This window comes from Atractosteus spatula (genome assembly GCF_055471065.1).
Source record: "Atractosteus spatula isolate fAtrSpa1 chromosome 10 unlocalized genomic scaffold, fAtrSpa1.hap1 SUPER_10_unloc_5, whole genome shotgun sequence".
Taxonomy (NCBI): Eukaryota; Metazoa; Chordata; class Actinopteri; order Semionotiformes; family Lepisosteidae; genus Atractosteus; species Atractosteus spatula.
In genome coordinates, this window is record NW_028296625.1 from 1,066,113 (window position 1) to 1,138,201 (window position 72,089).

The window sequence follows — 72,089 nt, forward strand, 5'->3', positions numbered from 1 at the left end:
AAACTGCAAAAAAAAAAAACAACAACCCATAATGTACTTCTTTGCGGCTCTGTTTGCCCAAATCATATATTCTCATCGTGAAATTTAGAAAATAATATTATGTAACCAAAATCCGCAATATGGAAACAGAACCTGTGTAATTGTTGATAGATGATGTACTCGTAACATTTTTACAAGACGAACTACAACATTTAAAAAATGACTTGTATGTACTTGATATCTCTAATCAATCCACGGCGACATTGTTAAAGCAGAGTCCCAGCACAAAACGAAACTAAAACGCCCTGGGCATATCGTTTCGCACTTCTTATTAGTTTCTCAAAAGTAATTTGACCGTATGAAATGCATAATATAAACCTAGAGACATATACGTGAGCAGTATTTACGTACTGTAGTATCGGTGTTAAGACAAACCTCTCAAATACTGTAAATCAAGTTAAAAATATCTCAAGACCGATTCTGGTCATAATGAAACCATGTTTCGTGTATGTTTTCTTTAAAGTACCGAGACCAGCCATATACTGTATGTTTATGTTCCAAAATTAATATCGTTTATGGCCTTCACACGCGTTGCAGTATGCTCCTATTCTTTTTATGCTCAGCTACTAAGATTTCCCTTCAGTGGTAAAATTAGATATGAATATTCAATACTTAAACGGGCACAGTTAAGACATTAAATATACATATACATACTGTACAGTATACAGTACAGTTTTTATACGGTAATATGTTAATGTTCCTAAATCAATCTCTTTTATGAGCATGTGAAAGGCATGGTGAATCGATTCTCAAAAATTACTGTACTTTGCATGATTGGAAACAAATGCGTGATTGTGAAATGCTGTGGTGTTATTTTTACAAAGACGGTCAATGAAAGAAAGAATGTTGACCAGGGCAATACTTTGAGTTTACACTTACAGCTTGTCCAAGGTCATTCATTATTAATACTATTAGTAATATCTCTCGTTGTTTTCAAAATGACCTCTGTTGTCGGGCGCAGTTGAAGTGGAATTGGCCTGACTGCACAGGAAAGTACAGAATGATAAAATGTTTCTACGGCTCAAAATGTCCCTTTAGACCCTCGTCACGTCTCTGTTAAGAGCGGGTAGGTAGAGAGCTTTTACAGATGCTCTGTTGTAGTGTCTCCCCAGTGGGCAAAAGATGTACTGTAGAATATACGTTGATTAAACACATACCTTAGACATATAAATGTGGTCCGTAATGGGTCTAGAATGAAATTCTAATATACGTATATCATTATACTTCAATTAGACATCTCTGATTATACAGTATGTCCATTATACATAAATGGTTGGAGTTCTATTATACGGATACATTTAGAGGACTGTTATACCTATGTAGTTAAAGGTCTATTATACATCAAAGATAGGTCTTATAGGTGTAGAAACTAGTAAATCAAGCAAATGATTTGGTTTAGAAATTTATTCTGAAAATATACAATTATTCACACCTGAAAAATATGTAGTTCAAATTATGCATTTTATACAATATTGTAATAAACATGATAATCATCATAAAAACACAACTAGTAAACTTCAGCTACAAATTATAGTAACATGGGAATATATATAGTAATGACAAACACAAACTAATTACATTAACATGCTAATATTTAACTTAAAACCACATTTCGATTCAAATATAAGTTTTAAAAATTACAACTTCTATATTTCCACTAAAATATTATTAATGTAGCACAAACACTACTTTCTAATAAAGACAGAATGAAACTGTTCTGTGTCTCATGGTGATCCTCCTCTCGATACGAATGAAATGTTTAATATGATCCCTCGAGAAAAAAAGGTGTCAATATCCGCCTGGAACGATTGATGCCCCATCAAACATTTTGTAATATCCCCGGAAGTTCATACTTTAGAAACCTGATTCGTGGCTTAAATTCAAGGTAAACAGTATTCCCCACTTCCCTTCGATAGCTCAGTTGGTAGAGCGGAGGACTGTAGTGGAAATGGTGAGGCATCCTTAGGTTGCTGGTTTGACTCCAGCTCGAAGAAAGGTGCTTCTTGTGAACTTTAATCAAACAGTTAAAATAGCAAATCTTTTTCACTCAGACGTTGATCAAAAGGTCAATAAACCACGAAGCAGAGGCTCTTGTTCCGAATTAAACTCCCGTCTGAATGTCTTGTTTTGGCCAAAATCTGATCTTTGAATTAAGGGACTACTCTGTCTGCTTTGTAATTCAAAAGTATATACAAATGTCACGTTTTTTTTTTTGTAGATATAAAGGTGTTCTCTGTTTTCAAAGGAAAGGATATGTACTTAATTGGCTTTATGATTTGGTATTGATTTTGTATCGTTATATTATTAAGTTTGTGTTTTTTGTGTTTTTAACGTACAAAGGCAAACAAGGCACACATCTGTTTATACCAGCGGTGAATTGTACGTTTTTATTTACAAGCTACTGTGCACTTTTGGGAGTATAACAGGTTCGATATAAAGTGGCAAAAATATAAAAAGGGAAAATACCCCAGTCTGCGTGTAAAGCCCTCACTGTGACTGTTGTTTTATTGTTAAATTCGGCGTACTGTGCACGAAATGTTGCAGAAACACAATCTGATATTTTAATAATCATTATTTTAATAATTTGATAAGTATGAGGCCCCGGATCCAAATATTCAGTTCTGTTTTTTTTAAGTGATATCTTCCCTTCCTCTCGTGGAAATCACACGATGTGAGCAATTGTTTTTTGTTCTTTTTTTTTTTCACGTTGTGATCCAAAGAGCCTCAAACGCCCAGTCTGACAGTAACCAAACCAGAATGGATTCTGCTGGGAGCCGGACTGAGAGTACCATCTACAGCTGCTGGATGGTCCTCTGCGTCCTGCTGCTCCAGCAATTATTTTGACGAAAGACAGATTACTTGTGCGCTTTTAACCTTCTCGCAGCTACAGGCTAGACTGAAGCTGGCGATATGAAGGCACGCGCTGGTACACCTTCTCTAACTTTCACAATCGCGATAAACTTTTTTTTTAAAAGAACTTTGAAAAACTAGATATAGATATAGATATAGATAAAACTAGATAAAAAACATGAGCTTTATTGGTTTTTACATTAATCGATTTTGAATCAAATTTGATCTTTTTACATTGTATTTTACATTGAAAAAAGCGTGCATACCTAATCCACCAACAGACAGAGCAACATTTTATGTTGCCTTCCGGAGCTTTCAGCGTGTGATGGATTTGTATGGGCGTCTGTATGATACCACTACAGCATTGGCGCAGGTGCAAAATCCACTTTCACACGACTTTTTCAGTGTCTTCTCTCTCAAATGGACCGAAGCACAGAAGCCAATATAAGAGAAAACGACAGGTGTTTAAACAGAGTATGTCCCAATGTCTGCGACAACGCATTGTGATTTTGTATAAACGCAAATGGTTTATCATTTAAAAGCCAACATCATTCTTTTTATCCCTGGCGCTAATACCCTACCACACATGCGAGCTGTTGTGTGAAAGAAAATTCATATGTGCGTAGGAAGGCAGAATAAAATCCAGAACTGTATTGGTGATATCGATAAACAGGGCGCATGTTCACAATAAAACTTTATTGTATAAAACGTTAAAATTCGTAAATATTTGTTTTAATCATGCAAAGTTTCTGTTAAACCATTCATGAAGGATTCTTAGACAGAAAAACACACCATTATATGAGAAAATATATTTACTATATGTGCATTTAACTTACTTTTTAACAATTTTAGTTTCAAGGTCAATGAAAATTGTTGCCCTGCTTTTTTGTCATAAATACACAAGCTTGTTATGTCTTGTGTCAGAAATAAACTGCATGAAATTTGCTAAAGCAACAAAACGTAAGTGCGACAAAGAAGACAAACATTTGCGTTCATAGTGCAATGTTTTCTCGAGCCTTTAAAATTACTTTAAACGCAATTTGTAATTTTTTTTAATAGATAAATCATATTCAAATGTTAAACAACTGAGCAGCATATTGCTGTAGACCAGGATGGCCGAGTGGTTGAGGCGTTGGACTTAAGATCCAATGGACGAAAGTCCACGTGGGTTCGATCCCCACTCCTGGTAGTGTTGTAATAAGTTTGAAGTGACAGAACACTTTGATGATTTACACTCTATTTAAATATGAATTTACTAAATTTCAGTTCAGTTCTCTTCACTCCCACTCCCTGGCATAACTGAACTCTCACTATCGCATATTGAAGGCTTTACATCCATTAGCTGTGATGCAGCTCCCAATAAAGATGGAATCAAACAGTTTGTTCTGTCTCTCATGGTGATCCTCTTCTCGATCCAAATGAAATGTTTAATATGATGCCTCGAGAAAAAAAAGGAGTGAATTTCCGCCTGTAATGATTGATGCCCCCTCAAACATTTTGTAACATCCCCGGAAGTTTATACAGTAGAATCCTGGTTTGTGGCTTAAATTCAAGGTAAACAAGACTAAGGAAACGAGTTGGAAACTTGATGTCGAACTGGAATTTAATCACCCGGAATATTTCACTACATTGGGCAATATGTGCCAGAGAGCAACGCTTTAGATCCCTTCGATAGCTCAGTTGGTAGCGTGGCGGACTGTATTAAAAACAGTTAGGAATTCTTAAGTCGCTGTTTTCACTCCAGCTCGAAGGAAGGTGCTTTTGTGAACTTTAATAAAAGAGTTAAAATAGCGAATCTTTTTCGCTCAGACGTTGATCAAAAGCTCAATAAACGATGAAGCAGAGGCTCTTGTTCCGAATTCAGCTAACATCTAATTGTCTTGTTTTGGCCAAGATCTGATCTTTGAATTAAGGGACTACTCTGTCTGATTTGTAATTCAAAAGTATATACAAATGTCACTGTTTTCAAAGGATAGGTACTTAATTGGCTTTATGATTTGGTATTGATTTTGTATCGTTATATTATTAGGTTTGTGCTTTCTGTGTTTTTATCATATTGTGAACTTCTTTTTTAAACAAATGCTTACAAAGGCAAACACAGCACACATCTGTTTATACCAGCGATGAATTGTACATTTTTATTAAGTACAATCTACTGTATTTTTAGAAAAAAATGGCGTACTGTGCACGATATGTTGCAGAAACACAACCTGATATTTTCATAATTATTATTTTAATCATTTGACAAGTATGAGGTCCCGGATCCAAATCTTCAGTTCTGATTTTTTTTTGTGATATCTTCTCTTCCTCTCGTGGAAATCACAAGATGTGAGCAAATGTTTTTTGTTCTTTTTTTTTCACGTTGCGATCCAAAGACCCTCAGACGCACAGTCTGACAGTAACCAAACCAGAATGGATTCTGCTGGGAGCCGGACTGATCTCATTCTCACTCCCTGTGCTGAAAACAGAATTATCTCTTCCCCGAACATCATCTACAGCTGCTAGATATTGCTCTGCGTCCTACTGCTCCAGCAATTCCTTTGACCAAAGACAGATCACTTGTGCGCTTTTAACCTTCTTGCAGCTACAGGCTCTTTGATGGTTCATGCTGATCATCCTGTGGATCCAAAAGAAAATTTTAAAGCTGATACATTTTCGATTGTAATTTGCATCTAGCTACAACGTCCCTGGAAAAGAGATTGTATTAGTTGCGTGCAATCGGTATCTTTTACTTGATGTATGGTAGTAGAAATAGTTTGAATAATGTTTTCTAAAGAAGATTGTATTGCCAGGACTTGCCTTTAGCGCTCAGTAGCGATTTCGCTGTTGATATAGATGGAGAAGAAATGTCAGATGAATTGATGATCTAAGCTAAAATAGCCCTAACACGCCTCCTGTAACAGTGTTTGTATTCATAGCAAGTAATATTAGTTTTCAAACCCGAACGTTGCTTTTGCTTAAGTGTTATGTAACCATTAGCGGTTTCGGTAGCTTCTGAAGAGCGCACTTTTCCAAACTGAAGCCTATAAGAACATTATTCAAGATGCACCATGGCCCAGAATCGTGCATCGGGACAAGGATTAACATCAACTGAAAGTACTCCCAGATAAAAGATTTGACCGAAAAAATTGAAAGAGTAGGCAAGTTTTAAAACAACGCCATGACATCTCGATTTCCAATCTTTTTCCTGGTTCAGGCCATGTCCAATGACATGAGCAGTGGAGTCATACCGAGGTTGTGAGTTCAAGCCTCACCTGGAGCAGCCTGGTTTTCTGTCTTGACAGGTAAACAGTGTTTTGTGTTATTTGCTAAATGGAGAGAGGATTCTGTGTTAATGGTGCTCCTCCTGGGAGAGGTCAAGATGAGAAGTTCACGAGGCTGGTGGTAAATATCCTGTCCAGGAATATCGTGGCTGTAGGGGGTCAGATCTATAGATGTAGTAAACACATCAGTGGAGACGGTGTGTCTGCTCTCTGTGAGAGAGCCGGGCGGAAAGAATAATCTGTGGTCTGGGAAGAAGAGACCCTCGTTGGAAGAGCGGCGCTCCTCACAGGAGAGAATCAAAAAAAACTTTTCCAGGGACGCTGATTGTTCTCTTTGGGGGAATTAAAAGCACTGGAGGCGCGTGACCTCGTGGCGCAACGGTAGCGCGTCTGACTCAAGGGCAGACGGTTGTGTGTTCAAATCACGTCGAGGTCAGCTGATGAGTTTGCAGGTGCTGCTGGTGCCGAACCCGGAACTTACACCACGCAGTCGGGTTTTATCTGTACACCGCATGGGTAATCTGAACGAAGTAACAGCGCAGTACGGAACACCCAGTCAGGAGCTTATGCAGCGAAGCATCTTGAACACGGCAAGAGAAAAGGCACACTGCACATCCGCGAAACATCACGTCCGGCTTTAGAGACAGTAACATCAGAGAATGGAAGTTTCAGACCTCCTTTCTGTTACAGGTTCATTTACATTACGGACATCTATTTCTGAGGAGCCTGATTTAAATCACACAACCCCGGTAGAAGTCGAATCGACAATCTAATAAACCGAAATCAGACGCCTTATCCATTAAACCACTAGCCCGTCACGTAAATGAATTGCACCATGGTGAGTTCAGCGCCTCTACTAGTAATACCCCACCCCCATCTTAAATTTCTACGTGAGAAATGTGTTTTCTACATTTTTATCAGTTTTTAAAAATCATCACTTTAAGCAGACAAAGCCTTTATGTGTCGCTCTGAATTTCTAATTGATTTAGAATTCCAAGAAAAAAGCGTTTTGTTCCACAACGGCGTGAAATGCTCACGTCTTTCACTCTACTTCTCTCTTGTAGTAAAGCAGATCTTGCTAGGCGAGCATTTGCTCCAGTAAATTAGGTCACTTTTCATGTTAACTCACGTCTTCTAAACACAACATTTCCTGGTGCATGTTTTCTCCATGAAAAAAAGTCATTTTCCCTTACATGATTTCTCGCTTTGTTTCATCAAAGAGTGCAGAAAGAAGAAAGAAAGGAAAAGTGTCGTAAATGAACTCTGCAGCCCTTGGGAGATGTCAAGCGCATTGGACATGAAAAGTGCCCAATAAAAGCCATTTCTCTTCGTTTCTCTTACAGTCGGGGCTCCTGTTGCGTGTAAAGGAGGCAGCTTGCTCAGCCAGCAGACTCAGTGCTTACTGAACGCAGATGGCTCAGAGCGGTGTGTCCAAGCGGCTGTAAAAGAGGAGAATTCTGCTGGCGCCGTAGCTCAGTTGCTTAAGTTCCTGTCTCTTTAACTGGAGATCCTGGCTCCACATCCCAGCTGTGCCTTTCTTCCTGTCTTTTCGTGCAGAAAGTACCATTTTGGAAAACCGCATAGGGCTTGATTTAGTTTAATGCATGAATGCATTTCCTTTCTGCAACAACTTGTTTTTCAAGAAATTCATACAGCTTGTGAAAAATGAAATTTAATTCTTGGCTATCAGAGCAGAAGGAATATTGCCGACTGGCAAGAAAATGCAAGCAATGTTTATTTTTTGACCGGAAAGGTGCGAATGGAGAGAAGCCTCTCACGTCAGTCTCTGTGGCGCAATCGGCGAGCGCGTTCGGCTGTTAACTGAAAGGTTGGTGGTTCGAGCCCACCCAGGGACGGTCTTCTTATTATTGTCAATGTGAACACTGGCTCCGCTAAAGCCGAAACCTTAACCCTCTTTATATTTGCCGAAAATGCGAGTCTTTTGCCCGTGTCCAACAACAACACTTGAGACCGGGGAAGTCCAATAGTGACCAACACCGCAACTCCCCAGACAACCATATTCACCCATGGAAAAGTATCTTTGAAGGGCTGGCGGGAGATATCATTTATACTCCTGTTGCGTCCTCTGCTAAAATAGTTTAGAAATACAACGCGGATTTGTTTGAGAATTTGACAAGCATTGTTACGTTAGCACTGTGAAGTTGGATGTTGATATTTTGATATATTTACCTTCATTTTAACATAAATGCTGTACAATCTATGCTGTACAATCAAACACAGGCATATTTTGAGTCTCGTGCTGATCGTCCTGTGGATCCAAAAGAAAATTTTAAAGCTGATACATTTTCGATTGTAATTTGCATCTAGCTACAACGTCCCTGGAAAAGAGATTTTATTAGTTGCGTGCAATCGGTATCTTTTACTTTACGTATGGTCGTGGAAATAGTTTTAAAAATGTTTTCTAAAGAAGATTGTATTGCCAGGACCTGCCTTTAGCGCTCAGTAGCGATTACGCTGTTGATATAGATGGAGAAGAAATGTCAGATGAATTGATGATCTAAGCTAAAATAGCCCTAACACGCCTCCTGTAACAGTGTTTGTATTCATAGCAAGTAATATTAGTTTTCAAACCCGAACGTTGCTTTTGCTTAAGTGTTATGTAACCATTAGCGGTTTCGGTAGCTTCTGAAGAGCGCACTTTTCCAAACTGAAGCCTATAAGAACATTATTCAAGATGCACCATGGCCCAGAATCGTGCATCGGGACAAGGATTAACATCAACTGAAAGTACTCCCAGATAAAAGATTTGACCGGAAAAATTGAAAGAGTAGGCAAGTTTTAAAACAACGCCATGACGTCTTGATTTCCAATCTCTTTCTTGGTTCAGGCCATGTCCAATGACATGAGCAGTGGAGTCATACCGAGGTTGTGAGTTCAAGCCTCACCTGGAGCAGCCTGGTTTTCTGTCTTGACAGGTAAACAGTGTTTTGTGTTATTTGCTAAATGGAGAGAGGATTCTGTGTTAATGGTGCTCCTCCTGGGAGAGGTCAAGATGAGAAGTTCACGAGGCTGGTGGTAAATATCCTGTCCAGGAATATCGTGGCTGTAGGGGGTCAGATCTATAGATGTAGTAAACACATCAGTGGAGACGGTGTGTCTGCTCTCTGTGAGAGAGCCGGGCGGAAAGAATAATCTGTGGTCTGGGAAGAAGAGACCCTCGTTGGAAGAGCGGCGCTCCTCACAGGAGAGAATGAAAAAAATATTTTTCAGGGACGCTGATTTTTCTCTTTGGGGGAATTAAAAGCAAATCTTTTGAGTGACTTCGTAGCGCTATGGTAGCGACTCTGACTCCAAATTAGAGCTTTGTGTGTTCAAATCACGTTGAGATCAGTTGATGTGTTTGCTGGTTCTGCTGGTACCAAACCTGTAATCTGCAACATGCAGTCAACTTGTACCTGTACAACACATACAGTATGGCAGTACCCAGCGGAGCTATGCCGAGGTTGTGAGTTTGAACCTCACCTGGAGCTGTATGGCTTGCGTCTTTAGCTACTGAAAGCAACTGATGAGTTTAGGTACTGGAGATGAGGTTTAAATTCATTTGAAAGAAACAAGTAAAGGTTTATTCTATATCACACCCAAAGAAGGCTCCACTGCTGAAACGTTGTTTCCTGCTCGTTTCAGCATGGAATAAGTAGTTGCAAGAATATCAGCCGCCTGAATAGGGACCCTGAGAAGAAAAGTTCGATATTCTACTGACTGGGCTATTCCCGTCTACTCAGTTTCTTTCTGCAACAGCATTTTTCCAGAAATACTTACAATTTGTAAAATTTGAAATACACTCTTGCTTAAAAATGCAGATAATTTTTTTCCCAAAAAACGTAAATGGAGAACACCGACCCTTTTGAGTCTCTGAGGTACAATTGCTTAGTGCGGTCACGTTGGGACTAAAATGATAGTAAGGTGCTGGTTCAAGCACAACCTGGCATGCTTTTCTCACTGATCCAACATGAACATCATCTAGGGAAGAAGTGCCATGTAATGTTTAATTCATTATTGACTTTATTGATAATTGGAGGGAATGCAAATGCTTTGCATGTATCGAATTACAGCACGTAACAACTGAGTACCTGAGTCGATATCACTGGGTAATTTCCAATAGTGACCAACATCATCAACTTCATGTAAAATAAGATTCACACATGGAGTTTTATCTTGGAATGGAGGGTGGGAGAATTCATTTATACTCCCGTTGCATTTTGAGCTAAACTATTTTAAAAATATGACGCAGATTTGTTCAAGACATTTGTAATCGCCTTGAAGAGCGTTTTCATGAAGACATACGTCAGCTAGCTCTCCACTGTTAATTGACAGGACTTTTGAAGAAACTGTTCTCATACAATCAACATAGAAATTACACATCTTAATAAACATGAATGGAAATCCGTGTTGTGAATAACATAAAACTGTCACTACACATGATTGAGTCCTTGAGTCTGGCACCTAAGACCACTCAGCCATCCTAACAAGCAGTGGAGGCTGGTGTTTTGAATGCACCCGTTTCTTTGTCGAAGGATTATTAACTACTACTGATAGTTCTTTTCTTCTTATTACAGAGATTTCTACATGCGTTAAAGTTGCACATCAGCATGCGTTAAAGTTGCACATCAGCACACAGCAGGGAGCACATTGCTGCGATGTATTATCAATTTTAAATTGCAACCGTAATATCGACAACATTAATAAACGCATATATAATTGACATTGGAAACACAGTAACTTTTCTGGTTATATACCAGAATGCATTGCTGATATTCATTAGTCGCCATTTTGGTTAAATACTTTCACGTTTTTCAACGAAGAAGAAATCTGCAAAAATCTCAGAAGTCCTCTTTTGACAAGTAAGTATAAATAATAATAATACTATTTGAATACATACAGGTCTTACTTAATATTATTTTGGTTAAAAATAGTACGTTAATAAGCAATAAATGGCACATAAAATAGTGTGAAGGTGAAGATCACACAAAATCAACTACAAATGTGGGAATTTTAAAATTTTAGGATTATAAATTGCATGTAGCACATTAGTAACACTACAGTAATGCTAATATAACAATAGTGTAAGAAAATCCTCACCTAGTTCCTTTCAAATGCTGATACAAAATGTAAATGATTTCAGAGTTTCAGAAGTGGGTATTGAGTCTCCTATAGAGATCAGAGATGAATTGAGGCGTGTGAGAAGGTGTACAGAACCGTTGGACTCCCAATTCCACATCAAGAGGCTGAGTACAATGGAAGAGTTCTGTACACACGAGCGAGTCCTTGCTGCTGGCATGATATTATATTTTCTCTGTGGTGTAGCCAAAAGCAATATTAAATGGAACTGATGGCACACTATGGTTTGCACTGACTCTCGGCAGCTGTTGTTGCCAGCATAAAGCTGAAGGGACCAATGAGCATTTCTGTTGAGAATACAAATTAAAGCTTTTTTCTGCCTTGATGTTCAGCTGACAAAGACTATCTTGAAAGACTTAGTTTAGGACAGACTGTCAAATAAATCTTTCACTGATTTAATCTCTGGGGATTGGTGTTGATCAAGTCAAATAGAGGACTTATTAATAGCCGACAGTCGAAAATGAACCAGCGGCCACAATGGAGAAATTAGCACTATGCCTGATCAGTGATCACATTATTCCTATCCTGTAGTCCTTACACTGGCTGCCTGTCAAGTTTTGTGTCGACATCAAAATCCTTATGCTCACCTATAAGGCTCCGCATGGCTTGGCACCTCAGTACCTTTCTGAGCTGTTATTGCCCAACTCCCCACCTTGCAATCTTTGCTCTTTTAATTTTGGTCTCCTATATGTCCCCCAAGCCCGTCAACGCTCCCTGGGTGACAGGGTCTTCTCCCGTTATGCCCCATAGCTCTGGAACTCTCTCCCCAAGCATATCAGAGAGTCACCTTCTCTAAGCTCCTTCAAATCCAGACTCAAAACCTTCTTCTTTAGAAGAACCTTTATTTAACTGTTCCTTACCCCTCTGCTTCTACTGTACTTAGTACCACCATCTACTGTCTCCTCTAACTGTATATCCTCATCCTGCTTATCTTGTGTATTTTTTTTATTTTATTGTTGTTATCATTCTGTAAAGTACTTTGAGAATCCACCTTTAAAGGAGCTATATAAAATAAGGTTTATGATTATTATAAATGATGAACAGTGTATTTAACACAGACCACACACGGTCCTTCGTTGCAAAAGATTGCAGGGGTAGGGAGTATTCTTTTCACTCGTTTTTTTGGCTTTGTTGCAGGAATTGTCTGGATGCCATCATTGTAGGAAGGAGAGGATCAGGGTTTAGGGGAGTCTTTTTGATTCCTGACACTGTGTGGTTCTCTAAACAAGCTTTTCAATTGTGTTGTTGAAGACCGTATCCCTGCTTTGTTGCAGGAAATGTGTGGATGCCATCATCGGAGCAAGGAGAGAATCAGGGTTTTGGGGAAGTCTTTTTGACGCCTGAAACTGTGTGGTCCCTGGTTGTAACGGCTGGCACTCTACACCTAAACAACAGAGAACACCGATGAAATTGCTGAACTGCCTAGCGGACATTTTGTCACTTTCTTCTGACCTGTATGTCATGTTATTTTTTTTTTTTGCCGTGCCATAAGAACAGCATGGTTGTTTAAATTAATTGGTCTGAAATTGGTTGAAACCACAGGGATGTAACAAGAAAAAAACAAGTTCTTCTTGACACAGAGATAGTTGGAGATATTTGGAAGCAGTGGAAATCCAACTCGACGCCCCCAAAGAGACTGGAGCTTTAATCCAGCTCTTTAGAGCGCTCGGCTGTGTTAGCCTTGACTGCCTCATACTTCACACTGTTGGCTCAGAGAAAACTGGGTGACTTATAAAGGCTGGTAGGAGAGGAAAGGAACAAATGCTTCATTTTTGGACAAAGACTTTATCTACTAAAAGAAGGAAAGAAATATTTGATTATTGTTTGTTCATTAGACATTTTGATCAAATTATTGAAATGCAGTGCCAGGTACAATTAAGGTATAATATGTACACGAACATCATGTCTGAGTCAGTGATGGCAGCTGACTATCGCTGGAGGACAGTTCTTCATGAGTGGGTAAGCCTGCATAATGAGGGAGAAGAGATCAGCCTCGGTGACGCAGTGTCCAGTGACACTAACTATCTGTCCTACTTTTCTCTGCTAATGTAGAGGGTGAATGTAAGGTTTTTCTTGTAAAATATTTTCGAGAGCATTTTTGTTGCTGAAAATAAATCTTGTGCATTTGAATGAATTCCAATATTGTCACCTAATTCTATACATTTTATCATCAGTCTACAACATTTAGAGGAGCTCAATTGGATAATGATAGTATTTCTTGCCTTTTAAATACATCAGTCAAAAATGTAGAGAAGGTTCTCCTGTTTTCAGCATTATACTGTGAACTGTGATGTACCACTAATATTTACGCTCATAAAAGCATTGTAATTGTATTGTTCTGTTCTGTTACAGTCTTGAATGACACAAACCTTCTCTTTTACTGCACTACACAGTTCAGCACACAAGGATCCTCAGTCAAACAAACACTGCAATCACTTGATAAAAGCCATTTCTCATCCTTTCTCTTGGTGTTGGTGCTACTACTGTATGCAAAGAAGGCGACATGACAATGAAAGGTGTAATCATCTTAAAGAGAGTCTTCATGAAGGTGTGTGTCATGAAGCTCTCCACTGGCAATTGACCAGGCTTGTGAAGAATCTCATTCAACAATCATACAAATCACAGCTTAAGGCACATGAAGTGAAATCTGTGAGCTGATTGACACAAAATAATGTCGCTACACATTATCTACAAAGCTGTTTTGCTTGTCTGACCACCTCTTCCTACTTTACAGTGAGCGCATATATTTCAGTTTCTTCTTTTGTATTTTCCTTACTATTTTACTGTCCCTTTCCCCCTTGTTGAGATGTATCCACGGCCAAAACCCTGTGTTTCACCCTACGTTTGTGCCAGTTTTACAATCTGTGTAGGAGCCTGGCTTACAGAGGTCCAGTGGTGCAATCGATCAGTGTATGGTACATACACAGCTGTGCACAGTGGATGTTGGTCTGGACTCTAGAAAGTGTTTCAATTCACAAGCTACTCTGGACCTCAACACCTGTTGATGGGTCACTTCTGTCAAACACACCAGTGGAGCCCACACATTTACACACACTGACAGATATATACCTACACACTCACACACATTTACACCCACAGACACAACACACTCTCACAGACACAACACACATTATACACACAATCAGACACTCACACACTCACAGATACACACCCACACACTTACTCACACACATTCACAGACACACAAATAAACACTATATACACAAATAGACACCGCATACACTCTTAGGTACAGATGCACTATAACTAACACTAATGCAGATACTGCTAATATTACAACAATAACACCATCACCAAAACTTACACTATCATTGTTACTAACACTGACAAAATCTACTACTAGACTAATAATACTTATAATTACAGTAATACTGTCATGAAAACTAACATGATGATGATACTCTGACACTAACAGTATAATTATCACTAATATTAACATGAATACTAGCATTAAAACTAAAATTAAAAGTATCTATCATCACAAACTCTTACATGTTTACTTATATTATTAGTAAAACTACCAGATATACTCTCACTAATATTAACATGAATACTAGCATTCATACTAAATCCATCAGTAATCCTATCATCATTAATACTCACATAGACACATAGACACTACACACACTGACAGACATACCCACACATACACTTACAAATATAAAACTACATACTGACAGACACCACACACTCACAGACACACACCATACACACACATTCACAGGCATGCATTCACAGAAACAAATAGACATTACACATACTTACAGACACACACTTATAGACACCACACACTCAGAGACCCCACACACTAACAGACACAACAAGCTCACAGACACTCACAGACACACAGCCCACACATGAACAGACAACACACACACAGATACCACAAACACACTTATCTACAGATACATGATAACTAGCACAAATTGATTCTACTAATATTACAACAGTAACACTATCACTAACACTGACACAAACTACTAATGATAACAGGAATGATATTATTAAAATTAACATTACTACTGGTGTTAATACTCTAACCGTAACACTTTAGTTATAATTAATATTAACATGAAAATGAACATTAAAAGTAGCGTTATTGTCATTAATACTCACTTGAACACTAGCATTAAAACTACCAGTTGAACTCTGATTAATATTAACATGAAGACACTGGTATTAGTATTAGTTGCTGCCTGTGACGTCACACCGCTCTCTGTGACAAATGCAAGACACTTAGAGGCACGCAGCAACGGGGCGCCTGTCGCCGTGGTTACCATTCTTATGATTTATAAACATTGGAAAAATTCATTTAAACTGTTACATACATTTATCAACTTGGAATATAATTTTCTAGCTCTAGGATACAGTTGCCTAAATAATAATATGAATAATCATTGTTTAATTTTGGATTGAACATTATTAACACTAAACGCATTACGGTAATTGATTGATATAGTCTTTATTGACTGTTTTCTAGATATTCAAACAGGGTCGAGAAAAGAATCAATACTCACCAATCGGTGAAGTTAATCGATTTTTCTACTGTTCTTCAGTTGAATTAATTGGTTGTCGATAGATAAGTGATCAGTAACTCTCCTGCGTGCTCTCCGCGCACCTCCCGCGGTCTTGCTCTCTGATCCCGGCGATCCTGTTAGTGTCTGTGACATCACAGCCCTGTTTCTGACAGAGAAGAGAGCGTTTCCGCTGGAGGAGACTCCTGTCCGGAGCCCGGAGGGCTTTTCTTAAAGATATAATATCTCCAAATAAAAAAAGAAAACACCGAATCATCACAGTTGGAAAAGGAGAGCGACGGACCTAAGAAAGATATTCATTAAACAGAAAAAAATAGTTGACTTCGCAGATTAATGCGTTACAAAGCGTACCCATGTGGAGCAGTAGAGAACGAGCACGAGTCCCTGAAATAAGCGCTTTTAAGGGTTTTACACGAATCTTCAGTGTAATCTTCAGACTCCTGATCTCTCAATTCCTCTGCGGGTTTGATGATTTCATTAACTGTATAAATGTTATCAGACTCTGTTTAACTGTATATTTATAAGACTCTGAGAGACGTGTGGGAGATGCTGAATCCCAGGTCTGGTGTGGAATCACACACAGACAGGTCTTCTGTTTGATCTGAGTCCCACTGCTCAGAGCTACAGACTGGTCAACTGGTCACTATTGTAGACATGACCTTCAGACCATTGGCTACTGATAATCAATATACTGATCACAGTGTCACTACTGGTGTTAATTACATAAATACTAAGATAATTCCACACTCATTTGTGTTATAAAACATTTATAAAAAACATCTTTGGAGGCTGAAATACAGTAAAGAAAGTAAAGAAAGTAATACTGAGGGTTAATAGAAACTTGTTGCTTCTGACCTGGAACAGAGCCCACAGCTGCCAGATCAGTGACCCCTGAGCCCTGTTCATGGAGAGGAGAACCAGGAGCTCTTCTCTGTCTCTAAGAGGCTGTGAGGAAGGAGAAAAGGGGGAGATGTGACCTGAGTCCAGGCTGTTCTGATATTATTCATGTAGCAGCACTGATTGTCTGAATGTACTCTTGTTCTGGATTGTGAGGATAGAGAGCAGTATGGAGTTGAACTTCAGTCTGAGTGTGAGTCTAAACTGTGAATCTGACTGAGAAGAGAATAATGATTTTTTATTCTGCCTCAGAATTTTTCTTCTTTGCCAAGTGGTGTTACATCCCCTTCAGAGACTCTGCACAGACTGTCAGAGTGAGAGAAGAGAGAGATGGACAGATAAGAGCACACACAGCGAGAGAGATATGTCTTGATTTACTTTGAAGCAAGTGTTCATTTCCTTTCTAGAACAAGCTGTTTCCAAACTTCAAGAAATTCATACAACTTCTGGAAGATAAAATACAAATCTTGCTTATGAGGACAGAAGAAATACTGCAAAAAAATGTCAGTGATTCTTTCTCCTTTTAACAAAAAGTGCAGAAAAACAACAGCAGTGCATCTCCGTCGGCTTGATTTATCTTAATACAAGTATTCACTTCCTTTTCTGGAAATTATAGCCTGCGAAAGATTAAATAAAGTTCTTGATTATTCTTCGTCAGTGCAGAAGAAATACTGCCAGCTGGCAGGAAAATGCCAGTATTTTATTTTCTTTAACTTCAAACGTATGAATGGTGAAAAAATGTGTCCCTGTGCAGCTGTTAAACAAAGGGCTAGTGGTTCAAGCTCAGATTGTTACGATGTAAACATAATCTCCGCTAAAAATTGATGGGATTTCTTTGCAAACCCTTTTGAACTTTGGAGGAAATGTGTTTTACTCGTGTGGAACTACAACAAGTAAAGAATTAAGTACCTACGTCAATGTCCAAGAAAACCATTTTCACGTGTGGAATTTTATCTTCAACTGGCTTTCGGGATAATTTATTTATACACCTGTTGTATCCTTACCAAAAATATTTTAAAATTAGAAAACAGATTTGTTAGAGAACTTGACAATACTTGACAATTTTTATTAAATGAGCACTGTACAAATGTACGTTGATATTTTTTATATGTACCTCATCTGGAATATATATATATAAACATAATTGCTTTGATATGGATGTTCATTTGAAGAATTTGAGGAAACTATCAAGGATCTCAGAACATCCAAAGATACATTTGGGCATCTGCATATTTGTAAGGATTAAAGAGCACCATAAGTGTGAAGTTTGCACACACGAGAGAAAAAATCAGTTTCAATGCACTTCATTAAACTGATGGTGTACTTATCAATCATGCGCAAAATGCTTATAGCAGAGGATGGTTTCCATTTGTCGACTTCAGGGTAAGGGGCCCAGCATGGTTTTGCTGAGGGGAGCTATTCAACACAACTGCTTTTTCACCTGAGATGAAAAGTTTCAACGGTAAACGCAGACGTCACATTGAGCACTTGGTGTTTTGTAGTACAAATCATCACACGCTACGCTACATGGGCGTTTCTTCAAGATCATTGAGAACCAAAGCTTCTGCCTTCCGAGGCAACTGATTCTTTCATCGTTAATTCCCAAATCTTCAATGAGAATCAGAGAAACGAAAACCAAACACATGTACAGACTCGCGTCCTAGCGTGAAAGAAAAACAATGGAAGCATTTGAGAAATAACAAGAGTAGTCTGAACAGCTCCAGCCTATCAACTGCTCTACAAAGTGATGGCTCCCTCTACACCCAGTTTATAACACTGAAAATGATTCAGGAAGCACAGCAAAGTTCTAAAACCAGCGGTTGAAAAGCGTTTAGATACATAAGATGACAATTTCTCATAAGTAAAATCTTCAGCTTTAAAAGATTGTCATCCATATATTTTTGTTTTTCTCTTTTTTACATAACATGCCTTCGAGAAATAAACTGTCTTGTAATGAAGGCTGCATTAGAAAATGTGTATCTAGCTTTGTTCAATTAAAATCGGGACATCCCAATGGGCAAACGATGTAGAATATACGTCTATGAAACTCATATCTTAGACGTACTGTATAAATGTGGTCCATAATTCCTCTAGAATGAAATTCTAATATACGTATGTCACTATAGGTCAATTAGACTTCTATGATTATATGTTCATTATACATAAATGGTTGGAGTTCTATTATACGGATAACTTTAGAGGACTATTATACATATATGGTTAAAGGTCTATTATACATCAAAGATAGATGTTATGGGGTAGAAACTAGTAAATCAAGCCAATGATTTGGTTTAGAAATTTATTCTGAAAATATACAATCATTCACACCAGGAAAATATGTAGTTCAAATTATACATTATATACAATATTGTTATCAACATATGGCTAATCATCATAAAAACACAACTAGTAAACTTCAGCTACAAGTTCTAGTAACATGGCAATATATATATATAGTAATGACAAACACAGACTAATTACATGAACACGCCAATATCTAACTCAAAACCACATTTCGATTCAAATATGTTTTAAAATTGACAACTTCTGTATTCCAAGAAAATATTATTAATGTAGCACAAATGCTACTTTCAACGGCACAAACACAGCACTAAAGACCAAGGTGGGTTTCATCGTTTTTGCTGTTTGGAGGGGGCCAACTTCACTGAGCTGAAACAAGCTCGTCCAGCAGCTCCGGGGTTGAGGGTGAACATGTATCGTATTCTAATGGCTTCTATTTCAATTGATGAATGAGACAGATTCACGAGGAGATCCTTCACACGATTAAGCAAACACATTGCCTTTTCTGTCTGATGTAGAGGCTACATTTGTGTCAGCAGTACTATACAGGTAAGTCGAATACACTTTCAGGGGCTGCATCTGTAGCGCTTCATCTAAGAGGATTGTTAGAGCACAATTACATTCACCCACCCAACTTATTCTTTGATCATCTAAGAGGATTTTTTTACTTTCGCACACGGTTACATTCGCCCACACAACATATAATCTCTGAATGTCCAATGGCTTAATAACCCTGTTTTCACCTGGGAACCACCAGTGTACAGTCCCATCCCATTCAAAAATATAATAGATATACTCAATTGATATATTCAATTAACAAATATAAAAAGATATTATGAACAAGAGAACTCTTGTTCATATAGATCCAGGTTTACACAATTAATTTAATGCATACTCGAAGTGCCTGAAGTCTTCTTCTGCTGTTTTAAATATACCTCCAAAGCATTTAGTTGTGTTAACTACCAAATTATTTGAACTAATTTAATGTTACAGTATATTCAGGAAATTCAGAGAAAGTCAGACTTGTCGTGGCTGTTGAAGAAACCACCTGTTGAATCTTACCCGGGATTTCTTGAGAGATCGTTCAGCGAGCGAGTCCTCCTTCTGCACTCCGCACTGAGCTGAAAGCTGAATCGTATAAAATATCCATGGTACAACTCGAGAAAAAAACTGAAGACTAAACAACGACTTTAGTCGAAGAGATTCAAGAAACACAACCGTCCGCACACGGGCTTGGATCCTGAACGCTTAAGTTAAAAGACAAAACGAAGGATACGAACTGTAAACTCTCTTCACGTCTTACAGTTTATGAAATAAAACAATTTCTTACTTTCTTAATAATTTCTTACTGCTGATAGACGATTTATTGCATTTGAACAAAATCACAATTACAAACATTCTGGGTTAAACTGTTATTCACGTACTCTAGCGGAGAGAAACGTTAGTGTCTTCAGCTGTATGAGCCCATTTCTAAAAAAATAAAAGTTATATTAAATTAATTGTTCTACTTTTAAGGCTTGCATAGCCTTATGAATGTCTCGGTTAAATCTTTTTTTTCTGTAGTAATTTCAGTTGATATTAATATTAGTCATGATTTACAATTTTTGGACATGGTTCATCTCAAATAATTTTGTAATTAGTTTCAGTTTTGGAAAATCGCACCCAGAAGCTACCAAAACTGGTAATGTTCATATAATGTGTAATGCAATAGCAGCATTTTGGGAGGGAAAACAAAAAGTATTTCTTGGTATGAATCCCAAGACTTCATAAGCGGCGTTCGAGGACTTATCGCTTCAGATAAAGGTGTCAATACATTGCAGATGTTTACTCAATCAATATCAGCAGTGTTATCGCTACCGAACGCTAAATATAGACTGGGGTAAAGTTAGCTTGAAGTTCGAAAACGATTTTACACGAAACCTCTTAGAATCGCGAGAATACTTCCTTTGTGTATAAAATACATTGTGAATGCTTTCTAAGCCTTTACTTTTTCGTTTATATGACATTTGTTTGACCAAGCACGAATATTCTTTTGTCCATATCTTCGCAACGGAAGCACAGAACGCCTTCAAACCAAATGCATTTTAAAGACCACCACATGTGGATATTTCCACAGCCTCTACATCAAAGTATCAGTGAGCTAATTATCTTTTTTTAAACCGGTTTTTCATCGATGCGTAATTACGCACTAACTGGAACTCGGGGGACCGCTGTATTCACAACGCGAGAAATACTGTTCAATACGGCTTCATGCGAAAAACCAGTATATGACCATAGGCAACAGAATTGTGCAGTCTCCAATTACTCAGACTGTAAGCACGGGAATAAAGCTTTGTCTGAATTCAGAAACTCTTCCTTTACGTCCTGTTTTCATTAAGGTAAGAGTCAACTATATGCACAATACAGCAGAAAGATTAAAATATTCTTTACTCAGCAGCTTATTAAAAACAGTTCCCATGAAGTTCAAACCGAATTTTTACACAGAACACTGACACAGCTTTGCGTTCTGAATCTCTTTTTCTCGTGCGTTTATTTAATGTGGCACAATGCACTGGGATAGGGGTATTCTGTTCACAAACCAATAGCATTTAAACCACAGCACCCACAATGCTCCAAGTAAGTGTTTTGCACACTAAGCAGAGAGCGGTGTCTTCCTCGTTAGTATAGTGGCGAGTATCCCCACCTGTCACGCGGGAGACCGGGGTACATCAGGACACGCATTAAAGAGAAAGCAGGATGTGCTGCGACATCCACTGTGCAGATCCCGTCACACTAAGAGGTGAGTTGGTCTGTTCGATCACAGCGCTAGGCAAATCCCCAAAGAGTGTGCGTGGCGTCAAACTAAACGGGCCTGCTTCCGCCCGGTTTCGAACCGAGAAAATCGGGCCCAATAGAATGTGGCGCTGCCTTGTAGAATTCTCTACTTCCGTAGCCCGATTTCGTCGATTGTGTGGAGAGGGCTGTAGAATGTGGCGCCGCCTTTCCTGCTCCGTCCATGACAGGCATGCTAGTCTCTGGAGAGAGAGCACGGTCCATCAGCGCACTCCAATAAAGGCACTGGAAGCAGCTGAATCGCATCGACTAAGCTCAGCACTGGGCCGCTGGGCACCGTTTCCCTCCGTAGTGTAGTGGTTATCATGTCCGACTCACACGTGCAAAGTCCCCGGTTCGAAACTGGGCGGAAACAGACCGGCTTCTTTTGTCGCCACGCACACTGTTTGGGGATTCGCCTAGAGCTGTGATCGAACAGACCCACTCACCTCTTAGTGTGGCGGGATCTGCACAGTGCATGTCGCAGCGCATCCTGCTTTCACCTCAATGCGCGTCCTGATGTACCCCGGTCTCTCGCGTGACAGGTGGGGATAATCACCACTATACTAACGAGGAAGACATCGCTCTCTCCGACCCCCGGCATCGTGTCCCGACCCACCGTGCTGGAAGCCGACGCGTGCTGTGTTTCCTTTACGGAGCAGAAATAACAACCGAGGAGCCGAGAGATCATTTCAGCATTTCGCGTCTGAACGGAAAACACAAACGACCAACTCGGAATGACTTGCTTTTGACGCTTTTCAAAGCGTTCTTTGTGCACGATGACTGCGCCGCCTAGCAGGTACAAATGGGTTGTACAACTTTGAACTAGCAAATGTAAGAGGGCTAAGCCCCCTCTCTTTTAGCCCAGGTTCGATCTGTCTCCCAGAATCACCAGGGCACACACACACACACTGTCTTGTTTCTCGTACACGTATAGTGTAAAAATTAAGAACCCAGGACGAAGATGTGACACTCGAACAAACTCTTTATTATTTAACCTGTAACTCCGAACCAGTTAGCTCCTAAATTCACTATGACCTGTGACCCTGAGCAACCGTTGTTTCCCGCTCAGCCCTTCATCAATCAACATGCAGTTTCACTGCTAACGCACACAAATATCACACCTTCTCCAGCTGTTATGAATTGCCTCTCTTCAAAGCCCGGTGTGTTTTTTTTTTGGAGATGTTATATATTTTAGAAAGAGCACTGTGACGTCAGAGACACCAGCCAGGGCGCCGGGATCAGAATGCGAGACCTCGGGAGGCGCGCAGAGCGCGCTGCGAAGAGTTATTGATCACTTATCTATCAACAATCTATTAATTCAACTGAAGAACCGTAGAATTAACGATTAACTTCACCGATTGGTGAGTACTGATTCTTTTCCCGTTCTTGACCCTGTTTTAAATATCTAGAAAACGGTCAATACCGCCTGTATCGATCAATTACAGTACCATAGTGCGTTTAGTGTTAATAATGTTCAATCCGAAATTAAAGGATGGTTATTCAAATTATTATTTAGGAATTTAATCCTAGAGCTAGAGAATTATATTCCAAGTTGATAAATTTGTTAAAGTAACAGTTTAAATGCATTTTCCATTTGTTTACAAATCATAAGTATGACACGCGCCACATCACTGTGCCCGGCTAGGCGTCTCACCTTCGTCACAAAGAGCGGTGTGACGTCACGGACAGCTACTAATACTAATGCTAGTGTATTCCTGTTAATATGAGTGAGAGTACAACTGGTAGTTTTAATATTAATGCTAGTGTTCATGTGAGTATTAATGTTGATAGCGCTACTGATAGTTTTAATGCTAGTATTCATGTACTATTAGTGCTTATTATAGATTTACTGTTAGACTATTTACACTAGTAGTCATGTTAGTTTTAGTGATAGCATTACTGTTATTATAAGTATTAGTAGTGTAGTAGTAAGTTTGTGTTATTGTTAGTAATAATGATAGTGTTAGTCATAGTGATAGTGTTACTGTTGTAATATTAGTGGTATTTTTGTTAGTGTTTGTTATAGTGTAACTGTAGGTAAGAGTGTATGTGGTGTCCGTCAGTGTGTGAGTTTGTGTCTGTGAGTATGTGTACTGTCTATGTGTGATTCTGTAATTGTGTGCGTATCAGTGTGTGGGTGTGTATCTCTGAGTGTAGTGTCTACAGTATGTGTGTGTCTGTGAATGTGTGCTAGTTTGTATTTGTGCATGTATGTGTCTGATTGTGTGTATAAATGCGTATGGTGCAAGTCGGTAAGTGTAGTGTCTGTGTGTGTGAATGTGTGTGAGTGTGTAGGTGTATACTGTATCTCTCAGTGTGTGTGAATGTGTTTGTAGGTGGGCTTGGGCTCCAATGTTGTGTCTGATAGAAGTGACCCATCAACAGGTGTTGAGGTCCAAAGCTGCTTGCAAATCGAATCACTTTCTAGAGTCCAGACCAATGTCTACAGAGCTGTGAGTGCTCTGTTTGTATCACTATTAGTAGTAATGACAGCAGTCATAGTAGCAGGAGTATTAGTATCAGAATTAGTATTAGAATCTTAAGTCATGGTCGTAGTAATAATGGTAGTAGTGGTAGTAGCAGTTGTGTCAGTAGCAGCAGTATTAGTAGCAGTAACAGTACTACTAGTAGCTTTAGAAACATTAGTAGTAGCAATAGCAGTAGCTGTAAAATTTTATTAGTTGCAGTTGTATCAGTGGCAGCAGTAGTAGTAGCTGTAGTAGCAGTAGTAACACTAGAACCATGAGCAATAGTAACAATAGTAGTAGTAGTTATGCTGTATTTAAAATCTTTAGTTCAACAATATAGTAGAGCTGTGTCGGAGCTTCACTTTAATAATTGCAGCAGCAGGAGCAGAAGAGCAGGAGTCAAAGTCGGAAAAACAACAAAAAGAAAACATCAGTACTTGTTAATAGACCAAGGCTGAACAGTGAGAACACAGCTCTCATCCTCCTTATTAATAGTAGCAGAAGTAGTAGCAGTGGCAGCAGTAGTACCAGTAACACTAGTACCTGCAGCAGTAGGAACAGTAGTACCAGTAGGTTTAGTAGTAGCAGTAAAATATTACTAGTTGCTGTTGTATCAGTGGCAGCAGTAGTAGTAGCTGTCATAGTTGTAGTAGCAGTATTTAGTGGTAGTAATAGCAGCAGTAGTATTTGTTGCAGCTTCACCATAATAACTACAGGAGCAGAAGAGCAGGAGTCTGTTTCAAAGTACTAAAAAACAACAAAATGATTAACTAGAAACAATCAGTTCTTGTTATTACAGCTGAACAGCTGTGATTTAAGGCCACAATTCCTGCTGGGCAAGCATGAAAAAATGTCATATAATGACATGAAAGCACATTTTTACAGAGGGACATATTATCTTCAGTAAAACTGCACTATCTCTTCACTCCCCTGTCTTTAGGAAATGGGCCTGTTTCGACAGAGCTTTACTGGAACTGCAGGTCAGACTGTGCAGTGAGTTTGTGGTTTGTGCAGTGCAGTGTGATGAGGTGTACAGGAAGACACATGGGGGAGCCCAGTGTTCAGATCTCTAGCGCTGTACAGAGACACACAGAGAGTCCAGTCAGAGCTCTGTTCCTGTACAGTGAGGCACACAGTGGAGCCCAGTGCTCAGAGCTCTACTGCTGTACAGAGACACACAGGGAGTCCAGTCAGAGCTCTGTTCCTGTACAGTGAGGAACACAGGGGAGCCCAGTGTTCAGAGCTCTACAGGGTGACAGGTCTTCTACCCACACAGCTGTCTCAGGGCTCTAACAGCTCTCTCAGTGTGTCTTTCAGGGCTGAACAGGAGGGGCTATTCCTGTCAGAATGGAGGCTGACTCTTAGAGCTCCAGAGTCAGTATGAGGAGAAGCTCCCAGACCTGACTGCTGCCAGAGCCTCTGAGCCTGAGTGGCCATGAGCCCTGAGCTCCTCAGCAGCTGAGAAAAGCCTCCTGTCTCCTGTGGTCACAGTGTGGTTGAACACCTGCACTCTCTTCCTGCTCCTTCTCCTCTCTCTCCCACTTCCTGTCTCTCTCGCTGTGTGTGCTCTTATCTGTCCATCTCTCTCTCCTTTTCTCTCACTCTGACAGTCTGTGTAGAGTATCTGAATGGGATGTAACATTGATTGGCAAAGGAAAAGACTTCTCACAGGCAGAATAAAAAAATGTATCTCCTCTCAGTCAGATTCACAGCTCAGACTCACACACAGAGCATTGGATCCCTCAGTACTTTACCAAAACTCCTACCTCCTGAACAGACAGAAGCTCATCTCCATCCTTCTCTTTATCCTGAAAATCTGAGTTCTTCAGTTGAATTGTATTCTAGATATTAAAAACAGGGTCAAAATGGGAAAATAATTCGTTCTCACCAATCAGTGAAGTTAATCGATGATTCTACGGTTCTTCAGTTGAATTAATTGGTTGTGAGTATTGCCACTCTTACCAGTGTATTATGATTCTCAGCAGCAGCAGACAAATGGTTGTGTCTACAATAGTGACCAGTTGACCAGTCTTTAGCTCTGAGCAGTGGGACTCTGATCACACAGAAGACCTGTCTGTGTGTGATTCCACACCAGCCCTGGGATTCAGCGTCTCCCACACATCTCTCGCAGACAGTCTTATAAATATACAGTTAAACAGAGTCTGATAACAGTTATACAGTTAATTAAATCATCAAACCGGCTGAGGAGCTGAGAGCTCGGGTGGAAATAAAACCAGGAGATACTCTTCAACCTTCAGGATCAGGTGTCTGATCCTCCTGGCTTCTATCCTGTGGAGATTCGTTTAAAATGCTTAAAAGAGCTCATTACAGGGACTTGTGCCCTTTCTCTTCTGCTCTACGGGAGTATGCTATACAATTATTTTAGTCTGTGAAGTAAACTATTTTTTTTGGTTTAATGAATTTTATTCCTTGGTTTGTCACTCTCCATTTCCAGCTGTTACGAATCGTCTTTATTATTGGAGATGTTATATCTGTAAGAAAAGCCCCCTGGGCTCCGGACAGCACTCTCTTCCAGCGGAGACATGTCTGCTCCGTCAGAAAGAGCGCTGTGATGTCACGGACACCAGCTAGAGCACCAGGATCAGAGAGCGAGACCGCGGGAGGCGAGTAGAGCGCACGGAGGAGAGTTATTGATCACTTATCTATCGACAACCAATTAATTCAACTGGAGAACCGTAGAATAATTGATTAACTTCACGGATTGGTGACTACTAATTCTTTTCCCATTTTGACCCTGTTTTTAATATCTAGAAAACAGTCAATACAGCCTGTATCGATCAATTACCATATTGCCTTTAGTGTTAACAATGTTCAATCTGAAATTAAAGAATTATTATTCAAATGATTGTTTAGGAATTGTATGCTAGAGCTTAAAAATTATGTTCCAAGTTGATAAATTTGTGTAGGTAACAGTTTAAATGCATTTTTCCACTGTTTACAAATCATCAGTATGGTAACCACAGCAACAGGCGCCACGTCACTGTCCACGGCTAGGTGTCTCGCCTTCGTCACAAAGAGCAGTGTGACGTCACGGACAGCAACTAATACTAATATTAGTGTTTTCATGTTAATATTAGTGTGAGTGCAATCGGTAGTTTTAATATTAATGATAGTTTTCATGTGAGTATTAATGATGATAGTGCTATTGATTGTTTTAATGCTAGTATTCCTGTTAATATTAGTGATAATTACAGAGATAAGGTTAGATTATTTACACTAGTAGTCATGTTAGTTTTAGTGATAGCATTACTGTTATTATTAGTATTATTAGTGTAGTAGTATTTTGTGTCAGTGTTAGAGAGGATGATAGTGTAAGTCTTAGTGATAGTGCTACTGTTGCAATATTAGTGGCATTTGTATTAGTGTTATTTATAGTGTATTTGTAGTTATGAGTGTATGTGTGTGGTGTTTGTGAGGAGTGTGTGGTGTGTGAGTGTATGTTTGTGAGTTTGTGGATGTGTGTCTATAAGTATTCGTAGTGTCTGTGTGTGTGTGTAGTGTCTGTGTGTGAATATTTGGATGTGGGTCTTTCAGTGTGTGATAATGTGTGAGTGTGTGTGCATATATCTGTCAGTGTGTGTGAGTATGTGTATAGGTGGGCTTGGGCTCCACTGCTGTGTCTGACAAATGTAACCCATCAACAGGTGTTGAGGTCCAGAGTCACTTGTGAGCGCTTCCTGCTTTCACTTTAACGCGCGTCCTTATGTCGAGTCGTGTGCCATGCAGAGGCTCTGAAAGTGAGAGCAATGAAACGATGTATGGTGCTGTGAAAGAAGACACAGAGAAGTGAAAGGCAGTCCTTTCTCTAAGGAGGTAGAAGAAGAGCGACTCCCCGACGGGGAAGCGAACCCCGGTCTCCTACATGACAGGCGGGGATACTCACCACTATACTAACGAGGAAGACATTGCTCTTGTCGACCCCTGGCATCGTGTCCCGACCCACCGTGCTGGAAGCCGACGCGTGCTGTGATTCCTTTACGGAGAAAAAATGACAACCAAGGAGCCGTGAGATCATTTCAGCATTTCGCAACAATTCAGCATTTCGAAAACACAAACGACCAACTCGGAATGAGTTGCTTTTGACACCTTTCAAAGCGTTCTTTGTACACAACGGCTGCGCCGCCTAGCAGATACAAATGGGTTGTACAACTTTGAACTAGCAAATGTAAGAGGGCTAAGCCCCCTCTCACACAAACACACACCAGTACCGTTGAAGTGTTCTGCTTCATTTCTAAGGGCAACTCAACATTCACTCTTACCCTGAGAAAAGAAAATACAGTGTCCGCAGCAACAACAGCTCAAGTCTCTGCATAGGAGCTAAGCAGCCCCCATCTCCTCTGCTCTGCGGCTCCTGCGGAGTGGAGTCCTGCCTGGAGCCGTGTTGCAGGCGGTGGTTCCCGTCCCTCTGTCTGTGCATCGTGTCCAAGGGCTCCTGGGAGGAAGAGAGTGCCCTGCCACTCGGGGGTTTTCCACGGTCTGTGTGAGGAGGGGCAGGTGTATCCAGTAGCTTATCAAGCGGAAGCCTGGGGCGGCGGAGAGCTGTGATCGTGCAGACCTTGAGGTGTCACCTCTTTGTCTGCTTTCCCGCCCCCCCTCCGCCCAAGCTCTGCTCCAAAGTAGTCCGGCAACCCCTCACCCCTCCACGTGTCACAACCTTAGGTGTGGTCATGAGACACCTGTGGGGTGTTGTTCTGTTCTTGCTAATTGTTTCCTGCCCGTCGCAGGCAGGAGTCCACGCGATCAAGATGCGCTGGGCAGAGCTCAGAGGGCGCAGCTGGGTGGCTTTCCTTCTGAGTGACGTTCCTGCAACACTCTCCCGCTCCTCTTGGTGTGCGCATGCCGCAACACAGGAAGGCTGGAGCAGGTGGATGTGTGCAGCGCGCACAGCCGAAATAGATCAGTTGGGAAAGTGTAAGACTGAAGATCTAAAGGTCCCTGGTTTGATCGCGGGTTTCGGCATTTTGTTTCATCACGCCCTTTGTTCCTCTCTCCAGCGCGCCCTGCCTAAAGTGACGCTTCCCTTTCTCAGCCCGAAACGCAAGCGAGACACCAGCAGAGGCCCCTGCAGGTTTCTGTACTGTAGCGGTAATCATGTTTGCCTCACATGTGAAAGGTCCCCGGTTTGAGACCGGGCGGAAACAGCCTCTTTTTGCATGCTCCCGTATTTCACAGAGGTCTTGAGCCACCGGTCATTTGTTCCCAATGTATTTCCGGTGCCTTCATGTACTCTTGTACCAAACGCACGTTCCTTCTGTACGCGGAGCCAATCATTTGCAATTGGGCTGTGCCGACAGACCAAGATGAGCTCTGTCGGCTCAAAAGCAGCGCAGCACCAGCGAGAACAACAGAAAGATAAGCAAAAGATAAGCGGGGGCCTCTTAGTGAGCTGAAAATCTCATCAAGAATCGGCTCCAGCAACAGGGCTGGGCGCATTGTTCCATACTCCGACCACTCTCGGTGTAAACAGGTCCCTCCTGGTCTCTGCTTGAAATGCACTTTCCTGCGTTTGCTTTGGTGTAACTGGCTTCCCCTGCATGGGCGAATGTGAAGAAGATCGTTAGTAAGTCATTGAAGAAAACAGAGAAGAGGTCGGAGTGGCCTTTGTCGTTCATCAACGATCCAGTCAGGCAGTACTCCTCTGTAAAGCGCCGTTCGTTCCCATCGATTGGCTTTTTTTTGCCTTCATTCGTGCAAGTAGTAAAAGCAGACGCCCCTATTCTGCCGTGACCCAGATTTGAACTGGGGTTGTTGCGGCCACAACACAAAGTACTGACCACTATACGATCACGGCGAGTTACCAAGACACATGTGGCAGGGTGGAAAAGGCTCTGCTCTCTTCGTGTGACATAATTCGGAAAAGTCCTGACGTTGCATTTCAACTGAGCCCCAGTATACATTGACCCTTCGACACTCTGAGTGACAACTCTCTTGCGTGTTTTCTCATATTTATGTAGTTTGCTTGTGTAACCGGGTGGTTACGGAGTGGATATTTTAAATCTGACACTGAAATTGGTAGCTGTCGCTTTAAGACACGCACGTATGAGTGACATCAGTTCGCCAGTAAATTTTGGAAGTGGACATCGGAATCATCGGACATCTACCAGTGCAGACATGTCAAACAGTGAATGGTTGTACCTCTATTGTATCCGTGCTCAATGAATGAAATCAGTAATAAATGAATATATGTATAGTTATACGAAAAACAAGTGGTTTATCGACTGGTACAGAACCTAGCAATCAGAAAACGGGTGAAACTGTCTTTAGAATTAGCATACAGTACCGAGGTCCCCATGACCAAATAAAGGCTAACCTCGATAATCAGCCTAAAGAATGCAGACTACAGCAAAATGACTGACTTTGAAAAGGGAATGAATCTCCGGAAGGAGTAGTGTAACTAGCTTGAAATGCTTCTCCGGACCTCTAACTAAAAGAAACCGAGACCCAGCAGTGTCATCGACTCCTGTTGAACTGGGATCCTATCGCAGCGACGCAGATCGTGGTGTCGTAATTCTTCTGTATCTGATATTGGACCAAGCACATCAGGGGAGAGCGCGAACGCAGGCCCCCACTCCCAGAAATTATGCAGTTGAGATTCCCACATTTGGGGAATTCACAGGGGTCAGCACAGCCGGTGTGTCACACCTCACCTCACCTCACCTCGCACAGCCCCCTCCTTGAATGTCTGGCGCTGGGCATGCCCCGCTCTCCTCCACCTTATCTTATCGCGTGTGACCACCGACAATGGCCACAATGCCGGGGAATGGCACCTGTAAAGTGTTAATTGGGGCACAGGAACAGCCCGTCTCGTCTCGGGGGCCGGCTTCAATGACAATACAGCAAACACAGCGGGCCGGAGGAAGAAGACGACACGACACATGCAGGTACATTCAGCTCCAGCAGGAACGAGTCATTTGTCGGTCATTTCAAGTGCTGGGAGCCGAGTAATCCTTCGCTTGTATCGTTTCTCCCCGGTGACTAGATCTCACCCTGCGACTCTCGACTGGGCTCACCCACGGCAGCCCAGCAGGTGTGAGCCTAGCCGGCACCCTGATGGGAGATTCCCCCCGGAAAAGCTCAGGTTGCTGCTGCTCCTGCAAGAGGTGTGACTGGGACCAGTAGGGAGCGCTCACCCTGCGGTCTGTGTGGCTTTCTTATGCCCCAGCATCCTGATGGCGACACTCTGCTGCACAAACAGGCGCCGTCCTTCGGGGGAGGCGTAAAACCGAGGTCCCGACCCTCCTTGGCCATTAAGAAATCCCAAGACGTCTCTCAAAAAGAGACGCCGGGGGTGTCACTCTGGTGTTAGTGTTCCCCTTTACCAATCAGTCGGGGTCTCCTCCTAATCCCCGTCTCATATGTAACAATCAATGAAGAGGCCCCCCTGTCCCGCGATATTGTACTTGTCTCCTGGCCGCTGGCTGGCGCCGTGAGATTTAGTACTCGTGCAAGAGACCGGGGGCAGAGCGCGAACACTGTCCCCCCCCCCCCAGAAAGTGTGCGCTCCAGGTTCCCTCTCGGGGCTCTGCAACACAGCGGAAAGGCAGCGAGAAGGAACCTCTTGCTCTGACGCCGCAAGGCCACAAGAGGGCGGAGGCGCCGCGCGCCCGGCCGACGTGTTGGACTGGTGCGCTTTATGTGCTGAAATAAACACGCGACAGCCCAGAAATGTTTTCAGAGTGCTGTGCACTGGAGGTTTTTGTCTTGTGAAGACTTGCCTTGTGCTCCTCCGTGCAGTTTGTTTGTCCTCCTCCAGTGCGAGACAAGCCAACACTAGGGAGCACATTCGCCAACATCCAGGCACGCAATGCGATTTGGAATGAAGCTCCTTTCCAAAGAGTTGCACACGATCGATCCTTCAGTCCTGCTCGGGGAGCACGGAGCCCCAGCCACACACAGCTTCAAGTAGCGAGTCAGGCGCCACTGCTTTCACTTGCGGCCACACCACCCTCAACGCGCCCGATCTCGTCTGATCTCAGAAGCTAAGCAGGGTCGGGTCTCGTTAGTACTTGGATGGGAGACCGCCTGGGAATACCTGGTGCTGCAAGCTTTTGCTCTCTCGGCCAGCAGGGGTCGCCATTGGTGCCGTAGGCTTTGGGAGGAAAACCTGGAGGATGGAAAGGTGATCTATAGCCTCATCTCTAGAGATGTTTTGTTGCTATGGCATGTGTGTGACCCATATAAAAAAAAACCCCGTTTGTAAAACGAATATCGAAGCTGCCTCGAAATCTACAAATGAAGATGAGTCGATAAACCACTTGTTTTTCGTACAACTATACATATATTCATTTATTACTGATTTCATTCATTGAGCACGGATACAATAGAGGTACAGCCATTCACTGTTTGACATGTCTGCACTGGTACAGAACCTAGCAATCAGAAAATGGGTGAAACTGTCTTTAGAATTAGCATACAGTACCGAGGTCCCCATGACCAAATAAAGGCTAACCTCGATAATCAGCCTAAATAATGCAGACTACAGCAAAACAACTGACTTTGAAAAGGGAATGAATGTCCGGAACCAGCTTGAAATGCCTCTCCGGACCTCTAACTAAAAGAAACCGAGAACCAGCAGTATCATCGACTCCTTTCGAACTGGGATCCTATCGCAGCCACGCAGTTCGTGGTGTCGTAACTCTTCCATATCTGATATTGGACCAAGCACATCAGATATAATCTTTGATATAATCTTAGTGTCCACATTATTATACATCTCTGTAAAGTTCTTATATACTAAAGCATTATTCATTTGTTTAAAACACTTCTGCAATGACAGTCTCTCCACTCTAACAGAACAAGGCCTTATTATCATCAAGCGCTGTAGGAGCTGCTGTTGTTCCTCCCTGTCCTAACTCTGTGTGTGACTCAGTACTGTTCTCTTCAGGTACATCAGTCTGCTGATCTGCAGGGTCAATCAACTGAGGATCCACATCCTGCATTTTAAGATTAAATGCATACAGTTGTTTTTTGTGATTTTGTACAGAGTCACAGTCAAGTTCTTTACAACCTTGTCTAATATTGTTAGTATCTAGATTATTAATCTTCTTTGTAAAGTCCTCAGCTACTAAGAGCCCAGGTGTCTCACTCTCCGGCTCTGCCTTCATCATGGGCACAGAGTCCAGATCCTTGACACTCTGTCTGCTGTCTGTGTGCTGCTCACTGAGTGCTTCTTTCTCTTCTGCAGCAGTGAGCTCTGTCTCCTGCATCAGACTGGAGCCCCACTCCCCCTCACTGTGCTGCTGTTCAAGAGGAGCCCTTTCCCCAGCTTCAGGGAGAGCACTGGCCTCTGACCCTGAAAACACAGGAGAAGAGAATAAAACCTTTAATGTGATCTTAGAGGAGAATTCAAAAGGAAATAATATTCATACATAAGAGGCTAAAAAATTTAATTTTGAGATAGCAAGGAAATATCATCAATAACCTTGTCTAAATTAAATTGTCAAAGCTCATTTTTTAAACTAGATATACACCAAGTAGTCAAACACACTTGAGTTGCCTGAACATAGATAACGTGAAAAGGAACTGAAAATAATAAAATAATTTTCATCCTAGTTTCTGTCCGGGTGAGGTTCTGAATCCAACAAAAGGAAATGTTCAGCCACAGTGATCAGAAAAGCATGAACTGCAGATGCAGAACAAGACTTGTTCTCCTACAAATGAAAGGGATTTTATAGCACCTAGATAGACTAGCACAGAGCTCTTGTCACCCCAATATTCACAAACTGAGTGGATGCTACAGTTCACTGACACTGCACCGAGACACAGGAGAAAACATGCAAGATGGGGCCGACAGGGAAGGCTGCCGTCCTGCGAGCTCCCATTCGTCCTTGTCTATTTTTTTATTTTTTGTTGTTTTTCGTACTGCTAACTGCACATACTGCTTGCTCAGTGATTAGTTATAACCGACAAACACTTATAAACATAAGATCGAATATTGGCACAGTTAAATCTACACCAATAATTACTGCCGACTATCTGGACTGTGGTGTCTCACCTGTACCTGTACTGGGAAGAAGACGGCATCATAGGAAGAGGGGTAAACGGGCAGGCGTTCTGGTAAGATTGAGGCAACGCAGCAAATCGCTCCCAGCCCCGAGTATACTTCTTGCTAATGTTCAGTCACTGGACAATAAACTGGGTGAACAGAGAGCAAGACTTACTTTCCAACGGGACATCAAGAACAGCAATGTGCTGGCATTAACTGAAACCTGGCTTGACCCGTCTGTTCCGGACTCTGCTATCCTCCCGGGAGGATTTTCTGTTCACCGTCAGGACAGAACAACGGATTCGGGTAAGAGCAAAGGGGGCGGGGTATGCTTCATGGTAAACAATTCCTGGTGTACAGACGTGGAGATTATTTCAACATCTTGCTCTACACATCTTGAACATTTGACAATAAAATGTCGCCCTTTCTATCTCCCGAGGGAGTTCACATCGGTAGTTCTCACAGTGGTGTATATTCCACCACAGGCAAATTACACAAAGGCACTGGATGAACTACACTCTCACCTTAACAGACAGGAGAATACACATCCTGAGGGGGCATTCATCATAGCGGGTGATTTCAACAGTGCGAACTTGAAAAAAACAATGCCTAATCTACATGAATACATCGATTGCCCGACGCACGGAACAAACACGTTGGTCAATGTTTACACTCCCTTCCGGGATGGTTACAAAGCCCTCCCCCCTCCTCCTTTCGGCAAATCTGATCACGCCTCCGTTCTGCTACTTCCCGTTTACAAGCAGAAGCTTAAACAGGAGAGGCCAGCGTTAAGAACCATTCAACGTTGGTCGGATGAATCAGATTTTATACTAAATCACTGTTTTGCTACCACTGACTGGCAGATCTTCCGCGAAGCTGCCGAAAATAATATCAATCTGTATACGGACTATGTTACTGGCTACATCAGCGAATGTATTGAAGACGTGGTTCCCAGGATTACTGTTCGCACATATCCAAATCAGAAACAGTGGATAAATGGTGAGATACGTGCCAAACTGAAAGCTAGGACAGCTGCTTTCAATTCTGGCGATATGGGTAAATACAAAAAATCCAGATACAACCTCAGGAAAGCCATCAAAAGAGCTAAATACAACTACAGAGTAAAACTAGAGTCATATTATCACGGCTGCAACACACGGACAATGTGGAGTGGTATACGCACCATTACAGACTACAAAACGCAACCCAGCTACAGTGGTGTGAAAAAGTGTTTGCCCCCTTCCTGATTTCTTATTTTTTTGCATGTTTGTCACACTGATATGTTTCAGATCATCAAACAAATTGAAATATTAGACAAAGATAACACAAGTAAACACAAAATGCAGTTTTTAAATGAAGGTTTTTATTATTAAGGGGAAAAAAATCCAAACCTACATGGCCCTGTGTGAAAAAAGTGATTGCCCGCTAAACCTAATAACTGGTTGGGCAACCCTTAGCAGCAACAACTGCAATCAAGCGTTTGCGATAACTGGCAATGAGTCTTTTACAGTGCTGTGGAGGAATTTTGGCCCACTCATCTTTGCAGAATTGTTGTAATTCAGCCACATTGGAGGGTTTTCGAGCCTTAACCGCTTTTTTAAGGCCATGCCACAACATCTCAATCGGATTCAGGTCAGTACTTTGACTAGGCCACTCCAAAGTCTTCATTTTGTTTTTCTTAAGCCATTCAGAGGTGGACTTGCTGGTGTGTTTTGGATCATTGTCCTGCTGCAGAACCCAAGTGCGCTTCAGCTTGAGGTCACGAACAGATGGCCGGACATTCTCCTTCAGGATTTTTTGGTAGACAGCAGAATTCATGGTTCCATTTACCACAGCAAGTCTTCCAGGTCCTGAAGCAGCAAAACAGCCCCAGACCATCACACTACCACCACCATATTTTACTGTTGGTATGATGTTCCTTTTCTAAAATGCTGTGTTACTTTTACACCAGATGTAATGGGACACACACCTTCCAAAAGTTCAACTTTTGTCTCGTCAGTCCACAGAGTATTTTCCCAAAAGTCTTGGGGATCATCAAGATGTTTTCTGGCAAAACTGAGATGAGCCTTTATGTTCTTTTTGCTCAGCAGTGGTTTTTGTCTTGGAACTCTGCCATGCAGGCCATTTTTGCCCAGTCTCTTTCTTATGGTGGAGTCATGAACACTGACCTTAACTGAGGCAAGTGGAGCCTGCAGTTCTTTGGATGTTGTTGTGGGGTTTTTTGTGACCTCTTGGATGAGTCGTCGCTGCGCTCCTGGGGTAATTTTGGTCGGCTGGCCACTCCTAGGAAGGTTCACCACTGTTCCATGTTTTGTGGATAATGGCTCTCACTGTGGTTCGCTGAAGTCCCAAAGCTTTTGAAATGGCTTTATAACTTTTTCCAGACTGATAAATCTCAATTACTCTGTTTCTCATTCGTTCCTGAATTTCTTTGGGTCGCAGCATGATGTCTAGCTTTTGAGGATCTTTTGTCTACTTCACTTTGTCAGGCAGGTCCTATTTAAGTGATTTCTTGATTGAGAACAGGTGTGGCAGTAATCAGGCCTGGGTGTGGCTAGAGAAATTGAACTCAGCTTTCCAAAGATGTGATAAACCACAGTTGATTTATGTTTTAACAGGGGGGGCAATCACTTTTTCACACAGGGCCATGTAGGTTTGGATTTTTTTCCCCTTAATAATAAAAACCTTCATTTAAAAACTGCATTTTGTGTTTACTTGTGTTATCTTTGTCTAATATTTCAATTTGTTTGATGATCTGAAACATTTCAGTGTGACAAACATGCAAAAAAATAAGAAATCAGGAAGGGGGCAAACACTTTTTCACACCACTGTATATCGCACAACAGTCTGCCTCTCTTCCTGATGAGCTAAATTCATTCTATGCTCGGTTTGAGGTCAGCAACGCAGATCCAGTCAGGAAGATTCCAGAAATCCAAAACGGAAACCCACTGATTGTATCCAGAGCGGATGTTTGTAAAGTTTCTTAAAAAGACCAATCCACGCAAGGCTCCTGTCCCTGATGCCATCCCTGGCCGCGTTCTGAAGGCATGTGCAGATCAGCTGGCAGATGTCTTCTCAGACATTTTTAATCTCTCTCTAGCTCAGTCTATAGTTCTTTCCTGCTTTAAGAAAACCACCATTGTCCCTGTTCCTAAAAAATCCAGAGTCAGCTGCCTAAATGACTACCGCCCTGTTGCACTCACATCAGTTATCATGAAGTGCTTCGAGCGGTTGGTCAAAGCATACATCACCTCCTCACTGCCTGACACCCTAGACTCACTGCAATTTGCATACTGCCAGAACAGGTCAACAGAAAATGCTATTGCCACTGCCCTCCATACTGCCCTCTCACACCTGGATAAGAAAGGAACATATGTGAGAATGCTGTTTGTTGATTTCAGCTCAGCATTCAATACCATAGTGCCCTCAAAGCTCGTCATCAAGCTCCAGGACCTGGGACTGAACACCTCCCTCTGTAATTGGATCCTGGACTTCTTGACGGAACGTCCGCAGGTGGTGAAGGTACTCCTTATTTACCCATGATTGTGTCGCCAGGCATAACTCAAACTCCATCATCAAGTTTGCGGACGATACAACAGTCATTGGCCTGATCTCAGATGGTGAGGAGTCTGCATACAGGGAGGAGGTTGAAACCCTGGCAGTATGTTGCCAGGAGAATAACCTCTCTGTGAACATCAGTAAGACTAAGGAGATGATTGTGGACTATAGGAAACATCAGGGAGGAGCCCACACACCTATTTACATCAATGGGACTGCAGTGGAGAGGGTCAGCACCTTTAAGTTCCTGGGAGTTAACATCTCAGAGGATTTAACCTGGACCCACCACACCAACACTGTGGTCAAGACAGCACGGCAGCGCCTGTTCTTTCTCCGCAGGCTAAAGAAGTTCGGCATGCCATCACATATCCAGGCCAACTTCTACAGGTGCACTATTGAGAGCATCCTGACTGGTTGCATCAGTGCCTGGTATGGGAACTGTTCCGCCCAGGATCGCAAAGTATTGCAGTGGGTGGTGAAGTCAGCGCAGCTTATCACCAGCTCTGAGCTACCAAGCATCCCGGAGATCTACTCAGCTAGATGTCTGAAGAAGGCCAGGTCCATTATCAAGGACTCCAGTCATCCAACTCACAAACTATTTTCCCTCCTACCGTCCGGTAAAGTGTACCAAAGCATTCGGTCCAAGTCCAACAGACTACAGAACAGCTTCTACCTCCAGGCAATAAGACTGATAAATAGCCAACCTGTAGCTGGCTATTTTCCTGGCTAGCACTCCTCTCCATCTGGCAGCAGCCTTCCTTCCCTCACCATAAAAAAGGCCCTCGTCCTCACCTTCACCTCCTCCCACCACTTTCCTACTGACCTGTACAGACACTGCAAGGACAGCCACTGTGATAGTTTCTCCTTGTAGTGGGATACTACCCCCTCGTTCTCTAGCAGCTTTGTGTTGAGTTTCCAGAGGCCTGGGCCAAAGACAGTCCCACCCTGGAGTTCCACTCTACACCCTAAAGCCTGATGATCTGAGAAGAAGACAGGCTGAAGAGTGACCCCAACAACTTTCACTCTCTCTGAGACAAAGCAATAGTCAATTCTAGGGCTGCTATTCCTCCCTGACCATGTATATCCTGCTGTTGTGGGATATATACATCTATATGTGTCTGAGAGTTTAAAGTCTTGAACTAAGTTTTGCAGGGCCAGTGAGCTGGAATCCAATTTTATCGGAGAGCTAGACTGCCTGTCTGTGTGCTCTAAGATACAATTAAAATCCCCTCCCACTATCACATCTGTGCTACATAACAATAGGGGAAAGAGTGCCTTGAGTAGCTCCACCCTTCCTCCCACGTCAGTAGGACAATACACATTGATTAGACGCAGGTTAACGGTCCCCCATTCGACAGCCACACAAAGCAACCTGCCATCTATGACCCTCTGAATACTTTTCAATATGAATGCCCATCCTTTGAAAAGAATGGCCACGCCAGAGGCTCTGTTGTTATTGTCCCCTGACCAAACAGAAGGCCCTTTATCCCACCTATCTTCAAAGCTTTTATACCTCTCTTGATAGGCTAAAGGACACACCTGCAACATCAACACATCTCCCTCTCTCTGCTGGAGGTAATCAAAGACAGACTGGCATTTAACTCTGTCATTGATACCTCTGGTGTTAAGAGAAATTATGTTTAGAGCCGTATTACGTAAGAAAGTGGAACCAGTCTTTACAAAACACATTTCTCTTCTGTCTCACCTGTTACCTTCTTCTTTTTCTTTTTCTTCTTACCAATTTCCTGCCAGCCATCCTCTGAATGAGCCTTCATCAGGGTGGCAGCAGTAAAAGCGTTCACGGAGTCCATTTCAAGGAAGGGGGTAGAGGGAGGGGTGGAGGGGTTCCAGCTGTTCCCATCACCATGCTCTCCTTCCTCCTCGCTCGGGGAGAAAACAGAGTCATTTTTCCTTTTCCTCACGTCCAGCTCCTGGGAGCACTGAGGGGAAAGGGGTGCAGCCGATGCACCAGTCTCCTCTTCCCCCTCACCCACCAGCTGCTGCAGATCCTCCGTGATGGACTGGATGGAGGAGAGGAGGGCATCTGTAGCACTTGCAGAGTCTGAGAAAAGCAGCTCCGCTGAATCCTGGGTATCCTCGCTGGACCCGCTCCACCAGGGGGCCCCACACTGGCCCTCGTTCTGAGGAGCAGGAGTGGGGGAGGGGTCCTCGCTGTTCTCGGGGGTTTTCAAACCCTCGTGCTTGTCTGGTGCAGTCTGCGGTTGTGGGGGCGTAGTGGATCTCTCTTCCACTGGCCCCGGAGCCACAGCAGGACTGATCCTGGCTGGAGGCTGAGAGTCTTTGTCCAACAAGGGTTCTTTGTTTGACTTGTTGTTTGCTTTGGCTTTTCGGGCCGGTTTGGCTGAAACAAGCACTGCCTCATCCTTTCTCATTTTGAGTTTATTGGCGTAGGCGTGAGGGCAGTTCTTAAAAACGTGTCCTTCCGAGCCACATAAATTGCACTTTGGCAGCATTGAACAGTCAGAGGCTAAATGTCCCTGTTTGCCACAGGTCTTGCAGCATTTCACAGTGCAGGACGATGCCAGGTGTCCCACTGCACCACAGCGCCGACACACCTTTGGTTGTCCCACATAAAAAACATAGCCATTGCAGGCGCCCAGCCGGATTGTAGAGGGCAGGTGCCTTAAGCCTCCATTTACATTGTCCGGTAGCAAGCGAACCTCGAATTTCCTTGCTCCTGTTTTTATACCGTCAACATCTCTAACCTCAGTTCCATGGTGGACGGTGCAATACTGGTTAAGCCAGGTGTGAATGTCCTCCGTCTTTGCCAGTTCCGAGAACATAACAACATGCACGGTTTTCCTCTCTCTCTGTGTCAAAGGCTGCAAGTTGATCTTCTCAAGATAAGGAACTTTCCCTCTTTTTGCCTCAAACACATCCACACATTGTTCAAACAGAGGATAGGTAGCAAATACAACCTCAAATGCTTTCTGACCTGGGAGAGCAAAGATGAAATCCAAGTGCCGAGGTTCAAAGCCAAGTTCCTTCTGCAACACTTTTCTGCTGAACTGCATACGATCCATGAAGAAGTCATCCAAAAGCTCAAAACGCACAGCATTCTTGCGGGATCCAAAAGTTGCCATTTCGTAAACTGCAAAACAAACACTGCTTCCACAAAACAAGAAAACAATCCAACAACTCCACCTACAGGCTGATTAAGGTATCAGCAAACAAGCATTAGCTTTATTTGTTTGAAACCACACGAAACCAAACACAGGCTCTACACACACAGGAGGAGACTGACGGAACACGTACACATTTTTAGGGTGGTAATTACCTAACAACACACTACACTTTTACAGGACTACACAGGGCACTAGAATTACTAGGACATTATTTACACAGGTAGGGTCAGCCGCTGGTCATCGTGCTGACCCTCAGACTCTCCCCGGCTACCACTCCCAGCATGCCCCGCGGTACTACGAGCGCCTAGGGGCGCTTCCTCCTCACCACCAGGCGAGGGCGTTACAATATAAAGGAAGGTAAACCGTTATAACGCAATCCGAACCAGGCAGGAGTTGAACCTACGATCTCTTGGTGAAAAGGTATTACATCACTGGCGCTGGTCTTATTACTCCATTGCACCATAGTAAGCTCAGCGACACTATTACTAATTACTATTACTAATACATTGCCCCCAGTCCAAAATTTCTAAGTAAAAAAAAACACGTTTTCTACACTTATGTCTGTTTAAAAATATGAAGACAAAGGGTTTGCGCTAAAATTCTGCTTCATTTTGAATGCAAATAAAAACAATTTTCTTCCAATAAATCATACATTTTGTTCCATCCTTCTTACTATACTTCTCTCTTGTAGTAGTAAAGCATTTTGATTGAAACCGAACAATACATTAAAGTTTTCATCTATACGCTTATACACGTCCGGACCCCCGCTGAACGATCACCAATCAATAACATTTGAACTCTGCGATATAGGCTCCTGCGCTCCGGATCATGTGTGAGAGACACTGAAATAGTCGTGTGAAAGTAGATTTTGCACCTGCGCCAGTGCTGTAGTGGTACCATACAAATCCACCACATGTTGGAAGCTCTGGAAGGCAACGTAAAATATTGCTCTGCCCGTTGGTTGATGAGGTATGCACGCTATATTTCAATTTAAATATACATTGAACCTATCAAAAAATCGATTTTGAGTCAAAATCGATTCATGTAAAAACTGATAAAGGTAATGCTTTTTTTCAGGGCTATAGCTACTTTTTTTAAGAAGTCTATCGCGATTGTGAAAATTAGATAAGGTGTACCAGCGGGTCTTCATATCGCCAGCTTCAGTCTCGCCTGTAGCTGCGAGAAGGTTAAAAGCGCACATGTGAGCTGTCTTTCGTCAAAAGCATTGCCGGAGCAGTAGAACGCAGAGCACTGTCCAGCAGCTGTAGACGGTGCTCGTGGAAGAACTAATTCCATTTTCAGCACAGGGAGTGAGAATGAGCTCAGTTCGGCTCCCAGCAGAATCCGTTCTGGTTTGGTCACTGTCAGACTGTTTGGATCGCAACGTGAAAAAACACTCGCTCTCATCGTGTGACTTCAACTAGAGGAAGGGAAGATCTCATGTTTAAAAAAAATCAGGACTGAAGATAACGGGAACTGAATCCGGGGCTTCACGCTTATCAAATTATAAAATAATAATTATTAAAATATCAGGTTGTTTTATGCAGCATTTTGTGCGCAGTACGTCGTATTTATCTAACAAAAGAACAACAGCCTACCTCAAGGAGGGCTTCACACGCAGTCTGGGGTATTTTCCCCTTTTACATTTTTGCGATTTTATATCGAACCTGTTATACTCCCAAAAGTGCACAGTAGCTTGTACTGTGTGTCCTGTTTGCCTTTGCAAGCATTTGTTTAAAAAATAAGTTCACAATACGATAAAAACAGAGAAAGCACAAACTTAATAATATAACGATTCAAAATCAAAACCAAATCATAAAGTCAATTAAGTACCTAACTTTTGAAAATACTTTTTATCTACAAAAAACTTGACATTTGCATCTATTTTTGAATTACAAAGCAGACAGAGCAGGCCCTGAATTCAAAGAACAGATTTGTTAAAATCCCTTGTACCACTTTAGATTGATCTCGGTCAGAACAAGACCATCAGACGTGAGGGGAATTCAGAACAGGAGCCTCTGCTTCGTCGTTTATTGAGCTTCTGATCAACGTCTGAGTGAAAATTATTTATTGTCTTTGATTAAAGTACACAAAAGACACCTTCCTACAAGCCGGAGTCAAACCAGTAACCTAAGGATTCAACGCTGTTTTCACAACAGTCCTCCGCTCTATTAACTGAGCTATCGAATGAATGAGAGAAGTCGTTTCTTCACGCATACTGCCCAATGTAGTGTCATGTTCCGGGTGATTTAAATCCCAGTTTAACATCAAGTTTCCAACTCGTTTCCTTAGTCTTGTTTACCTTGAATTTAAGACACGAACCAGGATTCTACTGTATAAACGTCCAGGACTATTACGAAATGTTTGATGGGGCATCGATCACTCCAGGCGGAAATTGACTTATTTTTTTCTAGAGGGATCATATTAAACCTTTCATTTGGATCGAGAAGAGGATCCCCATGAGACACAAAACATACCTGTCTTTTTTCTTAAAATCGAAGAATTCTTGAATTTAAGACTACAACGAACTCAGCCCGCAGCTCCTTAATTAACCTGTTCTTAACTTCAAGGAGCCCAATCCTGAGCCCTCCAGAGGTTACTGAAATAGAGGACTGACTGAAATGAAGAAATTCAGAAGCAGACTAAGCGGAACACTGGATCACATTAGAATATTACCCTTTATAGTGGGAATAAAACTGTCACGACATAATGAATTTACGCATCAGTTGCTTGGAATATCATTGTAATATTTAATTTGCTTTCCTGTCACACCACTTTTATTAATTATGAAGTTTATCGATACACGTTTATTTAAAACAATGTCATTTATTATTAATACAAGTAAGAGGTTTATTCCATGCTGAAAAAAAGAAGAAAGAGAACACAACGTTTCGGCCGTGGAGCCTTCTTCAGGTGACACCTGAAGAAGGCTCCACGGCCGAAACGTTGTGTTCTCTTTCTTCTTTTTTTCAGCATGGAATAAACCTCTTACTTGTTCCTTTGCAGCCTACGCATGCTGACGCAGCTACCCACCTGAATTATTATTAATACAGTTTCATTCCGTCTTTATTAGAAGCTGTATCACAGGTAATGCATGTAAAGCCTTCAGTATGCGATTGTGAGTTCAGTTATCCCAGGGAGTGAAGAGAACTGAAATTAAGTAAAATGACATTTAAATAGAGTGTAAGTCTCAAAAGTTATCTCTCACTTCAAAATATTTACAAGACTCTACCAGAAGTGGGGTTTGAACCCACGTGGACATTTGTCCATTGGATTTTAAACCCAACGCCTTAACCATTCGGCCATCCTGATCAACAGCGACTTTTTCTCCGTTGTTTAACATTTCAATATGATTCAACTATTTAAAAAAATAAACCAGGGCCCTGTCACAGAAACGTACCCCGTTCTGCCGCGCAACAAACGGGTACTTAGCACTGTACTAAAGAGGAGCTGTGTTTACTGTCAGCAGACATTTCCTCATTTCGAAAGACGTTTTCGCCTTCTCTCAGCTTTTTAAAGACGGTCATAAACGATCAAGAAGTAATTAATTTCAGTTTGAAGTCTGTTTCTTTTGTCTCCGCTTTTGATGAAGAAAAGCCGTGCGTGGGAGATCCCCTCTCTGAAGAAGTTTGCCGTCACCCTGCAAGAGAGAAGATCCATCATTAACCGAGGCAACCGCTGAGACAATTAACATTAAACACGTGAAATGCGAGATGCTTTCTACTTAGGGATTTTATCGTTTCTACTTTGTCAGAAGTGGGATTTAAACAAAGGTCTCCAGGAAAAGCTGCAACCTAAACGCAATGCCTTAGACCACCAACCATCCAACCTGTGTCTCTTATATGGAATTATATTTTATTTCTTTCTACTGGTTGAAAAGAAAAAAAGTGAAATCATGTAATGAGGGAAATGACTTTTTTCATGGGAAAAACTTTTACGAGCAAATGTAAAGTTAGAGCAGCGCTCAATAAAAACGATCAGAAACCGAAAGCGCTTCTTATGCGGATCAGTATATTCCGATGCCGGTGGTTCTGCAGAAGAAATAAGAAAAGCCGAACTCAAAGCACTGTGTTGCCATTACGGCTACTCTGGCTGCAGCTGTTTTAAGATCTAGACAGCGGCACAGAAAGTTGTAGGAGGTCAGACAGTTCAGACAGTTCAGACAGTTTGCGCTGTCTGAAAAACAGTATGCGAATTTAAACTTATTTAAATAAGATTATTTACAATATAATACATGCTCCAAAAGCGTTAATCCTGCAGTGGCTGCCATTTGAAACGCCTTCATAAATGACGTGTAATAGAGATTTATGCAGCTGTATGTTACAGTATGTTGCAATCAGGAAAATAAACCTATAAGAAATGTACAATACAAGGTCTGTTCCCAAACGTGAAAGCTGTATTACTCTGATGTCGGTCTTTTTGAAATAATCCAGATTGTAAAAACGACTGCGCCCTAGCAGATCAAAATATTACAAGAAGGCTGTAAAGCACACTCTGAATCGATCCGAATATTTAATTTCCCGGTCCGTTTAGGCTACAACAGGCAATTTTACGTTTATCCAGCAAAGCATTTCTCAGTTTAGTGAACTACTGGTGCTTTTAAGATGTCGAATTGTAGTTCGTCAGGATGGCCGAGCGGTCTAAGGCGCCAGACTCACTGGCTCCTTTCTTTCCATTGCTTGGGTGTTCTGGTCTCTGAATAGAGGTGTCGGTTCAAATCCCACTCCTGACAAATAATACCTTCTCTCTGTCCTGCATTTTCCCGTCTTGTTGCTCTCGCTGACAATGACAGGAAGAGGAAAACGGATAAACCGGTTTGCGGGCACATAATGGGCAGGGAAATGCTTCGTGAACACTTCAATGTGATTAGCAGAAAGTCAAATAGGCTTCGATTCTCCCTTACGTTCGGGCTGCCTGTAATCGAGTAAAGATTTACTGCAAAGTATGTATATAAATGTGAAAGACCGAAATATAAAGCCAGAAGAAGATTTATTAAAACATATCTGTTTTCCTTGCGGTTTATCCTTTAAATGTGGCATTGTGAAATCAACCTGTAGCCCTACGGAATGCAGTCACTCTCCCAGTGACAGCGGCAGGAGCAGAGAGATTATATCAGAGCTCGAACAGAGAGTTCGGAAATCGAGGGAAATTGATTTTACAGAACATTTTATTAAACTTTCCTATCTACTCGGCCTTACTGAAGTATTTTAGCTTTTTTTTGTCTATTTCTATACTTTACAGTTGTAAACTTAAACTTGTCCGTTTAGCCAGAGAAGAGAGATATAAGCGCTATACCTCACGGTAACCTCCGATTCCAATAACCTTGACTAAAGCAGGAAGATCAGTTTCTGCTCGAGACAGCAGTTTTCTGAACTGTAAATCTCCAACAGTAGCTCGAGACGGTGTGTGTCCGGGTTCAGCAGCTATACAATTCACGTGTCCTCCCTCCTTTATTACCTTCATACACTCCTCTTAAACCACAGCAAACTCCCGGAATATTTCGGTGAACAGGTAGTGGGTCTTTCTTTCCGAGATCACAGGCAGAAAAAATAAACACGCTGAAATAAATTTCCTAAAATCCAAAGAAGTCCAGCCACGTACAGGTACGATTCTGATGTATTTCAATAGTTTTGGCACGAATTTGCAATGCTAATCTATTGGGCTCTGCACGCGTGGGCTCGAATCCAACTCCCGTCGGTTTGAGCCTTTGTGTTCTGTTTCTAAGTTGGGTTGGCGGTCTTTTGCTACTTTAGGAGAGCAGCAATATTTCTAGCGTTGGAGAACATGGCTTAGTAGCTGACAGACAATAGTCTCTTAATATTTCGGCTAAATTTATGTTTTGTACTGCTTTCACCTGATATTAATAGTAGTCCTGATAAACGGTTTTGGGACATGGCGCATCTTGAAAAATATTCTTGTGAATTTCAGTTTGAAAAAAATGCATGCACCAGAAACCGGAACTGGTCGTGTTTACATAATACGCAATGCAATAGCAAAGTTTGGATTTGAAAAAAAATCTTGCTACGAGTCCTTAGTTGTTACAAGAGGCATTTTAGGACTTTTAGCTCATAAATCCATCTTCCATTTGTACTCCATCAATATTAGCAATGTTATCTTTACCTAGCACTAAATGTAGCTCTAAATAAATGCAAATTTTAAAATACATTTAAAAATAAATGCTATTCCATATATTGTAACTTTGTGGTATTTAGAATTTTTATCTGAGGATGCAGGGGAAAGTATTATACAACTGTGAAAGAGGCTCGGATTTTAATACAATTTCGATCAAAAGAAAACCAAAATCCGTAAGATTGAAATTGACGTTCAGTTGAAATATTTATAGAAACTCTCAAAGAAGCAACTGCAGTAGTGGAGAGATTTGATCCGATGTTCCAATGTTTGCAGTTCAATAATCCATTCGTCCTCGAAAGAAGCAAAGGCAAGTATGTTTTGAGTGTCACCATGATCCTCTTCTCAATTCAAAAGAAAGGTTTTATGTGATCCTGATCCCACTAGAAAAAGAGTCAATTTCTGCCTGCACTGATGTCCCTTCAAATGTTTTATAAGAACTCTGGACGTTTATAGAGTAGAAGCCTGGTCCATTTCTTCTACTAAACGAGACTATGGGAGTGAGTATTTTGATATCGAACTGGGATTTAAATAAAGAGGAACACTACACTGCATTGGGCTACGCGTGTGACAAAACATTTACTTTCCGACCTCTCGATAGCTCAGTTGCTAGCTCTTAAGACTGTAGACAAAAACAGCAGGCATTTCTTATGTCCCTAGTTTGAATCCAGTTCAAATGATGGTGTTTTCTTGTTCCTTAATCAAAAAGTGAAAATTGCGAATTTGTCTTTCACTTTGATGTTCACCCGAAACCTCAGTATACAAAGAAGTAGAGGCTCCTGTTCTGAATAATCCTCAAGTCTGATTGTTTTGCTTAGACCTTTAAAATGTACACTGTTGACTGTTTGCGCTTCCTAACACAATTAAAAACCCGCCGACAAGTTACCGATCGGGAGTTTAGTTCAGTGATAGCGCGCACTTAAGACTCTCCGTTTTCTATCGCCGGCATCTTTGTATTCTTTTTAAACGCGATATCTTTTATTCTTCGTGTGTGAATTTCAGGGAGACACATAAACCCTTTGTCTGTTTTAAAGATACATTATTTTAAACCAGACATAATGAAAGACGGAGTAATTAGACACACGTACAAAACACATGAATCTAATTGAGAAAATGTTGACCGTGGCGATGTACAGTATTACTAGCTGCTCTGAACTCAATGTGGTGCTGTATGGGAATGCGATGCAAACGCCAGTGGCACAATGGATAACGTGTCTGATTACGGATCAGAAGACTGTAGGTTTCGACTCCTTACTGGTTAGTGAAAAAGCTTTTAAACCACACTACTCAACACTGACATCGTAGTGTATGCGGTCCTACACAACCTTACTATCGACTGGATGAGTCTTCTGTTCAATCTCCGATTCTTTCCGCCCATTCCTGCTATTTCACCACCGTTATTGTAGGATAACAGCCACAGACACGAGAAGATATACTATTCCGAACAAATGTCTTAAAAAATCACGTTTAAAAGGGTGACGATACGTTTTTGTTTCTTTAATGTAACCTTACTTTTGCCTGTAAAGTTCACATTATTTTCTGTAGCCGCAAATCCCCAATATTTCTGCTGTCTCCCGAGAAACACAATCTTGGAGTCAAATCATATTAAATAACACAACACATCTATTTATTTAACACCCAGATGTGACAGAACACATGTAAGACTTACACACAGCTTTTAATATGCGATAGTGAATTTGCAGGTATCCTGGGGAGGGAAGAGAACTGATATTAAGGAAATACATATTTAAAGGGGATGTAAGTCTTAAATGTGTTTTGTCACATCTGGGTGTTAACTGAATATTTTTTTAGCATTATTTATTGTGTTTTGACTCTATACTTGTGTTTCTCAGGAGACAGCAGAAATATTGATGTTTACATTTATATTCACATTCCCGGTGATATTGACTTAGGTACTCAACTATTTACTTGTAGTTTGACTTGTGTCCAAAGTTGAAAATCTCTCCAAACATCAAGATGGCTAAGGACGTGGAAAGAAACTCAGTCACATTTAGAGAAGGTAATGTTTAGATCGGATTAATTCGAAGTGTGTCTCTGGGTGCGTTTGATCTACCAACGTTGTGTTTAACTGAAGAACACCCTGACTAAGTGTGGCATAGAAACTGACACGTGTCGTATTTTTTCTACATTCACAGATTTTTGGCTAAAGTAAAAACGAATCGTTGTCATTTTCTTTCCAGCTGGCAGTAATTATTTTGCATTGATAAGAAAGATGAGCCCTTTATTTTTCGCAATTTGTGGATTTCTTGAAAAATAAGTTGTGCCAAAAACGAAATGAACACTTCTTTTAAACATAATGCAGAAGCATGTTGTCTATAACAATAAACGGTGCGAGAAGACAGGAAGAAAAGCAGGGCGGGGATTTGAACCCAAGATCACCGGTTTACTAAACAGGCGTTTTAACCAACTAAGCCAGAACGCTGGCAAAGCACTGCTCTTTTACAGCCAGTTGGATACACCGCTCTGTCACATCTTTGTTCGGTGTGCGGTGAGCCTGCTCGCTGAGCAAGTTAAGAAAGGATGTGAAATGGCTTTTACCCATTTAGCTCAATATGCTTTTGATGATCTACAGGGTGTCCAGTGCAACACAGGCGATGGACTGCTGGGATTTGGAGCCAAGATTTCCCGTTAATTAGACAGGTGCTTTAACCAACTAAGCCACGGCGCCGGCAGAATTCTCCTCTTTTACTGCCGCTTGGACACACCGCTCTGAGACACCTGCGTTCAGTAAGCGCTGAGTCGGCTGGCTGAGCATGTTGCCTCCTTTACATTCAATTGGAGCCCCGACACTAAGAGAAACGTACAGAAATGGCTTTTATCGGGCACTTTTCATGTCCAATGCGCTTGACATCTCCCAAGGGCGACAGAGTTCATTTACGACACTTTTCCTTTCTTTCTTTCTTCTTTCTGTACTATTTGATGAAAAAAAAAACGAGAAATCATGTAAGGGACAATGTGTTTTTTCATGGAGAAAACGTGCACCAGGAAATGTTGTGTTTAGAAGAAGTGAGTTAACATGAAAAGTGACCTAATTTACCGGAAGAAATGCTCACCTAGCAAGATCTGCTTTACTACAAGAGAGACAGAGTGAAAGGCGTGATAATTTCACGCCGTTGTGGAACAAAACGCTATTTTCTTTGAATTCTAAATCAATTAGAAATTCAGAGCGACACATAAACGCGTTGTCTGTTTAAAAGTGATGATTTTTTTAAAACTGATAAAAATGTAGAAAACACGTTTCTCACAAATTGTAGATGTGGTGGTGTACTAGTAGCGGCGCTGAACTCACCAAAGCGCAATTCAGTTACGTGAGGGGCTAGTGGTTTAATGGATAACGCGTCTGATTTCGGTTTATAAGATTGTCGATTCGACTTCTACCGGGGTTGTGTGATTTAAATCAGGCTCCTCAGAAATAAATGTTCAGTATTTAAATAGACCGCACCTGAAAGAAAACGTTGGGTCTGGGTTCCTTTCTTTCCTGCATGAAATAGCAAATCGTTACAAAAAACACCAGCTAATGTCCAATATCGTTAGTCAAACATGAATATACTGTAGGTCTTGGTACATGGGAGTGGATTTCAACCACAATTAAAAAAGGACAAATTATAATTACAGGCTTCAGACACTTTTTTATGCAAAAGTGACCAAACACTCCCTAACTTTCAGGTATGCTTGAACCTGTAATAAAAACGAGGTCTGAAGCTTCAGTTCTCAGATGTTACTGTCTCTAAAGTCGGATGTGATGTTTCGCGGATGTGCAGTGTGGCTTTTCTCTTGTCGTGTTCAAGATGATTCGCTGCATAAGCTCCTGACTGGGTGTTGTGTACTACTGTTATTTCGTTCAGATAAAACTGAACTGCATGGTGTAATTTCCAGGTTTGGTACCAGCAGAACCTGCAAACACATCAGCTGATTTCAACGTGATTTGAACACCCAAGGTTCTAATCTGGAGTCAAACGAACTACCGCTGCGCCACGAAATCACCCGCAAGATGTGCTTTTAATTCCCCCAAAGAGAAAAATCAGCGTCCCTGAAAAAGATATTTTTCCATTCTCTCCTGTGAGGAGCGCCGCTCTTCCAACGAGGGTCTTTTCTTCCCAGACCACAGATTATTCTTTCCGCCCGGCTCTCTCACAGAGAGCAGACACACCGTCTCCACTGATGTGTTTACTACATCTATAGATCTGACCCCCTACAGCCACGATATTCCTGGACAGGATATTTACCACCAGCCTGGTGAACTTCTCATCTTGACCTCTCCCAGGAGGAGCACAATTAACACAGAGTCCTCTCTCCATTTAGCAAATAACACAAAACACTGTTTACCTGTCAAGACAGAAAAACCGGGCTGCTTCAGGTGAGGCTTGAACTCACAACCTCGGTATGACTCCACTACTCATGTCATTTGACATGGCCTGAACCAGGAAAAAGATTGGAAAACGAGAAGTTATCTCGTTGTTTTAAAACTTGCCTACTCTTTTAATTTTTAGGTCAAATCTTTTATTTTGGAGTACTTTCAATTGATGTTAATCCTTGTCCCGATGCACGATTCTGGGCCATGGTGCATCTTGAATAATGTTCTTATGGGCTTCAGTTTGGAAAAGTGCGCTCTTCAGAAGCTACCGAAACCGCTAATGGTTACATTACACTTAATGCAAAAGCAACGTTCGGGTCTTTATAAAGAGGGTTAAGGTTTCGGCTTTAGCAGAGACAGTGTTAACATTGACAATATTAAGAAGATCGTTCCTGGGTGGACTTGAACCACCAACCTTTCAGTTAACAGCCGAAAGTGCATTTCTGATTGCGCCACAGAGACTGACGAGAGAGGGTTTTCTCCATTCGCACCTTTCCGGTCAAAAAATAAACATTGCTTGCATTTTCTTGCCAGTCGGCAATATTCCTTCTGCTCTGATAGCCAAGAATTAAATTTCATTTTTCACAAGCTGTATGAATTTCTTGAAAAACAAGTTGTTGCAGAAAGGAAATGCATTCATGCATTAAACTAAATCAAGCCCTATGCGGTTGTCCAAAATGGTACTTTCTGCACAAAAAGACAGGAAGAAAGGCACAGCTGGGATGTGGAGCCAGGCTCTCCAGTTAACGAGACAGGTACTTAAAGCAACTAAGCTACGGCGCCAGCAGAATTCTCCTCTTTTACAGCCGCTTGGACACACCGCTCTGAGCCATCTGCGTTCAGTAAGCACTGAGTCTGCTGGCTGAGCAAGCTGCCTCCTTTACACGCAACAGGAGCCCCGACTGTAAGAGAAACGAAGAGAAATGGCTTTATTGGGCACTTTTCATGTCCAATGCGCTTGACATCTCCCAAGGGCTGCAGAGTTCATTTACGACGCTTTTCCTTTCTTTCTTCTTTCTGCACTCTTTGATGAAACAAAGCGAGAAATCATGTAAGGGAAAATGACTTTTTTTCATGGAGAAAACATGCACCAGGAAATGTTGTGTTTAGAAGACGTGAGTTAACATGAAAAGTGACCTAATTTACCGGAGCAAATGCTCGCCTAGCAAGATCTGCTTTACTACAAGAGAGAAGTAGAGTGAAAGACGTGATCATTTCACGCCGTTGTGGAACAAAACGCTTTTTTCTTGGAATTCTAAATCAATTAGAAATTCAGAGCGACACATAAAGGCTTTGTCTGCTTGAAAGTGATGATTTTTAAAAACTGATAAAAATGTAGAAAACACGTTTCTCACGTAGATATTTAAGATGGGGGTGGGGTATTACTAGTAGCGGCGCTGAACTCACCATGGTGCAATTCATTTACGTGACAGGCTAGTGGTTTAATGGATAAGGCGTCTGATTTCGGTTTATTAGATTGTCGATTCGACTTCTACCGGGGTTGTGTGATTTAAATCAGGCTCCACAGAAATAGATGTCCGTTATGTAAATGAACCGCACCTGAAAGCAAACGTTGGGTCTGGGTTCCTTTCTTTCCTGCATGAAATAGCAAATCGTTACAAAAAAAACACCAACTAATGTCCAATAGCGTTAGTCATTTAAGTAAACATGAATATACTGTAAGGTCTTGGTACATGGGAGTGGATTTCAACCACAATTAAAAAAGAGCAAATTATTATTACAGGCTTCAGACACTTTTTCATACAAAAGTGACCAAACACTCCCTAACTTTCAGGTTTGCTGGAACCTGTAACAAAAAGGAGGTCGTTAACTTCCATTCTCTGATGTTACTGTCTCTAAAGCCGGACGTGATGTTTCGCGGAAGTGCATTGTGCTTTTTCTCTTGCCGTGTTCAAGATGCTTCGCTGCATAAGCTCCTGACTGGGTGTTCCGTACTGCGCTGTTACTTCGTTCAGATTACCCATGCGGTGTACAGATAAAACCCGACTGCGTGGTGTAAGTTCCGGGTTCGGCACCAGCAGCACCTGCAAAATCACCAACTGACCTCGACGTGATTTGAACACGCAACCTTCTGATCTGGAGTCAGACGCGCTACCGTTGCGCCACGAGGTCACTCGCTTCAAGTGCTTTTAATTCCCCCAAAGAGAACAATCAGCGTCCCTGGAAAAGTTTTTTTTCATTCTCTCCTGTGAGGAGCACCGCTCTTCCAACGAGGGTCTCTTCTTCCCAGACCACAGATTATTCTTTCCGCCCGGCTCTCTCACAGAGAGCAGACACACCGTCTCCACTGATGTGTTTACTACATCTATAGATCTGACCCCCTACAGCCACGATATTCCTGGACAGGATATTTACCACCAGCCTCGTGAACTTCTCATCTTGACCTCTCCCAGGAGGAGCACAATTAACACAGAATCCTCTCTCCATTTAGCAAATAACACAAAACACTGTTTACCTGTCAAGACAGAAAACCAGGCTGCTCCAGGTGAGGCTTGAACTCACAACCTCGGTATGATTCCACTGTTCATGTCATTGGACATGGCCTGAACCAGGAAAGAGATTGGAAATCGAGATGTCATGGCGTTGTTTTAAAACTTGCCTACTCTTTCAATTTTTTTCGATCAAATCTTTTATCTGGGAGTACTTTCAGTTGATGTTAATCCTTGTCCCGATGCACGATTCTGGGCCATGGTGCATCTTGAATAATGTTCTTATAGGCTTCAGTTTGGAAAAGTGCGCTCTTCAGAAGCTACCGAAACCGCTAATGGTTACATAACACTTAAGCAAAAGCAACGTTCGGGTTTGAAAACTAATATTTCTTGCTATGAATACAAACACTGTTACAGGAGGCGTGTTAGGGCTATTTTAGCTTAGATCATCAATTCATCTGACATTTCTTCTCCATCTATATCAACAGCGTAATCGCTACTGAGCGCTAAAGGCAGGTCCTGGCAATACAATCTTCTTTAGAAAACATTTTTAAAACTATTTCCACGACCATACGTAAAGTAAAAGATACCGATTGCACGCAACTAATAAAATCTCTTTTCCAGGGACGTTGTAGCTAGATGCAAATTACAATCGAAAATGTATCAGCTTTAAAATTTTCTTTTGGATCCACAGGACGATCAGCACGAGACTCAAAATATGCCTGTGTTTGATTGTACAGCATAGATTGTACAGCATTTATGTTAAAATGAAGGTAAATATATCAAAATATCAACATCCAACTTCACAGTGCTAACGTAACAATGCTTGTCAAATTCTCAAACAAATCCGCATGTATTTCTAAACTATTTTAGCAGAGGACGCAACAGGAGCATAAATGATATCTCCCGCCAGCCCTTCAAAGATACTTTTCCATGGGTGAATATGGTTGTCTGGGGAGTTGCGGTGTTGGTCACTATTGGACTTCCCCGGTCTCAAGTGTTGTTGTTGGACACGGGCAAAAGACTCGCATTTTCGGCAAATATAAAGAGGGTTAAGGTTTCGGCTTTAGCGGAGACAGTGTTCACATTGACAATAATAAGAAGATCGTCCCTGGGTGGGCTCGAACCACCAACCTTTCAGTTAACAGCCGAACGCGCTCGCCGATTGCACCACAGAGACTGACGAGAGAGGGTTTTCTCCATTCGCACCTTTCCGGTCAAAAAATAAACATTGCTTGCATTTTCTTGCCAGTCGGCAATATTCCTTCTGCTCTGATAGCCAAGAATTAAATTTCATTTTTCACAAGCTGTATGAATTTCTTGAAAAACAAGTTGTTGCAGAAAGGAAATGCATTCATGCATTAAACTAAATCAAGCCCTATGCGGTTGTCCAAAATGGTACGTTCTGCACGAAAAGACAGGAAGAAAGGCACAGCTGGGATGTGGAGCCAGGATCTCCAGTTAACGAGACATACTTAAAGCAACTAAGCTACGGCGCCAGCAGAATTCTCCTCTTTTACAGCCGCTTGGACACAGCGCTCTGAGCCATCTGCGTTTAGTAAGCACTGAGTCTGCTGGCTGAGCAAGTTGCCTCCTTTACACGCAACAGGAGCCCCGACTGTAAGAGAAACGAAGAGAAATGGCTTTATTGGGCACTTTTCATGTCCAATGCGCTTGACATCTCCCAAGGGCTGCAGAGTTCATTTACGACGCTTTTCCTTTCTTTCTGCACTCTTTGATGAAACAAAGCGAGAAATCATGTAAGGGAAAATGACTTTTTTTTCATGGAGAAAACATGCACCAGGAAATGTTGTGTTTAGAAGACGTAAGTTAACATGAAAAGTGACCTAATTTACCGGAGCAAATGCTCGCCTAGCAAGATCTGCTTTACTACAAGAGAGAAGTAGAGTGAAAGACGTGATCATTTCATGCCGTTGTGGAACAAAATTTTTTTTTTTCAAGACAGAAAACCAGGCTCCAGGTGAGGCTTAAACTTTCAACCTCGGCATGACTCCACTGATTATGTCATTTTACTGTACATGACCTGAACCAGGAAGAAGATTGGAAGTTAAGACGTTATGGTGTCGTTTTAATACTTTCCTACCCTTTTAATATTCAGGTTAAATCTTTTATTTTGGAGTACTTTCAATTGATATTAATCCTAGTTCCAATGAACGATTCTGGGCCATGGTGCATCTTAATGTTCTTATAGGTTTCAGTTCCGAAAACAACTCAGTAGCAGGCCATGTGGAACAAGCAAACACATTAGAACTGTTGTGAATGCAGTGGAAATAATTTAGTCACTAAATAACAAGCTTATGCACCACTTGCCTGAAAATTGTTATATTTAACAAAAATTGCTTTCCAGACACCACAACTATTCACAATAATTTTATCAATACATGTCTTAATGAAAAGTGTAATTTTTTAATAATTAACTTTAATGTCCATCTTTATTAGTAGATGTATTACATGTACAGCCTTTAATATGCGATAGTGAATTTTCAGGTATCCTGGGGAGGGAAGAAAACTGAAATGAAGGAAATACATATTTAAAGGGGTGTGTTCTGTCATATCTGGGCGTTTGAATAGATTTGTTGTATAAGTTATTGTGATTTCACTCTATACTTGTGTTTCTCAGGAGAAAGTAGTTACATTGGGGATTTGAGGGTATAGAAAATGCGTTGTGCTGTACGGGTAAATGTAAGGATATGTAGAAAAAAACATATTGTCACCTTTGTGAACGTCATTATTAGATACCTGTTGATCGTTTAGCGACCTAGGCCTCCCTCTGGACTCTGCACTGAATTAAAAGCTACGGGAGCTCCTCACTGCTTGTCCTGCATTGTTACCTGTGCTCTCGTCTACATTATCTACATGCAGAACAGCACCAAGAACACCATAAACTTTGTGACGGAAAGTGCTGAAGAGCATGAAAAATATTGAACATTTTAAACATTCATAGAACAACTTGAAAAACTGAGGGACAAAAGACCATCTATTTCGCAGGTTCACAGTAGTTGCAAGAAAATCAGTCGCCTGACTAGGGACCTAGAGATAAAAAGTTCGATATTCTACTGGCTGGGCTATTCCTGTCTACTTCTCTGAAACAACGTTTTTCAAGAAATTTGCAAAATTTGAAATACAATACTTGCTTAAAAGTGCAGATTATTTTTTACCCAAAACTGCAAATGGAGAAAACCAACTCGTTGGAGTCTCTGTGGTACAATTGCTTAGTGCGGCCAGGTTGGGACTAAAATGATAGTAAGGTGATGGTTCAAGTGCATCCAGGCACACCTTTCTCATTGTTCTAACGTGAACATCTATGGAAAAAATGGCATAAAATGTTTAACAGATTATTGACCTAATTGATACTGACGTCTTACCACTTGTCCACCACGCTTGCGGTTCTGCTTACTTTCCCATCAAGGCTAGCACGTTTTTTAAAATACAAAAAAGTTAAATCTTTGAGCACAAATTGCCATGGTAGAAGGAATAAAGCAAATATGACTGTTCAAATTAATTCTACTGAAACTGATTTAATCACGCAGAATCTACAACAACAAAACCATGATTCTTAACAAGGAGATACTGGGGAGCAGTGGGATTCCAACTCAAGCCCCCGAAGAGATGAAGCTTTAATCCAGCTCCTTAGAGCGCTCGGCCGGGTTACCCTTGATAGTGGCTTTTCAGCACTTGTAGTCTGACTTTGTGGTGTTGAGCTGCATGGAAGAGACTGCACCTCCTTTTTCTGAGATGCTTTCTCTCACTTGGTGAAATATTAACTTCTTTGGCCTTCTGAATATAGTTCTTCTGTTAAGCAGGCTTCAGACTCTGCTTATAGCGCCCATGCAGAGATTTTATTTTTACAGGAAGACTCATTCTGAAATGTTTCTCTGTAGTTTTAGAAAAGCTTTGAACAGCGTATTTTATACTATGCACAAACAGTATTCTAATTTCACACGGCAGATCTATGCAGCAATCGTGCTCGATTTGACTGTTATTCTGAAATACTTCTAGCAAATATATTTAGGTTTCTTTGAACCTTTAATTAAAAAAATTGCTTTGTGATGTTCCGCAGATGTGTAGTGTGCCTTTCCTTTTGTCGTATTCAAAAGTATTCACTGCGTGAGCTCCTCACTGCGTGTCGTTTACTCTACTGTGATTTCTTTTAATTTATCTACATGGAGTCAGGTGACAAGATCACCTTGAACATTTTCGGTTTGTGAAAGGAAAAACTAAAGAAAATACAAGTGATGAACATTTAAAATAACCACAGTACAGCTAGAAGAGTGAAAGATAAAAGACGATTTAGAATGACATTCACAATAGATTTAAGAAAAGCACAACCGCCTGAACAGGGACTTGAACCCTGGACCCTCAGACTAAACGTCTGATGCTCTACCCACTGCGCTATCCAGGCTCTGGAAAAAAAGCAGACACTGTTGGGATCCTCGCAAGTCACATGTTTCTTCTTGTGCTGAAGCACAGTCATACCTGACCCGTCTGGAATGACCACTGACAGACTTTATCCAGAAGCGACGGCACCACTCCCAGTAGAATGAGAGAGAAATACAGAACAACATGAGGAGTCAAGGGGCTCCCACATTTCATCTTTCCTCACATTACTCAGTTTTTCACTAAGAATTTGACCTTTTCACAATCAGATTTTTTCACATTTAATAAGATCTTTTAATCAATTTTAATATTGTTTTTTGGAACAAAAAATAAAAAAAAACTTTTAATGCCTTGGTTGTTTACGTGTGCACACCCTTTATAAAGGGGGTTGCAACTATGCTGAAATTTAACCAGTCACATTTTAGATAATGTACAAAGGTTACAGATGCAGCCATTCAAAATGGGCGGGCGATACCGCATTATTTTGCGGTATGCTGTACGCAGTCTACCGCAAGCTACCGGTAAATACCGCAAGTTACCGTAAATTCTCCTATAATACGACAAGCAAAATAATAGTATCCGGAATTTCCGCAAGGTGGAGCTAATAAAGCTCAACCTCTCATGTTTGAGCTGTGGCCATCAAAGTCTTTAACGAAGATATTACTAATAGTATTAATAATGAATGACCTTGGACAAGCTGTAAGTGTAAACTCAAAGTATTGCCCTGGTCAACATTCTTTTTTTCATTGACCGTCTTTGTAAAAGTAACACCACAGCATTTCGCAATCACGCGTTTGTTTCCAATCATGCAAAGTACAGTGATTCACCATGCCTTTCACATGCTCATAAAAGAGATTGATTTAGGAACATAAACATATTACCGTATGCAAACTGTACTGTATACAGTATGTATATGTATATTTAATGTCTTAACTGTGCCCGTTTAAGTATTGAATATTCATATCTAATTTTACCACTGAAGGGAAATCTTAGTAGCTGAGCATAAAAAGAATAGGAGTATACTGCAACGCGTGTGAAGGCCATAAAATATATTAATTTTGGAACATAAACATACAGTATATGGCTGGTCTCGGTACTTTAAAGAAAACATACACGAAACATGGTTTCATTATGACCAGAATCGGTCTTGAGATATTTTTAACTTGATTTACAGTATTTGAGAGGTATGTCTTAACACCGATACTACAGTGCTTAAGTACTGCTCACGTATATGTTTCTAGGTTTATATTATGCATTTCATACGGTCAAATTACTTTTGAGCAACTAATAAGAAGCGCGAAACGGTATGCATTTTAGTTTCGTTTTGTGCTGGGACCCGTGGATTGATTAGAGATATCAAGTACATACAAGTCATTTTTTAAATGTTGTAGTTCATCTTGAAAAAATGTTACGAGTACATCATCTATCAACAATTACACAGGTTCTGTTTCCATATTGCGGATTTTGGTTACGTAATATTATTTTCTAGATTTCACGTTGTGAATATATGATTTGGGCAAACAGAGCCGCAAAGAAGTACATTATGGGTTGTTGTTTTTTTTTTGCAGTTTTATCTAGAACAAGCGATGCTTAAACCTTTGTCTGATTCTTGTGAAACTATCCACACGACAGTTACAGTACCTAGGAGTTGACTTCAGTGATGTCACTGATGGGATGTTTCTAAAAATCCATCCTCTGTAAAACGTCTTCTCTAGTTGTCCTGCATATGTATTCGCTAATGAAGCTGTGTGTTCTGAGCCTGGATCTCTACATTTCTGTATGAACCAGCTTAGAGGGCTAAAGACAGCTTGTGTTTAAATTGAGTGTAAGGCAATTTATGCTTCTAAAGTCATGGTCAGCATTTATTATTGTACTGTGCTGTAAACTTGTTCTGTGCCAAGTCACATTATTTTATAGCGTTTTTATAGAGTTATCAAATCCGGTGGTGCTGTGTGTTAGTTTCCCAACTCCCATGTCACATGGTCTGTGATTGAAACTTGTAAAACCGGTTTAATTCGTCACAGCCAGCACTCCGGTTGTAAAGTAGAAGCAGGCGAGATTTCTAGCGAAAAACACCTCCCCCTTCTTCAGGTGTGAGGGTCTTCTGCTCAGAATGAAACGCTAAAATGTAATGTAGGCTCTGAATGGGTTCAATTATGATTTGGCTTGATTAAGGTCACTGCCTTTTATCTAAAACCCTACTTGAATCCTTCTAAACTAAAAATCAGTGTTAGTGAGTTCTAAATAAAGAGGTATCCAGGTAACAGTGAAACGGGCGGACAGTTTGGGGAGATCGCCCGTTTTCCATGTAAATAGTTCCCTGGTTCCGCACCCCTTGGTGTTTCTCTCGCTCTCTCTCGGGTCACCTGATCATTAGCTCGAAAGATTTGAGTGCTTTGTGTATATTCTAATGGTAGTGGGGGCAGGGTGTGTGGGAACAGGTTTGGTTGAAATTGCATTGGAGATCTATGTTCTTCACACCTGAAACATTTTCTCTGAAAGCATTTTCTTCGCAGTTTAACCGATCTTGTTACAGCATGTTACAGTTTACTATTATTAACCATATTAATTTTAAGTGCTTAATGTAAAATCTTGTAAAAATATATTTTCATTGTTCAAATATACATTAAGTCTGACTATCATATAATAAGTTAAATACAAAACTAAAGAAAAAATAGGGTTAAATATAATTCAAAATATTTTGCTAACAATGTTAACTGTTTATGAATAATAAAATGTATTAACTAAGGAGTAGGATGGCACAGTTGTTAGTATGTTTTTTGTTTTGTTTCTTTTTCATAAATACAACAGTAGTACCTGATGTCTCAGTGGCTTTCAAAATTAAGTTATGCATGCAAACCTGTGAACTAGAAAGATAACTAAGATATCCATCCATTTATAATGGTGGCAAAGTGGTTAGCATTGCTATTTTGCAGCACTGGGGTCCTAGGTTCAATTCCTGCCATCGTGTGTGGGGGGGTTTACATGTTCTCTCTGGGTTACATGTTTTTTCTCCATATGTGTGATATGACTCCCTCTCGCACTCCAAAACATACTGGTAAGTTAATTGGTTTATGGGAAAACTGGCCCTGGTGTGTGTGTGTTTGTGTCTGTCTGTCCTGTGATGGACTGGCGCTATGTCCAGGGTGTATTCTGCCTTGTGTCCGTCGCTTACTGGGATAGGCTCCAAATCCTCTGTACTGGATAAAGAGATTAGAAATGGATGGAAGTAAAGGCACTGTGTGGATGGAACTATACACAGTGTTAGAAACCCACTATGAAATGGCAGCATCTCACTGAGAATAAAACATTTTATAGTGCTGGCTTAAGGAAACAGCCTTTCCACCTCTCTTGCACATCAGTATCCATACCTAGTTATTTAAACAAATTGTCTCTAATTATAAACATCTTAATATACTAGCTCTGTGGATCCGCATCAGCTATGTTTGCCCATTCCTTCAATTCATGTGCATCCAACACACAGTTCAATGCCAGCAACTACACATAATCTAAAATACAATCCTTATTTCAGTATCTATGTAAACATATAGTCTGTTAACTTCATCATCTTCATCAAAATTATGCCTAACCCCATTAGGAAGTGTTCTTGTTATAAGTGTATTCCTCAGCTTTCCCCAAATTATCTTCTTCTTGCCAACATCTCTAGTCTTTTATCCTGCAATAACTCAGCCAACACTTAAATCCAAAAGCTGCTTGTGTTAATTTCTTTAAATCACAAATATCATGTGTAAATACTGGCCATGTAATACTCTGCATTGTGGAATAATAGTTTATTTTAAAGGGAACTAGAGAAACTAAGAACTAGAGAAATCAAGAAAGGCTTTTTTTCTAGAATTAATAAATGCACATCCTGTTCACTGGGGAAATTAAATCCACACTGAGCAATCTTCAATATGTTCAGAATATGACAGCAAGAATCCTATCAGGGATGCATTACACCTGTTTTCAAGTCCTTGCACTGGTTACCTATCAGATTTCGAGTCAACTTCAAAATCCTTATCCTCCTTATATACTGTCCTACAACTGTTATTATTGATCTCAGAATTATTGTACTTGACATGACTTCATTCAGCCTTTCCTGAACGTCTATGACAGGCAGAGAGAGTGCTGTTTCTGGTGCGATCTTTTGCAGCTGACATTTCACTGTTTTAAACGAACAAGAAATTAGATTGCTCATAAATCACTTATTCTATATAAACACAGCGTAATTGCCCTCCGAAAATCCTCTTTTTCTTGTTCGTTTTAGAGACCTTGATCGAAACTGATTTTAGATGTCAGAAAGGATTTATTCTCTCTGTATTTCCTACATTGCTTTGTCGAGATTTTAACTTTATATCTAGGCTCAGATTTCAACTATAAATCGTACAGTAATTAATAGCAGTAAATACTGATGTTTATACATAAAAAAGTCATGCCTTGGAGTATAGACCCCCAAAGGAATGCCATAGACTCAAACTGCAAAATAAACATACAGAAAGAAAGTATTTGTATTGTAATTGCAAATCCTGGTACTGTATGAGTGATTGGTATGACTTTCCTCATTACAAATCTCTTATTAGAATTTAAATTTCTCTGTAACTCCAGGTCAGAACAGAGAAAATGTAACTGCCTTAAGGAGTTTACGATTATGAAAAATAGAAGGATAAGCATGATACGTATGTCTTCTGTCATTTTCTAAGTCATGTTACTGAGCACCAAATCTTATTGAGAATATGAATCCATTTAAGGTTTATACCATTAAAGTAACGGTTTATTCCATGCTGAATATGTTTGTACCAGACTTTTTTGAGGCCTGTTTAATTGTGTCTGAAGTCTGATGTTGTAAATTTTATTGTTAAAAAGATCCATGAAAATGTCACTACTAAAGTTAGCTGGTACTGTTGGTATTGTAAGTGGCAAGTAGAGCTCATATTTTAGATTTTGTGTAGTTGCTAGCATTGAACTGTGTGTTGGATGCACATGAATTGAAGGAATTAGCAAACATAGCTGATGCGGATCCACAGAGCCAGCATATTAAGATGTTTATAATTAGAGGCAATTTGTTTAAATAACTAGGTATGGATACTGATGTGCAAGAGGGGTGGAAAGGCTGTTTCCTTAAGCCAGCACTATAAAATGTTTTATTCTCAGTGAGATGCTGCCATTTCATAGTGGGTTTCTAACACTGTGTATAGTTCCATCCACACAGTGCCTTTACTTCCATCCATTTCTAATCTCTTTATCCAGTACAGAGGATTTGGAGCCTATCCCAGTAAGCGACGGACACAAGGCAGAATACACCCTGGACATAGCGCCAGTCCATCACAGGACAGACAGACACAAACACACACACACCAGGGCCAGTTTAAATCTAACCTCAGAACCTTTCTTTTCAGAAGACTTAGTGTCTGTATCTGCTTCATTTTCTAATTTTGGTAGCACCTCTAACTGCTTGTCTTTCTTATATGCATTTACTTTGTAATCTGTGGTCCTTTTATCTGTTTTTACATCTACTGTATTGCTTTGAGATGCCACCTTTAATGGTGATAAATCAAATAAAGTTTTTTATTACTGTTATAGGGAAACATGATCAGATTTAAAAAGATCTAAAGTATACTAGTTTGTCACTCTTCTCATTCCCTTTGCTAAATGACTTTTCATACTAATCTGATCAATCTAACTGCCAGTTTTCTGTGCTTTCTCTATCCTGCTAGATTTGCAATTATTCTGAAAATTTTCATCTTGAAATAATTCATTTCTAAATACCTTTTTCACTGTTAACATCTTGCAGCAACTCTGTGACAAAATATACACTCTGACAGTTCATCCTGCTACCAACATTAAATAAAACAAATCTTAAGATTTCTATATTTATGTCTTTATTTAGTGGTTTCATTAGTGACAAAGGCTAAACTTTCTTGGAAAAATGTCTTTTATGTGTTGCGGAAAAATCTGACTCGCTTTAACAAAATATGTTTACAAATCCTTTCACCTGGCATTTTCGTAGTTAGAAATTATGGAACGCTCTGTTAAAAGCAAGGGAGTTTTTATGTCTGTTGCAGTTCTTTTGCAACATGAATATAATTATATCGTTATTAATTTCTTGAGATACGCGATTCCATATTATATTCCCTTTTAATCAAATTCTAAAAGTATGCTTGTTGACTCCAGTATCGCGTTAGTTAAAGACTTTGATGCTTAAAATGTTTAGGGAGAAATGGAATACTGGTGTGTATGTTTTCTTTAAAGCACCGAGACCAGCCATATACTGTATGTTTAAGTTCCAAAATTAATATCGTTTATGGACTTCACACGCGTTGTAGTATGCTCCTATTCTTTTTATGCTCAGGCACTAAGTAAAAGGAGATGCTTCATATTGCTTGACTAATTTTAAAAACTAAGTTAGAAATGCAGACGCTCCCTCGGTGCGCTGCTCTGGTGCGCCGGCTCTTACACAGTGGCTGTCTGCCGTAAGCGTTACAATATACATACCCAACACTGCTTGTACCCATCTGTCATGCAAATAAAACACCTTGAATTGAATTGAATTGAGGGGAGAGGGGGGGAATACTAAAGCCAATACTGGCTCAATACCCTCGATGGGCTTTGACGTGCTAATGCGTTGGTTTAACAGTCCGGGTGTGGCAGGCTTCCAATGTCAACTCGACTCGATTGGAAGACAATGAACGTATTTTGTGATATTTAGAAATATAAATTTGTTTGGTGCGAGTGAGGTTTTATTTAATCTCTGACCAAGGGAAACGTTTCATTTTTTCAAAGAAATGTTTGTTAAAAAATAAAGTCATAGTTCTATGGGATTCAATCACAGACCATGTGACATGGGAGTCAGGAAACTACTGTAACACACAGCGCCACCAGATTTAATAACGCAATAAAAACGCTATAAAATAATGTGACTAGGCACAGAAAAAGTTTACAGCACAGTACAATAATAAATGCTGACCATGACTTTAGAAGCATAAATTACCTTACACTCAATTTAAACACAAGCTGTCTTTCTGTATGAACCTCTAAGCTGGTTCATACAGAAAATGTAGAAATGCATTAGCCTGATTATGATTAAAAAACACATAATTAAACACGCGTTTGCGATTTAAATCAGAACACGATTTAAATCAATATAAATGTTTGTATTGTAACGCATACTGTCCAGCCTCCATTTCTCTATAAAAATTTACTCTGTTGCACACACACACACAATAGAAGGAGGAACCGCTGTCAGAAGGGAAGATATGTTCAAAATATCGCAAATATTGATCATGTTGCGATATTTTGAAATATAAAAGTCAATTGATTGTCCATAATATCGCTATTCTATTTTTTCGAAGAAATGTTTGTTAAAAGAAACGTCAGGCACCAGCTGGATTTAAACACACAACCTACCAGATGGTAGTCAAGCACCTAGACCAGTCGGCTACAAGACAGCTCGCATGAACAGACAGGCGAAACAGCCCTACACAGCCCTGTCGCAGCACACGAATACCGTTATTAAATTGTTTAGATACGCGATTCCATATTATATTCCCTTTTAATCAAATTCTAAAAGTATGCTTGTTGACTCCGGTATCACGTTAGTTAAAGACTTCAAAGCTTAAAATGTTTAGGGAGAAATGGATACTGGTGTGTATTTTTTTCTTTAAAGTACCAAGACCAGCTATATACTGTATGTTTATGTTCCAAAATTAATATCGTTTATGGCCTTCACACGCGTTACAGTATGCTCCTATTCTTTTTATGCTCAGCTACTAAGATTTCCCTTCAGTGGTAAAATTCAACATCTACAACGGGCACAGCAAAGACGTTTACTGTAAGTCTTTCTACGACAGACCAACGGACCACGAGTGCCCCTGTCGGTCAACCAATCACGTACTGCGGTGCCACGCGTCATCTTGCATCATACTGAGCGACGTCACCTGCGGTACGTGTCTGTGACGCGCACTTTGAATGGCTGCATCTGTACCGGAAAATAATGCGGTATCGCCCGCGCATTTTGAATGGCTGCATCTGTAAATGAGGCAACTTGCAAGGCGAGCAGGCTCGGTGCACACCGAACGCAGATGTCTCAGAGCAGTTGAGACGTGTCCAAGTGGCCGTCAAAGGACGGCCCTTCGCCGGCGCCGTGGCTTAGTTGGCTAAAGCGCCTGTCTAGTAAACAGGAGATCCTGGGTCCGATTCCCAGCGGTGCCTTTCTTCCTCTCTTACTGTACAGAATTTATCCTTACGGGCAAATCCCATGCCTTTTAATTCAGGTGAATGCAAGTGTTCGTTTCCTTTCTGGAACAACTTGTTTTGAAAGAAATCTATACAGCTTGCGAAAGATGAAAGACAAATCTTGCTTATCAGTGAAGAAGAGGTACTCCCAGCAGGCCAGCTAATACCAGCAGTGTTTTTTTTTCACCCTAACCCAGAGAATGGAGAAAAGCGAGGCGCCTGTGGCTCTGCAGTGTAATCAGTTCGCGAGTTCGGCGGTTAGCTGAAAGAGTGGCAAATGGAGCTCGCCCCAGCCCGTCCTTATTCTTTTAAAGAGGATAAAAAATTAACTTCGCCGCCATTACTACCAGCTTTAAAAGACTGCCATGGGCACGGAAAAAAACACACTACAGATGACTTTTCTGGAACCGAAGCAGAGATTCCTTTACGAACCAACTGATAAAGCTCAGCCAGTGAATACTGTTAACAGAATGTGAAAGCACGATCAACTTTGTAACTGCAACCACAGGAAAAACAGCAAGAAGCAGGCTCCATTCCCCATTTAAATCTGTCGTGCGAGGCATGCTTCTTGAACGCATGAAGTAAATCCCAGGATCGCTTTTGAACTTGGACAAAGTACTTCCAAAGGAGCGCTATGCGCAAAGATTTAACAAGCTCAACCCCCGCCAACGATTCGGTGTGAAGAAGCAGAACATTCAAGTTTCACAGACAGAAGCGGCACGCCAGCACAGCCAACATTAAAACGGAGGGCACACAACGATTTGCATTGACACAAAAGTGATCTGGGCAGACGTCGTTCCCTGCATAACGCAAAAAGTGGCAAAGCGCTTTTGGGTTGAGAGGACGCAAGAAGGTTTTTGTTTTGTGCCTTGATGTCAAGCTGAGAAAGTATCTTTAAACACTTTGCTTAGTTTCTCGAGAGACTGCCAAAAAGCAGTTCCCTCCCTTTGGTCTGAAGTCAGCTGAAAGGAGGTGGCGACAGAAGCACCTGGCAGCGGTGGGATTCGAACCCACGCCCCCGGAGAGACTGGAGCCTTAATCCAGCGCCTTAGACCACTCGGCCACGCTACCCGCTGTGCGCTGTCTCTTTGTCTTGTTACTTGCTCGGAGGAGGTCGGGTGGGTTTTGCTCTTGTCGCCCGACTTAGTGGCGTTATGACCGTGGAACCGACTGCACCTGCTTTTTCTGAGATGCTTCCCCTCTCATGGCGAGATCTCGACTTCTTTAACACCTCTGGATAAAGATCTTCTGTGGAGCAGGTTTCAGACCTCTGCGTACAGCACCCTTGATGTCATTTTATCTTTACAGCAGCCGCATCCGGAAAGTTGTGTCTTTTACGTTTTATTTGAACAACAAAACTACATACAATACAAACAAGAGCACATATAACGTATCAAGAAAATCATCAGGGGCACATGCTATAATACAATTACACTTTATGAAAAACGATTACACAAGGTAAATAAAGATAAGGTCCGCACAGCTTGTTCTTACATTTCGAAAGAGTCCGTAAATACCCCTTTACGTCTATTTTGAACTGTTCAAACGTAGGACTCTTCCCAGACTATTTCACTTTATACCACATTCCTAAACGAGGATGCATCTCCTGTTTTAGAACTATTTTGGCCGTGTGGCTTATACAACGCACCCACAGTATTCTAATGGTGGACTGCAGATCTGTGCTATAGTTCAGTCGAATTCGAAGGATCCAGCAATCGTACTGGATTTGACAGGGATTCTGAAATGTCTCTTGCAAAAGTATTCGGGTTTGCTTGAACCTTTGATAAAAAAAAGTGATCTGATCTGAAACTACCCAGCTTACAATCTCTGAGGTAGTTGTCACTAAACTCGGACGTGATGTGGCACACATATGCCGTGTGCCTTTACTTTTGTAAAAAACTGGTATCGGGAAAAGTTTCTTAATATTTCTTTTGATTAGCATGCAAGAAAATGTGATCATTACCTATGGAATTTCCCGCCAGCGTGGAGCTTGAATTCACAACCTTGAGATTCAGTGTTCAAGAGTCACAGAAGAGGTCGGCCTGGTCTTCAGTTTGCCACAATAAGCTCCGGCAGTGCTCCTCTGTAAAGCAGATTGTTCGGATCCGTTATGTGGGACGGCACTTCGATACTAAGATCGTTTGCAGCACACGCATGGTTTCCCCCCTTCACGCAAAAAACATAGACAAAGGAAGCTCTCTTGTCTTGGACTGCTGACTCCCGGATTTAAAGCGCTCTGGGTGCCAGCTAAGTCTCTAACAAGCACACTATAAAGACAGGAATTACACTTTGCTCACGTCACGCATGGAATGGCGAGGCTACTTGTTCCAATATTATCTAGTCTCACCTCATATGGTGCCGATTCCTGGTTTTCATTTAAGAAAGAGCACTGCAAACACCGTAAACAGTGCAAAACGTGTGATGAAAGAAGTCTTTTCCCCCCTTTGTCTAAAGCAGAACACAGCGGAGTCATGCCGAGGGTTGTGAGATCAAGATTTCAGTGGAGCACTGTCGTCTACGTCTTTAGCTACATGAGTTGGACATCCTCTTGTACACGGAAAGCAGATTGAGATCCTCTGACATGAAAAGTGCCAGATAAAAGCCATTTCTCATCCTTTCTCTTAGTGGTGGAGCTATCGCATGTAAATGAGGCAACTTGCAAGGCGAGCAGGCTCGGTGCACACCGAACGCAGATGTCTCAGAGCAGTTGAGACGTGTCCAAGTGGCTGTCAAAGGACGGCCCTTTGCCGGCGCCGTGGCTTAGTTGGCTAAAGCGCCTGTCTAGTAAACAGGAGATCCTGGGTCCGATTCCCAGCGGTGCCTTTCTTCCTGTCTTACTGTACAGAATTTATCCTTATGGGCAAATCCCATGCCTTTTAATTCAGGTGAATGCAAGTGTTCGTTTCCTTTCTGGAACAACTTGTTTTGAAAGAAATCTATACAGCTTGCGAAAGATGAAACACAAATCTTGCTTATCAGTGAAGAAGAGGTACTCCCAGCAGGCCAGCTAATACCAGCAGTGTTTTTTTTTTCACCCTAACCCAGAGAATGGAGAAAAGCGAGGCGCCTGTGGCTCTGCAGTGTAATCAGTTCGCGAGTTCGGCGGTTAGCTGAAAGAGTGGCAACTGGAGCTCGCCCCAGCCCGTCCTTATTCTTTTAAAGAGGATAAAAAATTAACTTCGCCGCCATTACTACCAGCTTTAAAAGACTGCCATGGGCATGGAAAAAAACACACTACTGATGACTTTTCTGGAACCGAAGCAGAGATTCCTTTACGAACCAACTGATAAAGCTCAGCCAGTGAATACTGTTAACAGAATGTGAAAGCACGATCAACTTTGTAACTGCAACCACAGGAAAAACAGCAAGAAGCAGGCTCCATTCCCCATTTAAATCTGTCGTGCGAGGCATGCTTCTTGAACGCATGAAGTAAATCCCAGGATCGCTTTTGAACTTGGACAAAGTACTTCCAAAGGAGCGCTATGCGCAAAGATTTAACAAGCTCAACCCCCGCCAACGATTCGGTGTGAAGAAGCAGAACATTCAAGTTTCACAGACAGAAGCGGCACGCCAGCACAGCCAACATTAAAACGGAGGGCACACTACGATTTGCATTGACACAAAAGTGATCTGGGCAGACGTCGTTCCCTGCATAACGCAAAAAGTGGCAAAGCGCTTTTGGGTTGAGAGGACACAAGAAGGTTTTTGTTTTGTGCCTTGATGTCAAGCTGAGAAAGTATCTTTAAACACTTTGCTTAGTTTCTCGAGAGACTGCCAAAAAGCAGTTCCCTCCCTTTGGTCTGAAGTCAGCTGAAAGGAGGTGGCGACAGAAGCACCTGGCAGCGGTGGGATTTGAACCCACGCCCCACGAGAGACTGGAGCCTTAATCCAGCGCCTTAGACCGCTCGGCCACGCTACCCGCTGTGCGCTGTCTCTTTGTCTCGTTACTTGCTCGGAGGAGGTCGGGTGGGTTTTGCTCTTGTCGCCCGACTTAGTGGCGTTATGACCGTGGAACCGACTGCACCTGCTTTTTCTGAGATGCTTCCCCTCTCATGGCGAGATCTCGACTTCTTTAACACCTCTGGATAAAGATCTTCTGTGGAGCAGGTTTCAGACCTCTGCGTACAGCACCCTTGATGTCATTTTATCTTTACAGCAGCCGCATCCGGAAAGTTGTGTCTTTTACGTTTTATTTGAACAACAAAACTACATACAATACAAACAAGAGCACATATAACGTATCAAGAAAATCATCAGGGGCACATGCTATAATACAATTACACTTTATGAAAAACGATTACACAAGGTAAATAAAGATAAGGTCCGCACAGCTTGTTCTTACATTTCGAAAGAGTCCGTAAATACCCCTTTACGTCTATTTTGAACTGTTCAAACGTAGGACTCTTCCCAGACCATTTCACTTTATACCACATTCCTAAACGAGGATGCATCTCCTGTTTTAGAACTATTTTGGCCGTGTGGCTTATACAACGCACCCACAGTATTCTAATGGTGGACTGCAGATCTGTGCTATAGTTCAGTCGAATTCGAAGGATCCAGCAATCGTACTGGATTTGACAAGGATTCTGAAATGTCTCTTGCAAAAGTATTCGGGTTTGCTTGAACCTTTGATAAAAAAAAAGTGATCTGATCTGAAACTACCCAGCTTACAATCTCTGAGGTAGTTGTCACTAAACTCGGACGTGATGTGGCACACATATGCCGTGTGCCTTTACTTTTGTAAAAAACTGGTATCGGGAAAAGTTTCTTAATATTTCTTTTGATTAGCATGCAAGAAAATGTGATCATTACCTATGGAATTTCCCGCCAGCTTGGAGCTTGAATTCACAACCTTGAGATTCAGTGTTCAAGAGTCACAGAAGAGGTCGGCCTGGTCTTCAGTTTGCCACAATAAGCTCCGGCAGTGCTCCTCTGTAAAGCAGATTGTTCGGATCCGTTATGTGGGACGGCACTTCGATACTAAGATCGTTTGCAGCACACGCATGGTTTCCCCCCTTCACGCAAAAAACATAGACGAAGGAAGCTCTCTTGTCTTGGACTGCTGACTCCCGGATTTAAAGCGCTCTGGGTGCCAGCTAAGTCTCTAACAAGCACACTATAAAGACAGGAATTACACTTTGCTCACGTCACGCATGGAATGGCGAGGCTACTTGTCCCAATATTATCTAGTCTCACCTCATATGGTGCCGATTCCTGGTTTTCATTTAAGAAAGAGCACTGCAAACACCGTAAACAGTGCAAAACGTGTGATGAAAGAAGTCTTTTCCCCCCTTTGTCTAAAGCAGAACACAGCGGAGTCATGCCGAGGGTTGTGAGATCAAGATTTCAGTGGAGCACTGTCGTCTACGTCTTTAGCTACATGAGTTGGACATCCTCTTGTACACGGAAAGCAGATTGAGATCCTCTGACATGAAAAGTGCCAGATAAAAGCCATTTCTCATCCTTTC

At 41.3% G+C, this 72,089-nt stretch overlaps 9 non-coding genes and 1 pseudogene across 9 annotated transcripts; 6 read left to right on the forward strand and 4 right to left on the reverse strand.

Annotated features, from left to right (window-relative positions):
- Positions 1-1,945: 1,945 nt before the first annotated feature.
- Positions 1,946-2,033, forward strand: trnay-gua (transfer RNA tyrosine (anticodon GUA)). The gene is given in 2 exon segments: positions 1,946-1,982; positions 1,998-2,033. It is a non-coding gene; the product is annotated as a tRNA-Tyr (tRNA).
- Positions 2,034-3,995: 1,962 nt separating this feature from the next.
- On the forward strand, positions 3,996-4,078 carry trnal-uaa (transfer RNA leucine (anticodon UAA)). Its single transcript has one exon. It is a non-coding gene; the product is annotated as a tRNA-Leu (tRNA).
- Positions 4,079-7,934: 3,856 nt separating this feature from the next.
- Positions 7,935-8,008, forward strand: trnan-guu (transfer RNA asparagine (anticodon GUU)). The gene has a single exon. It is a non-coding gene; the product is annotated as a tRNA-Asn (tRNA).
- Positions 8,009-32,276: 24,268 nt separating this feature from the next.
- LOC148812091 (5S ribosomal RNA) lies at positions 32,277-32,395 on the forward strand (annotated as a pseudogene).
- An 11,871-nt stretch (positions 32,396-44,266) lies between these two features.
- On the reverse strand, positions 44,267-44,349 carry trnal-uaa (transfer RNA leucine (anticodon UAA)). Its single transcript has one exon. It is a non-coding gene; the product is annotated as a tRNA-Leu (tRNA).
- A 9,253-nt stretch (positions 44,350-53,602) lies between these two features.
- Positions 53,603-53,674, reverse strand: trnaw-cca (transfer RNA tryptophan (anticodon CCA)). Its single transcript has one exon. It is a non-coding gene; the product is annotated as a tRNA-Trp (tRNA).
- Positions 53,675-66,523: 12,849 nt separating this feature from the next.
- trnat-agu (transfer RNA threonine (anticodon AGU)) lies at positions 66,524-66,597 on the forward strand. Its single transcript has one exon. It is a non-coding gene; the product is annotated as a tRNA-Thr (tRNA).
- A 1,013-nt stretch (positions 66,598-67,610) lies between these two features.
- trnal-aag (transfer RNA leucine (anticodon AAG)) lies at positions 67,611-67,692 on the reverse strand. The gene has a single exon. It is a non-coding gene; the product is annotated as a tRNA-Leu (tRNA).
- A 1,678-nt stretch (positions 67,693-69,370) lies between these two features.
- Positions 69,371-69,444, forward strand: trnat-agu (transfer RNA threonine (anticodon AGU)). Its single transcript has one exon. It is a non-coding gene; the product is annotated as a tRNA-Thr (tRNA).
- Positions 69,445-70,458: 1,014 nt separating this feature from the next.
- trnal-aag (transfer RNA leucine (anticodon AAG)) lies at positions 70,459-70,540 on the reverse strand. Its single transcript has one exon. It is a non-coding gene; the product is annotated as a tRNA-Leu (tRNA).
- Between the last annotated feature and the right edge of the window lie 1,549 nt (positions 70,541-72,089).